This window comes from Diplotaxodon limnothrissa, linkage group LG11 (genome assembly GCF_057381915.1).
Source record: "Diplotaxodon limnothrissa isolate DT_005_m linkage group LG11, D_limnothrissa_male_GT1.1, whole genome shotgun sequence".
In the NCBI taxonomy this organism is placed as follows: Eukaryota; Metazoa; Chordata; class Actinopteri; order Cichliformes; family Cichlidae; genus Diplotaxodon; species Diplotaxodon limnothrissa.
This window is the reverse complement of record NC_140606.1, coordinates 36,974,528-37,046,616: the sequence shown is the minus strand read 5'-3', so window position 1 is coordinate 37,046,616 and position 72,089 is coordinate 36,974,528. Positions and strand designations below refer to the sequence as shown.

General features: G+C 40.4%; 3 protein-coding genes across 4 annotated transcripts; all 3 read right to left on the bottom strand.

Annotated features, from left to right (window-relative positions):
* Nucleotides 1-3,689: 3,689 nt before the first annotated feature.
* LOC146623500 (ferric reductase 1-like) lies at nucleotides 3,690-6,960 on the bottom strand. Its single transcript, XM_085365949.1, has 6 exons — nucleotides 6,944-6,960; nucleotides 6,771-6,887; nucleotides 5,705-5,763; nucleotides 5,450-5,587; nucleotides 3,865-3,896; nucleotides 3,690-3,779 (listed from the first exon to the last, which is right to left on the bottom strand). The coding sequence occupies exons 2-6, from the start codon at nucleotides 6,830-6,832 to the stop codon at nucleotides 3,690-3,692; spliced, it is 381 nt and encodes a 126-aa protein (XP_085222075.1). The 5' UTR covers nucleotides 6,833-6,887; nucleotides 6,944-6,960.
* An 11,875-nt stretch (nucleotides 6,961-18,835) lies between these two features.
* LOC146623499 (ferric reductase 1-like) lies at nucleotides 18,836-21,703 on the bottom strand. Its single transcript, XM_085365948.1, has 6 exons — nucleotides 21,687-21,703; nucleotides 21,514-21,630; nucleotides 20,854-20,912; nucleotides 20,599-20,736; nucleotides 19,011-19,042; nucleotides 18,836-18,925 (listed from the first exon to the last, which is right to left on the bottom strand). The coding sequence occupies exons 2-6, from the start codon at nucleotides 21,573-21,575 to the stop codon at nucleotides 18,836-18,838; spliced, it is 381 nt and encodes a 126-aa protein (XP_085222074.1). The 5' UTR covers nucleotides 21,576-21,630; nucleotides 21,687-21,703.
* A 31,698-nt stretch (nucleotides 21,704-53,401) lies between these two features.
* Nucleotides 53,402-68,649, bottom strand: LOC146623498 (ferric reductase 1-like). 2 transcript variants are annotated; one of them, XM_085365946.1, is made up of 15 exons: nucleotides 68,442-68,649; nucleotides 65,238-65,374; nucleotides 62,216-62,313; nucleotides 61,789-61,945; nucleotides 60,968-61,171; nucleotides 60,578-60,679; nucleotides 60,281-60,425; nucleotides 58,525-58,632; nucleotides 57,719-57,834; nucleotides 57,358-57,444; nucleotides 55,733-55,824; nucleotides 55,073-55,131; nucleotides 54,558-54,695; nucleotides 53,577-53,608; nucleotides 53,402-53,491 (listed from the first exon to the last, which is right to left on the bottom strand). In XM_085365946.1, the coding sequence occupies exons 1-15, from the start codon at nucleotides 68,626-68,628 to the stop codon at nucleotides 53,402-53,404; spliced, it is 1,752 nt and encodes a 583-aa protein (XP_085222072.1). In that variant the 5' UTR covers nucleotides 68,629-68,649. The 2 variants fall into 2 exon arrangements, with proteins under 2 accessions (XP_085222072.1, XP_085222071.1); XM_085365945.1 differs by having other exon boundaries at nucleotides 61,801-61,945; nucleotides 68,442-68,628.
* Nucleotides 68,650-72,089: the final 3,440 nt, after the last annotated feature.

Here is a 72,089-nt window from a genome sequence, read left to right as displayed (position 1 = left end):
GCCCGTGTGCTGCTCTGAGGCACTTTTTACATCTTCAAGGCTACGGTGTACGAAATATGAGCAAAACTAGATCGGGGAAAGAGCAGGCCGCAAAAGCCTCGGACCTGTCACGGTTGTTAAAGAGTGGACTCAGGCGCGGAGCTCAGAAATAATGACAGTGCATTTATTTACAGTGCAGCAATGTGACAACAGCTCAAATGTGCAACAATGGTGATAGTGCGTCCCTCCTTCCGTGTAAGCCCGTGCGTGGTAGTGAGTAGGGGTGGGTTTTTATAATCGATTCATTGATTAAGATCGATTATGGCTTGGATAACGTAAAATCGATTAATTAAAATCCTGAATCGATTTTTTTAATATAAATTTATTTTGCCCGAAATGCCAGAATCTCTGGTGACATCTCACAAAATTTCAAGAACCACCAAACAGCTAAGACAGTAAATGAGAGCAGGAACACGGATTCTGCACAAAGACTTAAACACACAGCACGACCCGCGGATCAGAATCATTTAGATGTCGCCTTTCTCACCCGACGGCACGGACACGGTCGGGGCTGAAAGCCGACAGCTCACTGATTCTGATCTGTCGGCGGGTCCGCGCTTTGTGTTCACGCCCTTTATGCGCTGATTCTAAAGCTGTTAGTTTGATCTCTTTCCAAACAATATTGACCGAACCAGCAGCAAAAGAAGATTCACATAAACATCGTCATGAATTCACTCTGACTTTTACTGTTTTGCTTCCACCGCGATGCACAGCTCTCTCTCTCTGTCTCTCTGTCTCTCTCTCTCGCCCTCTCTCTCTCTCTGTCTCTCTCTCTCTCTGTCTCTCTCTCGCCCTCTCTCTCTCTCTCTGTGTACTTCAAGAACAGTTTCCCTTTCTTCATTATTCGCTTGCTTGTTATGCACAAGTCTACCGTTGTTTACAGCGCTGTCGGCCGCTGTTTTTTTCCCTTTTACATTCTTCCGAAAAGAAAACCTCATTTCTGCTGTTCAATACTGAACAAATTTAAACTTTTTAAAATTATTCAAAATGCAAAACGCTTAACCGTGTCTCTAATAAAACCTCTGTAACTTCAGAGGTAATGTTCATATGTTGATTAATGGTTTTCTTTCGTTTTTGATGTACTGCAGAATATTTTTATAAAATCCCAGGCCAGGAAAACCACCTTCATGTTTTTCTGTGTTTTATCTTCAGCTACTTTGACACAAAGGCATCTGCTGTGATGCTTACACCTTTGATAAAGTCTTGCGTGTGTCAGCTTCCTTTTTATTGATACAAAAATATGTAAATGTACTGATCTGAATTATAATATTTCTGACTGTCAAAATTTCCCAGATTTAAATCGAATCGAATTAAATCGAATCGTGGATCGAATCGATTCGGGACCTTGTGAATCGGAATTGAATCGATTCTAGAAATCAGTGACGATACCCAGCCCTAGTAGTGAGTGCCCGTCTCTCCTCCAAGTGCTTCCTTAGTGTCCGTAAATCCTCCGTCAATCCCTGGGTGAACACACACACACACACACACACACACACACACACACACACACACTGGCAGGTCGACCGGTCAGGGCGCCGTCAGATCCTGACAGGACCATGCTGAGGACAGACCGGAGGCACCACCCCATGACATGAGTGAGATTATGAGAGCTATTGCTAGCTCTGAAAAGAGGATATTGGACCGTATCGATTCAAGCACGAAAGATTTATTATTCCAGAGGTTGGGACATATTTTTTCTGCACCTGCATTTTGGTACCTGAATGGCAAGCTCGCAAAGTCATCTGCTCTTCGTTTTATAAGCTGGAATGTTAAAGGTATAAATAATCCGGTTAAACGCACAAGGGCTTTTACTCATTTAAAATCATTGAGATCCGATGTTGTATATCTGCAGGAAACACACCTCCGATCAAGTGAACAAATTCAACTAATTAAACTGTTTCTCTGCTTGTCTGCATTGCCACAAATTGTTCTATTTGGTGATGTATCATAGAACTGTACTATATAGTGTATGTACGTTTCTGTGTTTGCTAGTAACTACCATCAACCTAAGGTCTCAGCTAATTTATCTTTGCAGAGATGTTCATTTGATTGTAACAGCAGTAGGAAAGAGCAGTAACAAGAGTAGGACAGCTAAGCTAATTATGGCTAAACATTTGGAATTTAGTGAAAGCAAAAATTGACCTTGCAAAGATGGATAGGTTTATTTAGAAAGTCAGCTATTTACATTTAGTGTTCGTCCCAAGTAGGAGATTTTGAATTGAGTCTAAATTGACCGCAAATTTACTTACATCAAAACTTACAAATTTACATCAAAACTTCTGAAGATGCAGGTCTCTGTGCAGCAGCTGAAGTCTGTGGTGTAGAGGGTGAAGAGGAAGGGGGAGAGGATGGTCCCTTATGGTGCTCCTGTGTTGCTGATTACCTTGTCAGACACACAATGTGGAAGACGCACATATTGTGGTCTTCCTGTCAGGTAATCAACAAGCCAGGACACTAGAGAAGCATCCCCCTGCATCGCTGTTAGCTTATCACCAAGCACTGGAAAAGTAAAAAAAAAAACATGAACCTCACAGTGCTCGCCGGCTGGTCCGGGTGGATGTAGACACGATTGAGCAGATAGATGATGGCGTCCTGTGAGACGGGGCTGGTAAGCAAATTGAATGGGATCCTGATGTGGTCTGACAATGGGTGAGATCTGGTCCAGGATGAGCCTTTCCAGGGTCTTCATGATGTGGGAGGTCAGTGTCACAGGCCTGTAATCCTGGGGGCCACTGGGACGTGGCGTCTTTGGTACAGGGACGAGGCTTGATGTCTTCCACAGCACTGGGACCCTCTTCAGACTCAGCATGAACAGTTTATGGAAGACTCCACAAAGCTGGGGGGCACAGGCCTTGAGGGGACTCACTCCATCTGGTCCAGCAGACTTGCCTGAGTGGAGTTTCTTCATTTGCATCTGAACCTGGTAAGCATTTAACACTACTACACTGACATACATAATTTTCAATTTAATGAAGTTAAAAATTTGTTGTCTTATTGTCAGTTGTTATTGACAGCAAGATTATTAGAAATATATGAAAAAATGTACATTAAATGGGAAGTTCAGGAGCTGAATCAATGACAGTTTTTTTTTTTCAAATGAAAGTGACAAAGGTGCAGATTCATACATAGATGCTGTCATATTAACAGATGTTAATGTGTGAAAAGGGCTTTAACCCTCCCATTATGATGTGGGTCGAGTTGACCTGATTTAAAAATGTAAAAGGAAAAATTGTTAAAAGTACTTTTTAATACAAAATTGCTGTTTGGCTTAAAAAATGTAACCAGCTTGTAAAATGAAACTGGTTTACCTGGCAGCCAGAGTGGAGGCTAAAGGCGACTGAAACTACTTCTTTCTTTGCAACTGTGAGACATATTATACACACACACACACACACACACACGACAGTAATGCTTGGCCCAGTGAAATTGAATGCTGATTGAAAGTACACCTTAATTATCAACTAAAAGCAAAAGAGAAAAAAAACATAAGTAATATTTTTTAAAGACATTACTGAGAAACTTTCCAGGATTCGCCAACTGATGCATCAGTGGGTCTGAATTTCCAGTGCAGTCTCTCATCAAGTATGTTAAAATTGATGATAAAATTCAACAAAACTACAGGGAAACACTCTGGAAGATTCTGCTGCTGCTCATTTTTCTCCAATTCCAACCAGAAGTGCCACCAAAAAGCAAAGGTTTCCCAGAAGGTACACAGCGATCAGGCAACTGTCACCTTTGACCTGACAAAAAAAGTAAAATTATATTAGAAATACTCCATCTTGTGGCAATCAGTGATTGCTTGCTTTTATATTTCTTTCAGCTTACCAATGCTGATTCCATTTGATCAGCAGTATCATCTGAAACCCAGAGCAAAGAACAGTGAAATATTGCAGGGCACATTAACTGAAGTGAACTAAAGCAGTCAGCTATGTTTTTAATCATTTTATTTATACAGGTTGAGTTATGATATTAGTTTTAAGCTTTAACAGAAGAAGAACAATTTGAAATCAATTTAAATAAAATTGAGTCGAGTTGAGTAGTTGTGGTGATTGAAAAAAAACAAAAAAACAACAACTTTCAGAACGATAACAATGTGCTGGAAGCTCTATGTAAACATTTAGCATGTCAAGTTGCCATTGGTCATGGAAAGTGTGTGCGGCACGGGGGGGTAAAACATTTTTTAAAAATCACCAAACATTAACCAGTTTTTGTAGACACAAAGAGGTTGTGATCATATTTTTTTTTAATAATTTGTGTGACTGAGCCACACATTGAGCCACAGCATTGTCAAACTACACGTGTCCAAAATTGGATAGTCTCAGTTGAGACAATTCAATGCAAGTTCTCTCTGATAACATTAGGTTGGTGGTGCATGAGCTGAGCCTTCGTGTATAGTATTCCCAGAGTATTTTCATGCATTTAATAAATCGAAAGATAAAGATTCCTTTGTCGCTGTACTTCAGCACAGTTAAAGTGTAACAGCTTTTGTTCCAGCAGACTACCATTGAGACATTCTTACGCGTTTTCACTCATCAATTCATAAATACCAATATTGTCAGGGTCCTGGGACTGGGCGACCCAGGATCCCTGAGCAGTCATGTATTATATTATTATTATTATTATTATTGCTGTGTATTTTGGTGTTGCTCCCCCTTCCCTGTGCTTGTGTATATGTGTGTGTGGGTGGCTGAGCACTTGTTTATAGGCGGCGTCAGGCCTGGAGGGTGTGGCCCTGCAAGGGGACTGGCCACACCCGAAGCCACACACCTGCTGCTGATCAGGCCTCGTCGGGGGAGCTACTTAAGAGAGTCTTGGAGCTCCCACCGACGCGGGATCATTGCTTGGGACTCCACGTTAGTTACCCAGTTTAGGTTTTGGTCGTGTAGTGTATGCCTGCCATTGTTCAGTGTCCTGACTGCTGCCGCTATTGTTTCCCGCAGGAGGAGCGTGGAAGGCTTAAGGAGCAGCGAGCACCGGGAGTGCAGACACGGGAGCAGAGAGCACTTGGAGGACACGACACGGGAGTCTGGGGAGAAACACGGGGATTTATTGTTGTTTGATATCACCCTCTGTAAATAAACACTGTCTATACGTAGAGCACCGCGCCTGGGTCCTCCTTCCCCACTCCTTCCACGGTGTGCCATGCCGTACCGTGACAAATATTTGATGCTGCTGTGTTATACACAGAAAATCTTGTGATACAGTGCTGTTTATTTTACCCATCCAACCACATTCTGAGGTGTACAGGGGTTATACTCTTCGCTCAGTCAGCTAAATGCTGCTGAACTGATCAGGTGGCTCTTCACCGTGCAAATGGACTGTTGGGTCTAGATTGGTTTTTGTCATTAAAGTGTATATGGGTAGTGATGATTTTTTCCTTCATCACTGAAATGCAAAAAAAAAGGCTTACCTCTGTGTTTAACTACCCAATCATGGACCTCCAAAATGATGATGAAGAGAACTTCCCAGGCAAAGAAGCCACCCATCACTTTCAATAGCCACCCATCATCACTGTCAATCCTGTCCAGGCCTGTAAATATGGCTGCCACTGTGTGACACAAAGAAGCAGGCATTTTAAGACGAGCAGCATGGGTGACAGTGTGTCTGCTATTGAAAATGTTAGCATATATGCAAGATGGTAGAATGAAGTAAAACACAAGCTTACCAGCTATAGATTTTATTACCACCGCATTTAAAAAATGTGTCCAGTTGAACAGATACCTCCTATCAAAGAAAAGAGAAGAACTATAAAATCATCAGCTTCTGAAGTTCTTGTCTAAGATTTCTCCTGCATCCAATTTATGAAAACAAGTATCATTACTGAACATACAATTTTACTAAATCTATATTTCACTTAAAAAATATTTCATTTACTGAGTCTGGCCTCCAAAGCTACAACCAGGCTATATTTATTAAAAGTACCATTATTACTAAGAGGAAGGAATAACTTTCACGAGTCATGTGCAAATTAGTTTCCTACTTGGTGTTTCAGTGTGAAAGTGTGCTCCCTTTGTTATGCTGCAATAGATGTAGGCTGCCGGGGGATTCCCATGATGCATTGAGTTTTTCCTTTCCAGTCACCTTTCTCACTCACTATGTATTAATAGACCTCTCTGCATTGAATCATATCTGTTATTAACCTCTGTCTCTCTTCCACAGCATGTCTTTATCCTGTCTTCCTTCTCTCACCCCAACCGGTCGCAGCAGATGGCCGCCCCTCCCTGAGCCTGGTTCTGCCGGAGGTTTCTTCCTGTTAAAAGGGAGTTTTTCCTTCCCACTGTCGCCAAAGTGCTTGCTCATAGGGGGTCATATGATTGTTAGGTTTTTCTCTGTGTCTATGAAGCGCCTTGAGGCGACTTTTGTTGTGATTTGGCGCTATATAAATAAAATTGAATTGAATTGAATTGAATTGATAAAGCACATGCAGGCTACACTTTGCAAAAGTTTGAAATTTTAAAAACTTTTATGGCTGAAGTATGAATACAACTCTTAGGGTTATCAAATAACTTTATAACCTCACTTTGCCGCGTGAGCAGTGCATTTAGTCATTAAGCATGTACTGCCCCATTCCTTTGGTTTATCGTGTTTTCAAAATTTGTTAAATAATTGTAGAGAAAAAAAAAGTGAGGCCATTTTTAATTTTTTTTTAAATAATATTTGAACAGAGTATTCTTAAATGTGTATAGGCATGATATAGTATATTAATTAAACACACACAGATGGATACATACAGGTGATGTTGTGGTCCGCAGCGCAGCAAGGCCCCGATAGGCTGGATGAGTGAGAGGATCATAACCAGGCACCCCAACACTGGATGTGCTCCCTGGATACCAAACACATTAACAGTGCTAATCATGGGGCATAAATATCAGTCTGAGAGCTGAAACACACAATTAAAGAGTGCTTAATGAATATCAAGAGAAAAGAAAAAAAAACACTTTGAAGGGGTATATTAATCTTGCCTGTGGATGCAACTTGCAGACTGGAGGAGATAAGACATGGACATAACTAAGCACAAGCAGAACATGATGGCTGGGGGGGAAACACACGTGACAGAAGGAATGGGTCACAAGGGAAAAACATGGAAACGAGACGGGAGAAAAGGACATTACTGAAATACATGAAGGGCCAGGGCTGGGACAGCCAACCAGTCACAGACAAAGAGCCACATCATACACCTGGGCGCACATGAACATCACCCATCCCTTCCTCTGTCCTGCGTTCAGTTTAGGGTATCGAACTCAGGACCCTAGCCTCATCAGGCCGGGGTCTTTGTGTGGAGTCTGGATGTTCTCTCGAGCTTCCTCCCACAGTCTAGGGACATGCAGTTAGTGGGGGTCTTCTCGCCCCGTTCACATTCACACAGAGATGAATTGAAGATCACCTTGTGGTTAGTGCCTTCTATTCGATGTACAGACTGAATAATAACACCTTCTAAATAGTTCTGTCTCCTATTGGTGCTCTTCTACGAGTGATCAGTGCTTGATGGCTTACTAAGCTTAACTTTTTTCCACAACATTGATAACAAACACACACAGAACAACAACAACATATGTTATCTAAAAAAAACTTGATTGGACCAAAGTTTTGATGTTCATCCTACATGTTTATTGAGATTGTCTAATGTCTGCGACGGTATCTTCTCCCACGTCTGCGGACACCCGAGGCCTTGTGGGGTCTCTTGTGTCTGCGAACGGGGCGAGAAGACCTCGCATGTCTGCGTCTATACCTGCGTCGTGGCATTGTCCAAAACGGCGGTACCTGCTCCACGTCACGGGTTCTATTTATGGACTCACCTGGCAACTTTAGTGATGTCACTGCTGATGTTGTCACTGTTGGTGTGACCTCATGACTCATTCATGCCATCTGAACTGTGGTGTAATTATGAGGTCACAGGGGGACGTGAATTTATTCACAAAGTTGATAGAGAGTTTGGGTCATAACTCAAAGACGCAATGATGCAGTCAAATCATTTGGAATTAAATATCTCTGTCAGTGCGCCCCAGGGTGGCTGTGGCTACAATGTAGCTGCCATCACCAGTGTGTGAATGGGTGGATGACTGGATGTGTAAAGTGCTTTGGGGTCCTTAGGGACTAGTAAAGCGCTATGCAAATACAGGCCATTTACCATCTGTAAATTACAAGATTTAGAGGGTTCTGACATCACAGTCATCTTTCTGACATTGACATCCAGTCTCTCTGTTGTGATATCAAATATCAATGCCAGATTCGTCTCTCTGTTGTGATGTCAAATATTAATGCCAGATTCATCTCTCTGTTGTGATGTCAGATATCAATGCCAGATTCGTCTCTCTGTTGTGATGTCAAATATTAATGCCAAATTCGTCTCTCTGTTGTGATGTCAAATATCAATGCCAGATTCGTCTCTCTGTTGTGATGTCAAATGTCAATGCCAGATTCATCTCTCTGTTGTGATGTCAGATATCAATGCCAGATTCGTCTCTCTGTTGTGATGTCAGATATTAATGCCAGATTCATCTCTCTGTTGTGATGTCAGATATCAATGCCAGATTCGTCTCTCTGTTGTGATGTCAGATATTAATGCCAGATTCATCTCTCTGTTGTGATGTCAAATATCAATGCCAGATTCGTCTCTCTGTTGTGATGTCAGATATTAATGCCAGATTCGTCTCTCTGTTGTGATGTCAGATATCAATGCCAGATTCGTCTCTCTGTTGTGATGTCAGATATTAATGCCAGATTCGTCTCTCTGTTGTGATGTCAGATATTAATGCCAGATTCGTCTCTCTGTTGTGATGTCAGATATTAATGCCAGATTCGTCTCTCTGTTGTGATGTCAGATATTAATGCCAGATTCGTCTCTCTGTTGTGATGTCAGATATCAATGCCAGATTCGTCTCTCTGTTGTGATGTCAGATATTAATGCCAGATTCGTCTCTCTGTTGTGATGTCAGATATTAATGCCAGATTCGTCTCTCTGTTGTGATGTCAGATATTAATGCCAGATTCGTCTCTCTGTTGTGATGTCAGATATCAATGCCAGATTCGTCTCTCTGTTGTGATGTCAGATATCAATGCCAGATTCGTCTCTCTGTTGTGATGTCAGATATCAATGCCAGATTCGTCTCTCTGTTGTGATGTCAGATATTAATGCCAGATTCGTCTCTCTGTTGTGATGTCAGATATTAATGCCAGATTCGTCTCTCTGTTGTGATGTCAGATATTAATGCCAGAGTTGTCTCTCTGTTGTGATGTCAGATATTAATGCCAGATTCGTCTCTCTGTTGTGATGTCAGATATTAATGCCAGAGTTGTCTCTCTGTTGTGATGTCAGATATTAATGCCAGATTCGTCTCTCTGTTGTGATGTCAGATATTAATGCCAGATTCGTCTCTCTGTTGTGATGTCAGATATTAATGCCAGAGTTGTCTCTCTGTTGTGATGTCAGATATCAATGCCAGATTCGTCTCTCTGTTGTGATGTCAGATATTAATGCCAGATTCGTCTCTCTGTTGTGATGTCAGATATCAATGCCAGATTCGTCTCTCTGTTGTGATGTCAGATATCAATGCCAGATTCGTCTCTCTGTTGTGATGTCAGATATCAATGCCAGATTCGTCTCTCTGTTGTGATGTCAGATATTAATGCCAGATTCGTCTCTCTGTTGTGATGTCAGATATTAATGCCAGATTCGTCTCTCTGTTGTGATGTCAGATATTAATGCCAGATTCGTCTCTCTGTTGTGATGTCAGATATCAATGCCAGATTCGTCTCTCTGTTGTGATGTCAGATATTAATGCCAGATTCGTCTCTCTGTTGTGATGTCAGATATTAATGCCAGATTCGTCTCTCTGTTGTGATGTCAGATATCAATGCCAGAGTTGTCTCTCTGTTGTGATGTCAGATATTAATGCCAGATTCGTCTCTCTGTTGTGATGTCAGATATTAATGCCAGATTCGTCTCTCTGTTGTGATGTCAGATATCAATGCCAGATTCGTCTCTCTGTTGTGATGTCAGATATTAATGCCAGATTCGTCTCTCTGTTGTGATGTCAGATATCAATGCCAGATTCGTCTCTCTGTTGTGATGTCAGATATTAATGCCAGATTCGTCTCTCTGTTGTGATGTCAGATATCAATGCCAGATTCGTCTCTCTGTTGTGATGTCAGATATCAATGCCAGATTCGTCTCTCTGTTGTGATGTCAGATATTAATGCCAGATTCGTCTCTCTGTTGTGATGTCAAATATCAATGCCAGATTCGTCTCTCTGTTGTGATGTCAGATATTAATGCCAGATTCGTCTCTCTGTTGTGATGTCAGATATTAATGCCAGATTCGTCTCTCTGTTGTGATGTCAGATATTAATGCCAGATTCGTCTCTCTGTTGTGATGTCAGATATTAATGCCAGATTCGTCTCTCTGTTGTGATGTCAGATATTAATGCCAGATTCGTCTCTCTGTTGTGATGTCAGATATTAATGCCAGATTCGTCTCTCTGTTGTGATGTCAGATATTAATGCCAGATTCGTCTCTCTGTTGTGATGTCAGATATTAATGCCAGATTCGTCTCTCTGTTGTGATGTCAGATATCAATGCCAGATTCGTCTCTCTGTTGTGATGTCAGATATTAATGCCAGATTCGTCTCTCTGTTGTGATGTCAAATATCAATGCCAGATTCGTCTCTCTGTTGTGATGTCAGATATCAATGCCAGATTCGTCTCTCTGTTGTGATGTCAGATATCAATGCCAGATTCGTCTCTCTGTTGTGATGTCAGATATTAATGCCAGATTCGTCTCTCTGTTGTGATGTCAGATATCAATGCCAGATTCGTCTCTCTGTTGTGATGTCAGATATCAATGCCAGATTCGTCTCTCTGTTGTGATGTCAGATATTAATGCCAGATTCGTCTCTCTGTTGTGATGTCAGATATTAATGCCAGATTCGTCTCTCTGTTGTGATGTCAGATATCAATGCCAGATTCGTCTCTCTGTTGTGATGTCAGATATCAATGCCAGATTCGTCTCTCTGTTGTGATGTCAGATATTAATGCCAGAGTTGTCTCTCTGTTGTGATGTCAGATATTAATGCCAGATTCGTCTCTCTGTTGTGATGTCAGATATCAATGCCAGATTCGTCTCTCTGTTGTGATGTCAGATATTAATGCCAGAGTTGTCTCTCTGTTGTGATGTCAGATATTAATGCCAGATTCGTCTCTCTGTTGTGATGTCAAATATTAATGCCAGATTCGTCTCTCTGTTGTGATGTCAGATATTAATGCCAGATTCGTCTCTCTGTTGTGATGTCAGATATCAATGCCAGATTCGTCTCTCTGTTGTGATGTCAGATATTAATGCCAGAGTTGTCTCTCTGTTGTGATGTCAGATATTAATGCCAGATTCGTCTCTCTGTTGTGATGTCAAATATTAATGCCAGATTCGTCTCTCTGTTGTGATGTCAGATATCAATGCCAGATTCGTCTCTCTGTTGTGATGTCAGATATCAATGCCAGATTCGTCTCTCTGTTGTGATGTCAGATATTAATGCCAGATTCGTCTGTCTGTTGTGATGTCAGATATTAATGCCAGATTCGTCTCTCTGTTGTGATGTCAGATATCAATGCCAGATTCGTCTCTCTGTTGTGATGTCAGATATCAATGCCAGATTCGTCTCTCTGTTGAACAGTATCCGGGTTTACACCAGCCCACCAGATTTCTTATTTGTGTTGCCCTGTAGTAATCCTGTAGGCAAGGGATGCCTAATCCTCCTTTATCTTTGGGAAGCTGAAGTGTTTTGAACTTAACTCTTGGCTTTTTACCCGCCCATATAAATCTTGAGAGGGTCCTATCCCACTCTACAAAGTATCTATCAGGGTTTTCTATAGAAACAGACTGGAATAAGTTTAATATCTTTGGGAGCATATTCATTTTTATGATGTCCACTCTAGAAGAAATGCTTAGATAGACCATCTGCTAATATTTAGCATGATATCTTTTTTAAGTAGGGGGTAGTTGATTTCTTCCAAGCTAGTTATATCCATTGATAAGTTTATGCCCAGATATTTGATAGTTCTTTTGTCCCAGCTTAGTTTGTATTTGTTGAGCAGATTCTGGGGAGGGCTATAAAAGCTACTAAGAACTTGTGTTTTTTGTATATTCAATTTATATCCCGAGTATAGCCCATACTCCTTTAACACTGACATGAGCTCCATAAGTGATTCGGTAGGTTTTGATAAGTAAACCAAAATGTCATCTGCAAACAAGGCCAATTTCTGCTCACTTCCAGTGATATTAATCCCTTTTATGTTACCATTCTGCCTAATCCTTTCAGCCAATGGCTCTATAAAAATAGCAAATAAGAGTGGACTCAGTGGGCATCCTTGTCTTGTGGACCTTTCAAGCTTGAAAGCATCTGAAAGTTCACCGTTAATCTTTACTTTTTCAGTTGGGCTATTATACAAGGCCCTCAATATAGTGATGATGGACCCATTAAACCCATGGATTTTTTTTTAAAATATGAAAAAAATTTAACTTTTTCCTTCCGTCATACTTCAGAAATATAATACATTAATTTTTTGAACATTTTAAAACATTTAAGTTTGCTCGTTGTATTTATAAGATCCTACATTGACGTGCTCCACAATCATTGGTCAGTCATGTTAAAATCCATTATCAGTGGAAAACAAACCTGATCCTCTACTAGAGGCGATTGTGCAATACCTTTTAGACATAACACTCAGCAAACAGTTATTATTAGTTAAAGTCAGTGAGATTTGGAGTGATACATGACACATGACGGAATAAGACACGCAGACTTAGCATGACGAACCGACGAGGAACACGTACACTGTGAATACATACAGAGGGAAAAGGGGACAGGAGATAAGACATGGACATAACTAAGCACAAACAGAACATGATGGCTGGGGGGGAAAACACACGTGACCAATAATAGTAGACCTGTGCTACATTTGTCCAGCTAGGCAACACATATTTCTGCATAAGAGATACATGAGACACCCTTTAAATAAGGAAATTTCATGTTTAAAACATGGAAATGCAGCCAAAATGGACCATACAATGGCCTCAGTGAACACATCAGCACATAAGTAGAGATAAGGAAACTCAATCACATTAGATATTAATATTACTATGAGTAAATTATATATATTATATATTCTGTTATATGGTTTAAAGAATACAATGTGATAATCACACAGGAGAACGCTGTTTCCAGTTATACAAATTTATTTTATTTCACTATTAAAGAAACCAATTATGTAAATAAAAGCTCACCACAAGAACATCTCCCAACCCAGTCTTACAAAGTTGCAGTTACAATAAAAAATGGGTAGGGAACATGAACTGTTGGTGAGCTAAAAAACAATCCTGGTGCTGATGCTTGTCATTGAACGTTTTGGACAGAGCTCTTGATTGAAATGCCTACCGTTGTGTGTAGGCATTTCGGTCCAGATGTTATGGAGTTCAGTTCAGCTAAGATGTATTTCTAAAGCACCGGATCGCAAAAATAGCCGCTTCTCGGCTGTTTATATTGTAAGGTAAAGACCATACAATATAAGAGAGAAAACCCCCCAACAATCAGATGATCCCCTGTGAGCAAACCCTTGATGACAGTGTCTGTGAAGGTTATCAGTCATCAAGGCCATAGTAGTCTAAGGAGCTTGGAAAGAAAAGCGCCTGGACTTCTTTAAGTTAAAGAAGTCCAGGCGCTTTTCTCCAAGCTCCTTAGACTTGGTGACGGTGGGAAAGAAAAACTCCCTTTTAACAGGAAGAAACTTTCGGCAGAACCAGGCTCAGTGAGGGGCGGCCATCTGCCTCGACCGGTTGGGGGGGGGGCACAGCTGTTATAACCCCTGACGCAGCATAGCTTCTAATTCTGAAAGATACGTAGATACCTTAAACCTGCACTCTATGCAGGACACCAAGCGATGACACGACTTGCAGTACTATAGGAGTCTATGCAGAAACAGTTTTCTCTCTTGAATCTCTGTAATTCTTTTGCTACTGAGTGTCTGGGTGCAGTCACTCATTTTGGGCCAATTAAATCAAATGAACTTCCATTGTCTAAGTTATAGCCCTATTGAACCTGCGTTAACCAGGTTTAATAGGGAGGGCCAAAGTCGTAGTTGTGCTAAATTTCCTCGAATTCTCCTCGGAGATTTTCGAGTAGCTTCCTTTGTTCTTGAAAGTTCTTTTCCATTTGTCTCATCGCTTCCCGTCCATTCCACATCTTTTTGGTAAGGTCACTAACCGTATTTTCTAAGGCCTTATTTTGTTGTTTGAGTATGTCAACTTGGACATCGTAGTTGTTTATCAGATTGTTATGTTCTTCCTGTGAATCATACAGATTTTTCTTGACCTCTTCAAGCTCTCTTTTCATTTCCTCAAATTCATGGCACAACAACTCCTTTTCTCTGTTGGTCACTTCAAAATCATGTTGGGAGTCTTTCTCAGTGGCTTTGGAGATCCGTGATTCTCCTTTCACACCCTCATCGTGTGGTTTCAGTTCTTTTTGAGAATCACCACTCCTTTTGGAAAGCTCCTGGAGGTCCTGTTCAAGAAGTTCGTTATGCCGCCTCAATATGTCAATTTCATGTGCAAAGCATTGGCGTTCCAGGGTCTGTCTGAGCTGTTCACTGTCCGTTGTTTTGTTTTCCTCATTCATGATCCTTTTTCTTTCTTCACTCTCTTGTAACTCTTTAAAGGCTGTGTTTGCCTGATGGAGCTCAGTTTTAACAGCCTGTATTTCCTGTTGCATGTCATCTTTTTCCTTTTCAAAGTCCCTTTTCAGCTCACACATGCGTTTTACCGTCACATCATTTTCCTCTCTTAAAGACTGGTTGTCCTTTTCCATGTCTCCCACTTTTATAACCAAGCCTGTCTTGCTGCTTTGCAACTCTCTGATTTCTGCCTCCATTTCCTGCATCACCTCTTTCTGTTGCTGGATCTCTTTGGTTTTGGAGCTGTTTAAATCCTTTAGAATTTGGTTCCAATATTCCAGCTCTTGAATTTTGAAGTGAATTGTTTCATTCTCTAGTTGCAGGTCTCTTTTCCTCTTGTTTTTAGAGAACCCACTTCGTTTGAAGAGAACTTCAATGTTTTTTTGGAGAATCTTGTTCTCATTTATGAGCTCTCTTTTTTGCTCCTTAAGGTCGGCGTTCTCGACTTTAAGGTCACGTATGGTAGAGTTTTGTTGTTTGAGAGTTTTATTCTCATTTTTCAGCTCTTTGATTTGCTGTTTAAGTTTTTCGTTCTCGGCTCTCATGTTGCATACAACAGGATTTGACAGACTCATATTTCAAATTGAAGTTGATGCTAAATCTCTGTACCAACTAAAAGATTTTTTAAAAATACCGTCAACTGTGTCAGAAACGCAAGTTTCCAGTAGTTTCCTGCCTAGTGAATTCTTCCACTCTCTTTGAAAGACTGACAAGAGTGAGAACCTCTCCCCTATTTATAGGTTTTCGTGTGCTGATGTCATAAAGAAGACCAGAGATCAAAGGGATTCTGGTGAAACGTCACTGTGTCTGGTCTGGGCAGTTCTGAATTGAATAATAACAAAATGACGGGGGGCGTGTCTGGTAGCCATGTGAAGACGTGTTGTACAGGGCTCCTCAATGGACTAACTTGTTTCATAATTCCATTGCTCCAAAACTAACGAACTTTTAACAACAGTACGATAACACGCCCGTGTGCTGCTCTGAGGCACTTTTTACATCTTCAAGGCTACGGTGTACGACATATGAGCAAAACTAGATCGGGGAAAGAGCAGGCCGCAAAAGCCTCGGACCTGTCACGGTTGTTAAAGAGTGGACTCAGGCGCGGAGCTCAGAAATAATGACAGTGCATTTATTTACAGTGCAGCAAGGTGACAACAGCTCAAATGTGCAACAATGGTGATAGTGCGTCCCTCCTTCCGTGTAAGCCCGTGCGTGGTAGTGAGTGCCCGTCTCTCCTCCAAGTGCTTCCTTAGTGTCCGTAAATCCTCCGTCAATCCCTGGGTGAACACACACACACACGACAGCAGAATGAGTACGAAGATCAGACAGCACTTCAATAACGTTAGCGACTCAAAAACACTACCAGGCTTAGTGCAATACTCCAGCGCTGTCTGTCGCTCAGCCACACCATTAAGTAGCCCTGCTACTAGTTGATTGGCAGCAGCTGGTGGATTGACTGCAGGTGCGGCAGCTCCGGGCGACAGCACTTCCGGGTCGGAGGTAGCCTGTTGCTAGGTTACCTCCTAGCACATCACAGCGGAGCCGGAGGGGAAGACAGGGCGATAGGAGAGACATTTTCACACTGTGGTATCGCAAGATATAAGTGGTTATATAAATATATGAGTATACATAATAGTTATTATTCATAGATACCTACATCCTAAGTTCCTGTTATTCTTCTGAAAGAAACAGAATGAATGTGTTGTTACAATGGTAATGCCAGGAGAGGCAGTATTAGTTCTGTGTTACATTAATGTGTAAGGAAGTGGAAGAAGTGTGTGTCCTGTAGGAGGCAGTAGAAAATGGATGCTCATGTTCTGTACATGCCCTGAAAGTAAGGTTCAGTAAACCAGTGCAACGATACTCCGGTGTAAGGCTCAGTTATTGTATTTTTATTTTTTGAAGATGCAACACACACGCACACAGATATACACACACTGGCAGGTCGACCGGTCAGGGCGCCGTCAGATCCTGACAGGACCATGCTGAGGACAGACCGGAGGCACCACCCCATGACATGAGTGAGATTATGAGAGCTATTGCTAGCTCTGAAAAGACGATATTGGACCGTATCGATTCAAGCACGAAAGATTTATTATTCCAGAGGTTGGGACATATTTTTTCTGCACCTGCATTTTGGTACCTGAATGGCAAGCTCGCAAAGTCATCTGCTCTTCGTTTTATAAGCTGGAATGTTAAAGGTATAAATAATCCGGTTAAACGCACAAGGGCTTTTACTCATTTAAAATCATTGAGATCCGATGTTGTATATCTGCAGGAAACACACCTCCGATCAAGTGAACAAATTCAACTAATTAAACTGTTTCTCTGCTTGTCTGCATTGCCACAAATTGTTCTATTTGGTGATGTATCATAGAACTGTACTATATAGTGTATGTACGTTTCTGTGTTTGCTAGTAACTACCATCAACCTAAGGTCTCAGCTAATTTATCTTTGCAGAGATGTTCATTTGATTGTAACAGCAGTAGGAAAGAGCAGTAACAAGAGTAGGACAGCTAAGCTAATTATGGCTAAACATTTGGAATTTAGTGAAAGCAAAAATTGACCTTGCAAAGATGGATAGGTTTATTTAGAAAGTCAGCTATTTACATTTAGTGTTCGTCCCAAGTAGGAGATTTTGAATTGAGTCTAAATTGACCGCAAATTTACTTACATCAAAACTTACAAATTTACATCAAAACTTCTGAAGATGCAGGTCTCTGTGCAGCAGCTGAAGTCTGTGGTGTAGAGGGTGAAGAGGAAGGGGGAGAGGATGGTCCCTTATGGTGCTCCTGTGTTGCTGATTACCTTGTCAGACACACAATGTGGAAGACGCACATATTGTGGTCTTCCTGTCAGGTAATCAACAATCCAGGACACTAGAGAAGCATCCCCCTGCATCGCTGTTAGCTTATCACCAAGCACTGGAAAAGTAAAAAAAACATGAACCTCACAGTGCTCGCCGGCTGGTCCGGGTGGATGTAGACACGATTGAGCAGATAGATGATGGCGTCCTGTGAGACGGGGCTGGTAAGCAAATTGAATGGGATCCTGATGTGGTCTGACAATGGGTGAGATCTGGTCCAGGATGAGCCTTTCCAGGGTCTTCATGATGTGGGAGGTCAGTGTCACAGGCCTGTAATCCTGGGGGCCACTGGGACGTGGCGTCTTTGGTACAGGGACGAGGCTTGATGTCTTCCACAGCACTGGGACCCTCTTCAGACTCAGCATGAACAGTTTATGGAAGACTCCACAAAGCTGGGGGGCACAGGCCTTGAGGGGACTCACTCCATCTGGTCCAGCAGACTTGCCTGAGTGGAGTTTCTTCATTTGCATCTGAACCTGGTAAGCATTTAACACTACTACACTGACATACATAATTTTCAATTTAATGAAGTTAAAAATTTGTTGTCTTATTGTCAGTTGTTATTGACAGCAAGATTATTAGAAATATATGAAAAAATGTACATTAAATGGGAAGTTCAGGAGCTGAATCAATGACAGTTTTTCTTTTTCAAATGAAAGTGACAAAGGTGCAGATTCATACATAGATGCTGTCATATTAACAGATGTTAATGTGTGAAAAGGGCTTTAACCCTCCCATTATGATGTGGGTCGAGTTGACCTGATTTAAAAATGTAAAAGGAAAAATTGTTAAAAGTACTTTTTAATACAAAATTGCTGTTTGGCTTAAAAAATGTAACCAGCTTGTAAAATGAAACTGGTTTACCTGGCAGCCAGAGTGGAGGCTAAAGGCGACTGAAACTACTTCTTTCTTTGCAACTGTGAGACATATTATACACACACACACACACACACACACGACAGTAATGCTTGGCCCAGTGAAATTGAATGCTGATTGAAAGTACACCTTAATTATCAACTAAAAGCAAAAGAGAAAAAAAACATAAGTAATATTTTTTAAAGACATTACTGAGAAACTTTCCAGGATTCGCCAACTGATGCATCAGTGGGTCTGAATTTCCAGTGCAGTCTCTCATCAAGTATGTTAAAATTGATGATAAAATTCAACAAAACTACAGGGAAACACTCTGGAAGATTCTGCTGCTGCTCATTTTTCTCCAATTCCAACCAGAAGTGCCACCAAAAAGCAAAGGTTTCCCAGAAGGTACACAGCGATCAGGCAACTGTCACCTTTGACCTGACAAAAAAAGTAAAATTATATTAGAAATACTCCATCTTGTGGCAATCAGTGATTGCTTGCTTTTATATTTCTTTCAGCTTACCAATGCTGATTCCATTTGATCAGCAGTATCATCTGAAACCCAGAGCAAAGAACAGTGAAATATTGCAGGGCACATTAACTGAAGTGAACTAAAGCAGTCAGCTATGTTTTTAATCATTTTATTTATACAGGTTGAGTTATGATATTAGTTTTAAGCTTTAACAGAAGAAGAACAATTTGAAATCAATTTAAATAAAATTGAGTCGAGTTGAGTAGTTGTGGTGATTGAAAAAAAACAAAAAAACAACAACTTTCAGAACGATAACAATGTGCTGGAAGCTCTATGTAAACATTTAGCATGTCAAGTTGCCATTGGTCATGGAAAGTGTGTGCGGCACGGGGGGGTAAAACATTTTTTAAAAATCACCAAACATTAACCAGTTTTTGTAGACACAAAGAGGTTGTGATCATATTTTTTTTTAATAATTTGTGTGACTGAGCCACACATTGAGCCACAGCATTGTCAAACTACACGTGTCCAAAATTGGATAGTCTCAGTTGAGACATTTCAATGCAAGTTCTCTCTGATAACATTAGGTTGGTGGTGCATGAGCTGAGCCTTCGTGTATAGTATTCCCAGAGTATTTTCATGCATTTAATAAATCGAAAGATAAAGATTCCTTTGTCGCTGTACTTCAGCACAGTTAAAGTGTAACAGCTTTTGTTCCAGCAGACTACCATTGAGACATTCTTACGCGTTTTCACTCATCAATTCATAAATACCAATATTGTCAGGGTCCTGGGACTGGGCGACCCAGGATCCCTGAGCAGTCATGTATTATATTATTATTATTATTATTATTATTGCTGTGTATTTTGGTGTTGCTCCCCCTTCCCTGTGCTTGTGTATATGTGTGTGTGGGTGGCTGAGCACTTGTTTATAGGCGGCGTCAGGCCTGGAGGGTGTGGCCCTGCAAGGGGACTGGCCACACCCGAAGCCACACACCTGCTGCTGATCAGGCCTCGTCGGGGGAGCTACTTAAGAGAGTCTTGGAGCTCCCACCGACGCGGGATCATTGCTTGGGACTCCACGTTAGTTACCCAGTTTAGGTTTTGGTCGTGTAGTGTATGCCTGCCATTGTTCAGTGTCCTGACTGCTGCCGCTATTGTTTCCCGCAGGAGGAGCGTGGAAGGCTTAAGGAGCAGCGAGCACCGGGAGTGCAGACACGGGAGCAGAGAGCACTTGGAGGACACGACACGGGAGTCTGGGGAGAAACACGGGGATTTATTGTTGTTTGATATCACCCTCTGTAAATAAACACTGTCTATACGTAGAGCACCGCGCCTGGGTCCTCCTTCCCCACTCCTTCCACGGTGTGCCATGCCGTACCGTGACAAATATTTGATGCTGCTGTGTTATACACAGAAAATCTTGTGATACAGTGCTGTTTATTTTACCCATCCAACCACATTCTGAGGTGTACAGGGGTTATACTCTTCGCTCAGTCAGCTAAATGCTGCTGAACTGATCAGGTGGCTCTTCACCGTGCAAATGGACTGTTGGGTCTAGATTGGTTTTTGTCATTAAAGTGTATATGGGTAGTGATGATTTTTTCCTTCATCACTGAAATGCAAAAAAAAAGGCTTACCTCTGTGTTTAACTACCCAATCATGGACCTCCAAAATGATGATGAAGAGAACTTCCCAGGCAAAGAAGCCACCCATCACTTTCAATAGCCACCCATCATCACTGTCAATCCTGTCCAGGCCTGTAAATATGGCTGCCACTGTGTGACACAAAGAAGCAGGCATTTTAAGACGAGCAGCATGGGTGACAGTGTGTCTGCTATTGAAAATGTTAGCATATATGCAAGATGGTAGAATGAAGTAAAACACAAGCTTACCAGCTATAGATTTTATTACCACCGCATTTAAAAAATGTGTCCAGTTGAACAGATACCTCCTATCAAAGAAAAGAGAAGAACTATAAAATCATCAGCTTCTGAAGTTCTTGTCTAAGATTTCTCCTGCATCCAATTTATGAAAACAAGTATCATTACTGAACATACAATTTTACTAAATCTATATTTCACTTAAATATTTCATTTACTGAGTCTGGCCTCCAAAGCTACAACCAGGCTATATTTATTAAAAGTACCATTATTACTAAGAGGAAGGAATAACTTTCACGAGTCATGTGCAAATTAGTTTCCTACTTGGTGTTTCAGTGTGAAAGTGTGCTCTGATAAAGCACATGCAGGCTACACTTTGCAAAAGTTTGAAATTTTAAAAACTTTTATGGCTGAAGTATGAATACAACTCTTAGGGTTATCAAATAACTTTATAACCTCACTTTGCCGCGTGAGCAGTGCATTTAGTCATTAAGCATGTACTGCCCCATTCCTTTGGTTTATCGTGTTTTCAAAATTTGTTAAATAATTGTAGAGAAAAAAAAAGTGAGGCCATTTTTAATTTTTTTTTAAATAATATTTGAACAGAGTATTCTTAAATGTGTATAGGCATGATATAGTATATTAATTAAACACACACAGATGGATACATACAGGTGATGTTGTGGTCCGCAGCGCAGCAAGGCCCCGATGGGCTGGATGAGTGAGAGGATCATAACCAGGCACCCCAACACTGGATGTGCTCCCTGGATACCAAACACATTAACAGTGCTAATCATGGGGCATAAATATCAGTCTGAGAGCTGAAACACACAACTAAAGAGTGCTTAATGAATATCAAGAGAAAAGAAAAAAAAAACACTTTGAAGGGGTATATTAATCTTGCCTGTGGATGCAACTTGCAGACTGGAGGAGATAAGACATGGACATAACTAAGCACAAGCAGAACATGATGGCTGGGGGGGAAACACACGTGACAGAAGGAATGGGTCACAAGGGAAAAACATGGAAACGAGACGGGAGAAAAGGACATTACTGAAATACATGAAGGGCCAGGGCTGGGACAGCCAACCAGTCACAGACAAAGAGCCACATCATACACCTGGGCACACATGAACATCACCCATCCCTTCCTCTGTCCTGCGTTCAGTTTAGGGTATCGAACTCAGGACCCTAGCCTCATCAGGCCGGGGTCTTTGTGTGGAGTCTGGATGTTCTCTCGAGCTTCCTCCCACAGTCTAGGGACATGCAGTTAGTGGGGGTCTTCTCGCCCCGTTCACATTCACACAGAGATGAATTGAAGATCACCTTGTGGTTAGTGCCTTCTATTCGATGTACAGACTGAATAATAACACCTTCTAATTAGTTCTGTCTCCTATTGGTGCTCTTCTACGAGTGATCAGTGCTTGATGGCTTACTAAGCTTAACTTTTTTCCACAACATTGATAACAAACACACACAGAACAACAACAACATATGTTATCTAAAAAAAACTTGATTGGACCAAAGTTTTGATGTTCATCCTACATGTTTATTGAGATTGTCTAATGTCTGCGACGGTATCTTCTCCCACGTCTGCGGACACCCGAGGCCTTGTGGGGTCTCTTGTGTCTGCGAACGGGGCGAGAAGACCTCGCATGTCTGCGTCTATACCTGCGTCGTGGCATTGTCCAAAACGGCGGTACCTGCTCCACGTCACGGGTTCTATTTATGGACTCACCTGGCAACTTTAGTGATGTCACTGCTGATGTTGTCACTGTTGGTGTGACCTCATGACTCATTCATGCCATCTGAACTGTGGTGTAATTATGAGGTCACAGGGGGACGTGAATTTATTCACAAAGTTGATAGAGAGTTTGGGTCATAACTCAAAGACGCAATGATGCAGTCAAATCATTTGGAATTAAATATCTCTGTCAGTGCGCCCCAGGGTGGCTGTGGCTACAATGTAGCTGCCATCACCAGTGTGTGAATGGGTGGATGACTGGATGTGTAAAGTGCTTTGGGGTCCTTAGGGACTAGTAAAGTGCTATGCAAATACAGGCCATTTACCATCTGTAAATTACAAGATTTAGAGGGTTCTGACATCACAGTCATCTTTCTGACATTGACATCCAGTCTCTCTGTTGTGATGTCAAATATCAATGCCAGATTCGTCTCTCTGTTGTGATGTCAGATATTAATGCCAGATTCGTCTCTCTGTTGTGATGTCAAATATTAATGCCAGATTCGTCTCTCTGTTGTGATGTCAAATATCAATGCCAGATTCGTCTCTCTGTTGTGATGTCAGATATTAATGCCAGATTCGTCTCTCTGTTGTGATGTCAAATATTAATGCCAAATTCGTCTCTCTGTTGTGATGTCAGATATCAATGCCAAATTCGTCTCTCTGTTGTGATGTCAGATATTAATGCCAGATTCGTCTCTCTGTTGTGATGTCAAATATTAATGCCAAATTCGTCTCTCTGTTGTGATGTCAAATATTAATGCCAGATTCGTCTCTCTGTTGTGATGTCAGATATTAATGCCAGATTCGTCTCTCTGTTGTGATGTCAAATATCAATGCCAGATTCGTCTCTCTGTTGTGATGTCAGATATTAATGCCAGATTCGTCTCTCTGTTGTGATGTCAGATATCAATGCCAAATTCTTCTCTCTGTTGTGATGTCAGATATCAATGCCAAATTCGTCTCTCTGTTGTGATGTCAGATATTAATGCCAAATTCGTCTCTCTGTTGTGATGTCAAATATCAATGCCAGATTCGTCTCTCTGTTGTGATGTCAGATATTAATGCCAGATTCGTCTCTCTGTTGTGATGTCAGATATTAATGCCAGATTCGTCTCTCTGTTGTGATGTCAAATATTAATGCCAGATTCGTCTCTCTGTTGTGATGTCAGATATTAATGCCAGATTCGTCTCTCTGTTGTGATGTCAAATATCAATGCCAGATTCGTCTCTCTGTTGTGATGTCAGATATCAATGCCAGATTCGTCTCTCTGTTGTGATGTCAGATATTAATGCCAGATTCGTCTCTCTGTTGTGATGTCAGATATCAATGCCAGATTCGTCTCTCTGTTGTGATGTCAAATATCAATGCCAAATTCGTCTCTCTGTTGTGATGTCAGATATTAATGCCAAATTCTTCTCTCTGTTGTGATGTCAGATATCAATGCCAAATTCGTCTCTCTGTTGTGATGTCAGATATTAATGCCAGATTCGTCTCTCTGTTGTGATGTCAGATATCAATGCCAGATTCGTCTCTCTGTTGTGATGTCAAATATCAATGCCAGATTCGTGTCTCTGTTGTGATGTCAAATATCAATGCCAGATTCGTCTCTCTGTTGAACAGTATCCGGGTTTACACCAGCCCACCAGATTTCTTATTTGTGTTGCCCTGTAGTAATCCTGTAGGCAAGGGATGCCTAATCCTCCTTTATCTTTGGGAAGCTGAAGTGTTTTGAACTTAACTCTTGGCTTTTTACCCGCCCATATAAATCTTGAGAGGGTCCTATCCCACTCTACAAAGTATCTATCAGGGTTTTCTATAGAAACAGACTGGAATAAGTTTAATATCTTTGGGAGCATATTCATTTTTATGATGTCCACTCTAGAAGAAATGCTTAGATAGACCATCTGCTAATATTTAGCATGATATCTTTTTTAAGTAGGGGGTAGTTGATTTCTTCCAAGCTAGTTATATCCATTGATAAGTTTATGCCCAGATATTTGATAGTTCTTTTGTCCCAGCTTAGTTTGTATTTGTTGAGCAGATTCTGGGGAGGGCTATAAAAGCTACTAAGAACTTGTGTTTTTTGTATATTCAATTTATATCCCGAGTATAGCCCATACTCCTTTAACACTGACATGAGCTCCATAAGTGATTCGGTAGGTTTTGATAAGTAAACCAAAATGTCATCTGCAAACAGAATCAGAATCAGAAACTTTATTGTCATTGTCATGAGAACAACGAAATGAAGAATGGTCCCCGATCATTGCATCATCCCTAGCAATATCAAAATATAAATAAAACAATAAAATTCAATAAATAAAATAGATAGAATACTTAAAATACTAATAAGATATAACAGTAAAACATTCACATACATTCTCACACACATGCTTCAGACCATGCATAGATTAACACAAGAGTGGCGTGATGGACATTTTTTTGTAGTATTCAGATGTGTTATTGCAGTTGGATAACAGCTGTGTTTGAGTCTATTAGTCCTTGCTCTGATTGCCCTGTACCGTCTGCCTGAGGGCAACAGTTCGAACAGGGAGTGGCCAGGATGTGAGGTGTCTTTTATGATGTTTTGGGCCTTTTTAAAACAGTGGGCGTTGTGTAGAACTTCCAGTGTGGGGAGAGGGCAGCCAGTGATCTTTTGGGCGGTGTTAATGATCCCTTGGAGTGCTTTCCTCTGAGCCCCTGTGCAGCTAGTGTACCAGATGCATATGCAGTAAGTTAGAACACTCTCAATGGTGGCTCTGTAGAAGGACACCAGCAGTCTCTGTGTGATGTTATTCCTCCTGAGAATTCTCAGGAAGTACAGTCTCTGTTGGGCCTTTTTCAGCAGCTCGGAGGTGTTCACACTCCAGGAAAGGTTCTCCTCTATATTGACTCCCAGGAAGCGGAAGCTTGCCACCCTTTCTACACAGTCCCCATTTATGAATAGTGGTTGGATCTCTGCCTTTTTCCTTCTGAAGTCTATTATGAGTTCTTTGGTTTTTGAAGTGTTGAGGAGGAGGTTATTGGCCTTACACCATGACGTCAGCTGCTCCACCTCGTCTCTGTACGTAGACTCGTCTCCCTTGGAAATGAGCCCCACCACTGTGGTGTCATCTGCAAATTTCACAAAGATGTTGCTGTGGTGGCGAGGAGTGCAGTCGTGTGTGTAGAGAGAGTAGAGCAGTGGACTGAGCACACAGCCCTGGGGTGAGCCAGTGCTGAGACTCAGGGCTGAGGATGTGTGATGGCCAACTCTGACTCTCTGTCTACGGCCCGAGAGGAAGCTATTGATCCACATGCAGGTGCTGTCTGGAAGCCCCAGGTCTTGTAGCTTGGCCACCAGTTTGTGTGGAAGGATGGTGTTAAAAGCTGAGCAGTAATCCACGAAGAGCATCCGCACATAGCTACCATGCTCTTCCAGGTGAGTTAATGCAGCATGGAGTGCTGTGGCTACAGCGTCTTCCGTGGATCGGTTTGCTCTGTAGGCAAACTGGTGTGGATCCAGGCTGCGGGGCAGGGCTGCTGTGATGTGTCTGCGGACCAGCTTCTCAAAGCATTTCATTACCACTGGGGTGAGTGCCACCGGTCTGTAGTCATTCAGGCCGGTGATGTGGGGCTTCTTAGGCAAGGGGACTATGGTGGAGGACTTCAGGCAGAGTGGGACAGTCGCCTGTGCGAGGGATTTGTTGAAAATCCTGGTGAAGATCCCAGCCAGCTGTCCTGCACAATCCCTCAATATTCGACCTGGCACACCATCAGGACCCGCCGCCTTCCTCGGGTTAACAGCCTGCAGCATGCGCCTCACCTCGTGCTCTTCCAGGGTGAGGGTGGTGCTGCTATGGGTGGCGTGTTGCTGCTGTGGCTCCAATACCTCCGGTACCCTGGTCTCAAAGCGGGCAAAGAAGATATTCAGCTCCTCTGCCAGCTCCAGGTCACCGTCCGCAGCTCCGAGATTGATCTTATAGTTGGTTAGGTGCTGGATGCCTTGCCACACCTGCCGGCTGGTATTACTCTTCAAAAACAAGGCCAATTTCTGCTCACTTCCAGTGATATTAATCCCTTTTATGTTACCATTCTGCCTAATCCTTTCAGCCAATGGCTCTATAAAAATAGCAAATAAGAGTGGACTCAGTGGGCATCCTTGTCTTGTGGACCTTTCAAGCTTGAAAGCATCTGAAAGTTCACCGTTAATCTTTACTTTTTCAGTTGGGCTATTATACAAGGCCCTCAATATAGTGATGATGGACCCATTAAACCCATGGATTTTTTTTTAAAATATGAAAAAAATTTAACTTTTTCCTTCCGTCATACTTCAGAAATATAATACATTAATTTTTTGAACATTTTAAAACATTTAAGTTTGCTCGTTGTATTTATAAGATCCTACATTGACGTGCTCCACAATCATTGGTCAGTCATGTTAAAATCCATTATCAGTGGAAAACAAACCTGATCCTCTACTAGAGGCGATTGTGCAATACCTTTTAGACATAACACTCAGCAAACAGTTATTATTAGTTAAAGTCAGTGAGATTTGGAGTGATACATGACACATGACGGAATAAGACACGCAGACTTAGCATGACGAACCGACGAGGAACACGTACACTGTGAATACATACAGAGGGAAAAGGGGACAGGAGATAAGACATGGACATAACTAAGCACAAACAGAACATGATGGCTGGGGGGGAAAACACACGTGACCAATAATAGTAGACCTGTGCTACATTTGTCCAGCTAGGCAACACATATTTCTGCATAAGAGATACATGAGACACCCTTTAAATAAGCAAATTTCATGTTTAAAACATGGAAATGCAGCCAAAATGGACCATACAATGGCCTCAGTGAACACATCAGCACATAAGTAGAGATAAGGAAACTCAATCACATTAGATATTAATATTACTATGAGTAAATTATATATATTATATATTCTGTTATATGGTTTAAAGAATACAATGTGATAATCACACAGGAGAACGCTGTTTCCAGTTATACAAATTTATTTTATTTCACTATTAAAGAAACCAATTATGTAAATAAAAGCTCACCACAAGAACATCTCCCAACCCAGTCTTACAAAGTTGCAGTTACAATAAAAAATGGGTAGGGAACATGAACTGTTGGTGAGCTAAAAAACAATCCTGGTGCTGATGCTTGTCATTGAACGTTTTGGACAGAGCTCTTGATTGAAATGCCTACCGTTGTGTGTAGGCATTTCGGTCCAGATGTTATGGAGTTCAGTTCAGCTAAGATGTATTTCTAAAGCACCGGATCGCAAAAATAGCCGCTTCTCGGCTGTTTATATTGTAAGGTAAAGACCATACAATATAAGAGAGAAAACCCCCCAACAATCAGATGATCCCCTGTGAGCAAACCCTTGATGACAGTGTCTGTGAAGGTTATCAGTCATCAAGGCCATAGTAGTCTAAGGAGCTTGGAAAGAAAAGCGCCTGGACTTCTTTAAGTTAAAGAAGTCCAGGCGCTTTTCTCCAAGCTCCTTAGACTTGGTGACGGTGGGAAAGAAAAACTCCCTTTTAACAGGAAGAAACTTTCGGCAGAACCAGGCTCAGTGAGGGGCGGCCATCTGCCTCGACCGGTTGGGGGGGGGGGCACAGCTGTTATAACCCCTGACGCAGCATAGCTTCTAATTCTGAAAGATACGTAGATACCTTAAACCTGCACTCTATGCAGGACACCAAGCGATGACACGACTTGCAGTACTATAGGAGTCTATGCAGAAACAGTTTTCTCTCTTGAATCTCTGTAATTTTTTTGCTACTGAGTGTCTGGGTGCAGTCACTCATTTTGGGCCAATTAAATCAAATGAACTTCCATTGTCTAAGTTATAGCCCTATTGAACCTGCGTTAACCAGGTTTAATAGGGAGGGCCAAAGTCGTAGTTGTGCTAAATTTCCTCGAATTCTCCTCGGAGATTTTCGAGTAGCTTCCTTTGTTCTTGAAAGTTCTTTTCCATTTGTCTCATCGCTTCCCGTCCATTCCACATCTTTTTGGTAAGGTCACTAACCTTATTTTCTAAGGCCTTATTTTGTTGTTTGAGTATGTCAACTTGGACATCGTAGTTGTTTATCAGATTGTTATGTTCTTCCTGTGAAACTTTGGGAGTCTGAGCTTGGGTTTGCAACGCCATGTCTTCTGTTTTCAAGGCTTCCTGTGAATCATACAGATTTTTCTTGACCTCTTCAAGCTCTCTTTTCATTTCCTCAAATTCATGGCACAACAACTCCTTTTCTCTGTTGGTCACTTCAAAATCATGTTGGGAGTCTTTCTCAGTGGCTTTGGAGATCCGTGATTCTCCTTTCACACCCTCATCGTGTGGTTTCAGTTCTTTTTGAGAATCACCACTCCTTTTGGAAAGCTCCTGGAGGTCCTGTTCAAGAAGTTCGTTATGCCGCCTCAATATGTCAATTTCATGTGCAAAGCATTGGCGTTCCAGGGTCTGTCTGAGCTGTTCACTGTCCGTTGTTTTGTTTTCCTCATTCATGATCCTTTTTCTTTCTTCACTCTCTTGTAACTCTTTAAAGGCTGTGTTTGCCTGATGGAGCTCAGTTTTAACAGCCTGTATTTCCTGTTGCATGTCATCTTTTTCCTTTTCAAAGTCCCTTTTCAGCTCACACATGCGTTTTACCGTCACATCATTTTCCTCTCTTAAAGACTGGTTGTCCTTTTCCATGTCTCCCACTTTTATAACCAAGCCTGTCTTGCTGCTTTGCAACTCTCTGATTTCTGCCTCCATTTCCTGCATCACCTCTTTCTGTTGCTGGATCTCTTTGGTTTTGGAGCTGTTTAAATCCTTTAGAATTTGGTTCCAATATTCCAGCTCTTGAATTTTGAAGTGAATTGTTTCATTCTCTAGTTGCAGGTCTCTTTTCCTCTTGTTTTTAGAGAACCCACTTCGTTTGAAGAGAACTTCAATGTTTTTTTGGAGAATCTTGTTCTCATTTATGAGCTCTCTTTTTTGCTCCTTAAGGTCGGCGTTCTCGACTTTAAGGTCACGTATGGTAGAGTTTTGTTGTTTGAGAGTTTTATTCTCATTTTTCAGCTCTTTGATTTGCTGTTTAAGTTTTTCGTTCTCGGCTCTCATGTTGCATACAACAGGATTTGACAGACTCATATTTCAAATTGAAGTTGATGCTAAATCTCTGTACCAACTAAAAGATTTTTTAAAAATACCGTCAACTGTGTCAGAAACGCAAGTTTCCAGTAGTTTCCTGCCTAGTGAATTCTTCCACTCTCTTTGAAAGACTGACAAGAGTGAGAACCTCTCCCCTATTTATAGGTTTTCGTGTGCTGATGTCATAAAGAAGACCAGAGATCAAAGGGATTCTGGTGAAACGTCACTGTGTCTGGTCTGGGCAGTTCTGAATTGAATAATAACAAAATGACGGGGGGCGTGTCTGGTAGCCATGTGAAGACGTGTTGTACAGGGCTCCTCAATGGACTAACTTGTTTCATAATTCCATTGCTCCAAAACTAACGAACTTTTAACAACAGTACGATAACACGCCCGTGTGCTGCTCTGAGGCACTTTTTACATCTTCAAGGCTACGGTGTACGAAATATGAGCAAAACTAGATCGGGGAAAGAGCAGGCCGCAAAAGCCTCGGACCTGTCACGGTTGTTAAAGAGTGGACTCAGGCGCGGAGCTCAGAAATAATGACAGTGCATTTATTTACAGTGCAGCAATGTGACAACAGCTCAAATGTGCAACAATGGTGATAGTGCGTCCCTCCTTCCGTGTAAGCCCGTGCGTGGTAGTGAGTGCCCGTCTCTCCTCCAAGTGCTTCCTTAGTGTCCGTAAATCCTCCGTCAATCCCTGGGTGAACACACACACACACACACACACACACACTGGCAGGTCGACCGGTCAGGGCGCCGTCAGATCCTGACAGGACCATGCTGAGGACAGACCGGAGGCACCACCCCATGACATGAGTGAGATTATGAGAGCTATTGCTAGCTCTGAAAAGACGATATTGGACCGTATCGATTCAAGCACGAAAGATTTATTATTCCAGAGGTTGGGACATATTTTTTCTGCACCTGCATTTTGGTACCTGAATGGCAAGCTCGCAAAGTCATCTGCTCTTCGTTTTATAAGCTGGAATGTTAAAGGTATAAATAATCCGGTTAAACGCACAAGGGCTTTTACTCATTTAAAATCATTGAGATCCGATGTTGTATATCTGCAGGAAACACACCTCCGATCAAGTGAACAAATTCAACTAATTAAACTGTTTCTCTGCTTGTCTGCATTGCCACAAATTGTTCTATTTGGTGATGTATCATAGAACTGTACTATATAGTGTATGTACGTTTCTGTGTTTGCTAGTAACTACCATCAACCTAAGGTCTCAGCTAATTTATCTTTGCAGAGATGTTCATTTGATTGTAACAGCAGTAGGAAAGAGCAGTAACAAGAGTAGGACAGCTAAGCTAATTATGGCTAAACATTTGGAATTTAATGAAAGCAAAAATTGACCTTGCAAAGATGGATAGGTTTATTTAGAAAGTCAGCTATTTACATTTAGTGTTCGTCCCAAGTAGGAGATTTTGAATTGAGTCTAAATTGACCGCAAATTTACTTACATCAAAACTTCTGAAGATGCAGGTCTCTGTGCAGCGGCTGAAGTCTGTGGTGTAGAGGGTGAAGAGGAAGGGGGAGAGGATGGTCCCTTATGGTGCTCCTGTGTTGCTGATTACCTTGTCAGACACACAATGTGGAAGACGCACATATTGTGGTCTTCCTGTCAGGTAATCAACAATCCAGGACACTAGAGAAGCATCCCCCTGCATCGCTGTTAGCTTATCACCAAGCACTGGAAAAGTAAAAAAAAAACATGAACCTCACAGTGCTCGCCGGCTGGTCCGGGTGGATGTAGACACGATTGAGCAGATAGATGATGGCGTCCTGTGAGACGGGGCTGGTAAGCAAATTGAATGGGATCCTGATGTGGTCTGACAATGGGTGAGATCTGGTCCAGGATGAGCCTTTCCAGGGTCTTCATGATGTGGGAGGTCAGTGTCACAGGCCTGTAATCCTGGGGGCCACTGGGACGTGGCGTCTTTGGTACAGGGACGAGGCTTGATGTCTTCCACAGCACTGGGACCCTCTTCAGACTCAGCATGAACAGTTTATGGAAGACTCCACAAAGCTGGGGGGCACAGGCCTTGAGGGGACTCACTCCATCTGGTCCAGCAGACTTGCCTGAGTGGAGTTTCTTCATTTGCATCTGAACCTGGTAAGCATTTAACACTACTACATTGACATACATAATTTTCAATTTAATGAAGTTAAAAATTTGTTGTCTTATTGTCAGTTGTTATTGACAGCAAGATTATTAGAAATATATGAAAAAATGTACATTAAATGGGAAGTTCAGGAGCTGAATCAATGACAGTTTTTTTTTTTCAAATGAAAGTGACAAAGGTGCAGATTCATACATAGATGCTGTCATATTAACAGATGTTAATGTGTGAAAAGGGCTTTAACCCTCCCATTATGATGTGGGTCGAGTTGACCTGATTTAAAAATGTAAAAGGAAAAATTGTTAAAAGTACTTTTTTAATACAAAATTGCTGTTTGGCTTAAAAAATGTAACCAGCTTGTAAAATGAAACTGGTTTACCTGGCAGCCAGAGTGGAGGCTAAAGGCGACTGAAATTACTTCTTTCTTTGCAACTGTGAGACATATTATACACACACACACGACAGTAATGCTTGGCCCAGTGAAATTGAATGCTGATTGAAAGTACACCTTAATTATCAACTAAAAGCAAAAGAGAAAAAAAACATAAGTAATATTTTTTTAAAGACATTACTGAGAAACTTTCCAGGATTCGCCAACTGATGGATCAGTGGGTCTGAATTTCCAGTGCAGTCTCTCATCAAGTATGTTAAAATTGATGATAAAATTCAACAAAACTACAGGGAAACACTCTGGAAGATTCTGCTGCTGCTCATTTTTCTCCAATTCCAACCAGAAGTGCCACCAAAAAGCAAAGGTTTCCCAGAAGGTACACAGGGCGATCAGGCAACTGTCACCTTTGACCTGACAAAAAAAGTAAAATTATATTAGAAATACTCCATCTTGTGGCAATCAGTGATTGCTTGCTTTTATATTTCTTTCAGCTTACCAATGCTGATTCCATTTGATCAGCAGTATCATCTGAAACCCAGAGCAAAGAACAGTGAAATATTGCAGGGCACATTAACTGAAGTGAACTAAAGCAGTCAGCTATGTTTTTAATCATTTTATTTATACAGGTTGAGTTATGATATTAGTTTTAAGCTTTAACAGAAGAAGAACAATTTGAAATCAATTTAAATAAAATTGAGTCGAGTTGAGTAGTTGTGGTGATTGAAAAAAAACAAAAAAACAACAACTTTCAGAACGATAACAATGTGCTGGAAGCTCTATGTAAACATTTAGCATGTCAAGTTGCCATTGGTCATGGAAAGTGTGTGCGGCACGGGGGGGTAAAACATTTTTTAAAAATCACCAAACATTAACCAGTTTTTGTAGACACAAAGAGGTTGTGATCATATTTTTTTTTAATAATTTGTGTGACTGAGCCACACATTGAGCCACAGCATTGTCAAACTACACGTGTCCAAAATTGGATAGTCTCAGTTGAGACATTTCAATGCAAGTTCTCTCTGATAACATTAGGTTGGTGGTGCATGAGCTGAGCCTTCGTGTATAGTATTCCCAGAGTATTTTCATGCATTTAATAAATCGAAAGATAAAGATTCCTTTGTCGCTGTACTTCAGCAAAGTTAAAGTGTAACAGCTTTTGTTCCAGCAGACTACCATTGAGACATTCTTACGCGTTTTCACTCATCAATTCATAAATACCAATATTTGATGCTGCTGTGTTATACACAGAAAATCTTGTGATACAGTGCTGTTTATTTTACCCATCCAACCACATTCTGAGGTGTACAGGGGTTATACTCTTCGCTCAGTCAGCTAAATGCTGCTGAACTGATCAGGTGGCTCTTCACCGTGCAAATGGACTGTTGGGTCTAGATTGGTTTTTGTCATTAAAGTGTATATGGGTAGTGATGATTTTTTCCTTCATCACTGAAATGCAAAAAAAAAGGCTTACCTCTGTGTTTAACTACCCAATCATGGACCTCCAAAATGATGATGAAGAGAACTTCCCAGGCAAAGAAGCCACCCATCACTTTCAATAGCCACCCATCATCACTGTCAATCCTGTCCAGGCCTGTAAATATGGCTGCCACTGTGTGACACAAAGAAGCAGGCATTTTAAGACGAGCAGCATGGGTGACAGTGTGTCTGCTATTGAAAATGTTAGCATATATGCAAGATGGTAGAATGAAGTAAAACACAAGCTTACCAGCTATAGATTTTATTACCACCGCATTTAAAAAATGTGTCCAGTTGAACAGATACCTCCTATCAAAGAAAAGAGAAGAACTATAAAATCATCAGCTTCTGAAGTTCTTGTCTAAGATTTCTCCTGCATCCAATTTATGAAAACAAGTATCATTACTGAACATACAATTTTACTAAATCTATATTTCACTTAAAAAATATTTCATTTACTGAGTCTGGCCTCCAAAGCTACAACCAGGCTATATTTATTAAAAGTACCATTATTACTAAGAGGAAGGAATAACTTTCACGAGTCATGTGCAAATTAGTTTCCTACTTGGTGTTTCAGTGTGAAAGTGTGCTCTGATAAAGCACATGCAGGCTACACTTTGCAAAAGTTTGAAATTTTAAAAACTTTTATGGCTGAAGTATGAATACAACTCTTAGGGTTATCAAATAACTTTATAACCTCACTTTGCCGAGTGAGCAGTGCATTTAGTCATTAAGCATGTACTGCCCCATTCCTTTGGTTTATCGTGTTTTCAAAATTTGTTAAATAATTGTAGAGAAAAAAAAAGTGAGGCCATTTTTAATTTTTTTTTAAATAATATTTGAACAGAGTATTCTTAAATGTGTATAGGCATGATATAGTATATTAATTAAACACACACAGATGGATACATACAGGTGATGTTGTGGTCCGCAGCGCAGCAAGGCCCCGATAGGCTGGATGAGTGAGAGGATCATAACCAGGCACCCCAACACTGGATGTGCTCCCTGGATACCAAACACATTAACAGTGCTAATCATGGGGCATAAATATCAGTCTGAGAGCTGAAACACACAACTAAAGAGTGCTTAATGAATATCAAGAGAAAAGAAAAAAAAACACTTTGAAGGGGTATATTAATCTTGCCTGTGGATGCAACTTGCAGACTGGAGGAGCTGAGGATTGATCTATGGACCTTCTGTTTGATAGATGACTTGCTCTACTACCCAAGTGAAGGTAAAGCCTCCACAAATAACCCCAGAGTGAAAAGTACGAGTACCTTTGAGAGTACCATGAGAACTTAATCATTTCTAGATGTACCTCCCATGAGGGGCACTTCTGCTCCACTTGCCTTTTGTCTTAATGGCTTGCAATATTGGCTTATAAATATGCACCAACTTTTTGTCATCTCCATAGTTTGCATTTTGTCCTTTAGGTTTTACATGGTGTCGCTATTCTCTTCTACAATCACATCACAACCAAAAGCTGGAGATGATCGTCCTCCTTCAGTCTGGTTTTGCCAGAGGGTCCTACTGTTACACGGGAGTTGTTTCTGCACACCAAAGCCAAGGGTTGGAGGGGTCCATACCTGGTTGGTATGGTTATCGCATTCATATTAAGTTGAATTATATTAAACTCCCTTGGCTCATCCTTCTAATGTAAAGCACCATGAGATGACTGTTTTATAAAAAACTAAAGTGAAACTAACTGGATGCAGCCCACAGATTCCATTTATCCCTCAAATTATTTCTTGAACCTGTTCATATGTGGATTGGTTGTCAAAAGGCATAATGTTTCTGCATCACTACTACAACTGGTGGAAGCAAGCTTTTGGTGATAGTGGGAAGGAAATATTCCCTTCTTTTCTGTTAGAAACCTCCAGCAGAACCAGGCTCAGGTGATGCAGCCATCTGCTGCAACTGGTTGGAGGTGATGGGGAGACACGACAGGCAAAATGTTATGGACGAGAGCCAGAGAGTAACTAAGGATTAAATGCAAAGTGGTGTATAAACACACTCTTTGCACTTTCTAAGCAACAGGTCTTGCATAGGTGTTTGGACTATTTAAAAAAATGAATGGCTGATCATTTTCTTCAAACAGAAAACAAAGTCCTTGTTTGTGCCTAATGTAATTAAAACTCTTGATGTCCACGCAATATCAACTAAATCTTCAATGAGGAACGTTTGGAGTTCTTTTTAACTTAACTATTTTGATTGTGAAGCACTTTGCAGAAATGATCTTGAAAAGTGCTATATAAATACATTTGTACTTAAATATAGGGTTTAAAAACTGGGATTAAATGAAATCTAAATGTTGCAACATAATTTGGAGGGTATTTGCATTCATATAATCAACAATTTGTATTCAACAATTACCCCCAATTCTGTGTGAACAACACATAAAATTTAGTTGGAATAAATAAGAAAATAAATATTATTACAGAGAAACACGGTTTTATCATTTGATTGTCGCTGTAATGAATAGTACAAAACCATAACTTAACTAAGATTCTTAGAATCTAGCAGAGTCAGTGTACTAACCCCAGACCAGTCCTGAGAATGAACGAACACAAGGATGAAAGCAATGATTGTGGCTGCTACCGTCAGACACATTGCTCCAACATGGACCTGGAGGAACACAAAGAATACAGCATGATACTGTGGCAGCTAAACCAATACATTTGTCCAGATAACATTAGGCTTGGACCAAGCTGTCTTACAAGTCTATTATATCTTGGATTGGATTGGATATCTGAAATTACTTATGAAGTTAATATTTTTAGTCATGAAATTTATTCTGGAAACACACCAAGTTTAAGTTATTTTCAAGCCTAGTTTAGTTTACAAAAACTTTGGTTCCACATTGAAAAGATAATACATGGTTTTGTCTATGATGTCTCACCATAAACCAGAGATCTTTGTCGCACATTTTTTTTCCCTTGGCCATTTTTTTTAGATATCGGGCAACCATCATGCCGAGTGATCCTGTGGTCATCCAGGCAATCAGCATGAGTGATCCTGAAACACAGTTAAATATTGAAATTCTCTCCACTTCTCTTTGTTTTAGGAGTTAAGATGAATTTCTTCCCCTGGAGTAAACATGTGGTCTGTCAACTGACTAAAAATTTAGAGCAGAAACATTTGACAGTAGTCGTCAAATTCTGGATTTAAACTAATGAGTCAACAGAGCAAAGGTAATATAGACAGTGAGCAGCTAAACAGCAACCTTGGGCCAAGAAACTGAGTCCATTGCCATAATTACAGGTATACCATTAGCAGAAAAGCGGCACAGAAATGTTTTTCACATCTTCAAAATTCTATTAGTTTTCAAACATCTGAAGATTGTTATAAATTATTGTTTTGCATATCCTTGTCTCATGAAAAAGGACAGTTATTGTTAAGAGACCACCCATCTAATGTGTCCAACCTCATCCACTGTTTCATCTTTGCCAACAACAAGGGGATTATTAATATTGATCCTTTTATTGCTGGTGAAGGTACCCATATGGATTCTTATTGATCCTGTAGGAAAGATATATCAAAGTTTACAGACACTTGTATATGTGTATGCATGTGTGAGTGTCACACAGGATAACATTTAACCATACCAACATTTAAATTTGTGATGTCAAATATCATTGCCAGATTCGTCTCTCTGTTGTGATGTCAAATATTAATGCCAGATTCGTCTCTCTGTTGAACAGTATCCGGGTTTACACCAGCCCACCAGATTTCTTATTTGTGTTGCCCTGTAGTAATCCTGTAGGCAAGGGATGCCTAATCCTCCTTTATCTTTGGGAAGCTGAAGTGTTTTGAACTTAACTCTTGGCTTTTTACCCGCCCATATAAATCTTGAGAGGGTCCTATCCCACTCTACAAAGTATCTATCAGGGTTTTCTATAGAAACAGACTGGAATAAGTTTAATATCTTTGGGAGCATATTCATTTTTATGATGTCCACTCTAGAAGAAATGCTTAGATAGACCATCTGCTAATATTTAGCATGATATCTTTTTTAAGTAGGGGGTAGTTGATTTCTTCCAAGCTAGTTATATCCATTGATAAGTTTATGCCCAGATATTTGATAGTTCTTTTGTCCCAGCTTAGTTTGTATTTGTTGAGCAGATTCTGGGGAGGGCTATAAAAGCTACTAAGAACTTGTGTTTTTTGTATATTCAATTTATATCCCGAGTATAGCCCATACTCCTTTAACACTGACATGAGCTCCATAAGTGATTCGGTAGGTTTTGATAAGTAAACCAAAATGTCATCTGCAAACAGAATCAGAATCAGAAACTTTATTGTCATTGTCATGAGAACAACGAAATGAAGAATGGTCCCCGATCATTGCATCATCCCTAGCAATATCAAAATATAAATAAAACAATAAAATTCAATAAATAAAATAGATAGAATACTTAAAATACTAATAAGATATAACAGTAAAACATTCACATACATTCCCACACACATGCTTCAGACCGTGCATAGATTAACACAAGAGTGGCGTGATGGACATTTTTTTGTAGTATTCAGATGTGTTATTGCAGTTGGATAACAGCTGTGTTTGAGTCTATTAGTCCTTGCTCTGATTGCCCTGTACCGTCTGCCTGAGGGCAACAGTTCGAACAGGGAGTGGCCAGGATGTGAGGTGTCTTTTATGATGTTTTGGGCCTTTTTAAAACAGTGGGCGTTGTGTAGAACTTCCAGTGTGGGGAGAGGGCAGCCAGTGATCTTTTGGGCGGTGTTAATGATCCCTTGGAGTGCTTTCCTCTGAGCCCCTGTGCAGCTAGTGTACCAGATGCATATGCAGTAAGTTAGAACACTCTCAATGGTGGCTCTGTAGAAGGACACCAGCAGTCTCTGTGTGATGTTATTCCTCCTGAGAATTCTCAGGAAGTACAGTCTCTGTTGGGCCTTTTTCAGCAGCTCGGAGGTGTTCACACTCCAGGAAAGGTTCTCCTCTATATTGACTCCCAGGAAGCGGAAGCTTGCCACCCTTTCTACACAGTCCCCATTTATGAATAGTGGTTGGATCTCTGCCTTTTTCCTTCTGAAGTCTATTATGAGTTCTTTGGTTTTTGAAGTGTTGAGGAGGAGGTTATTGGCCTTACACCATGACGTCAGCTGCTCCACCTCGTCTCTGTACGTAGACTCGTCTCCCTTGGAAATGAGCCCCACCACTGTGGTGTCATCTGCAAATTTCACAAAGATGTTGCTGTGGTGGCGAGGAGTGCAGTCGTGTGTGTAGAGAGAGTAGAGCAGTGGACTGAGCACACAGCCCTGGGGTGAGCCAGTGCTGAGACTCAGGGCTGAGGATGTGTGATGGCCAACTCTGACTCTCTGTCTACGGCCCGAGAGGAAGCTATTGATCCACATGCAGGTGCTGTCTGGAAGCCCCAGGTCTTGTAGCTTGGCCACCAGTTTGTGTGGAAGGATGGTGTTAAAAGCTGAGCAGTAATCCACGAAGAGCATCCGCACATAGCTACCATGCTCTTCCAGGTGAGTTAATGCAGCATGGAGTGCTGTGGCTACAGCGTCTTCCGTGGATCGGTTTGCTCTGTAGGCAAACTGGTGTGGATCCAGGCTGCGGGGCAGGGCTGCTGTGATGTGTCTGCGGACCAGCTTCTCAAAGCATTTCATTACCACTGGGGTGAGTGCCACCGGTCTGTAGTCATTCAGGCCGGTGATGTGGGGCTTCTTAGGCAAGGGGACTATGGTGGAGGACTTCAGGCAGAGTGGGACAGTCGCCTGTGCGAGGGATTTGTTGAAAATCCTGGTGAAGATCCCAGCCAGCTGTCCTGCACAATCCCTCAATATTCGACCTGGCACACCATCAGGACCCGCCGCCTTCCTCGGGTTAACAGCCTGCAGCATGCGCCTCACCTCGTGCTCTTCCAGGGTGAGGGTGGTGCTGCTATGGGTGGCGTGTTGCTGCTGTGGCTCCAATACCTCCGGTACCCTGGTCTCAAAGCGGGCAAAGAAGATATTCAGCTCCTCTGCCAGCTCCAGGTCACCGTCCGCAGCTCCGAGATTGATCTTATAGTTGGTTAGGTGCTGGATGCCTTGCCACACCTGCCGGCTGGTATTACTCTTCAAAAACAAGGCCAATTTCTGCTCACTTCCAGTGATATTAATCCCTTTTATGTTACCATTCTGCCTAATCCTTTCAGCCAATGGCTCTATAAAAATAGCAAATAAGAGTGGACTCAGTGGGCAGCCTTGTCTTGTGGACCTTTCAAGCTTGAAAGCATCTGAAAGTTCACCGTTAATCTTTACTTTTGCAGTTGGGCTATTATACAAGGCCCTCAATATAGTGATGATGGACCCATTAAACCCATGGATTTTTTTTTAAAATATGAAAAAATGTAACTTTTTCCTTCCGTCATACTTCAGAAATATAATACATTAATTTTTTGAACATTTTAAAACATTTAAGTTTGCTCGTTGTATTTATAAGATCCTACATTGACGTGCTCCACAATCATTGGTCAGTCATGTTAAAATCCATTATCAGTGGAAAACAAACCTGATCCTCTACTAGAGGATTGTGCAATACCTTTTAGACATAACACTCAGCAAACAGTTATTATTAGTTAAAGTCAGTGAGATTTGGAGTGATACATGACACATGACGGAATAAGACACGCAGACTTAGCATGACGAGCCGACGAGGAACACGTACACTGTGAATACATACAGAGGGAAAAGGGGACAGGAGATAAGACATGGACATAACTAAGCACAAACAGAACATGATGGCTGGGGGGGAAACACACGTGACAGAAGGAATGGGTCACAAGGGAAAAACATGGAAACGAGACGGGAGAAAAGGACATTACTGAAATACATGAAGGGCCAGGGCTGGGACAGCCAACCAGTCACAGACAAAGAGCCACATCATACACCTGGGCGCACATGAACATCACCCATCCCTTCCTCTGTCCTGCGTTCAGTTTAGGGTATCGAACTCAGGACCCTAGCCTCATCAGGCCGGGGTCTTTGTGTGGAGTCTGGATGTTCTCTCAAGCTTCCTCCCACAGTCTAGGGACATGCAGTTAGTGGGGGTCTTCTCGCCCCGTTCACATTCACACAGAGATGAATTGAAGATCACCTTGTGGTTAGTGCCTTCTATTCGATGTACAGACTGAATAATAACACCTTCTAATTAGTTCTGTCTCCTATTGGTGCTCTTCTACGAGTGATCAGTGCTTGATGGCTTACTAAGCTTAACTTTTTTCCACAACATTGATAACAAACACACACAGAACAACAACAACATATGTTATCTAAAAAAAACTTGATTGGACCAAAGTTTTGATGTTCATCCTACATGTTTATTGAGATTGTCTAATGTCTGCGACGGTATCTTCTCCCACGTCTGCGGACACCCGAGGCCTTGTGGGGTCTCTTGTGTCTGCGAACGGGGCGAGAAGACCTCGCATGTCTGCGTCTATACCTGCGTCGTGGCATTGTCCAAAACGGCGGTACCTGCTCCACGTCACGGGTTCTATTTATGGACTCACCTGGCAACTTTAGTGATGTCACTGCTGATGTTGTCACTGTTGGTGTGACCTCATGACTCATTCATGCCATCTGAACTGTGGTGTAATTATGAGGTCACAGGGGGACGTGAATTTATTCACAAAGTTGATAGAGAGTTTGGGTCATAACTCAAAGACGCAATGATGCAGTCAAATCATTTGGAATTAAATATCTCTGTCAGTGCGCCCCAGGGTGGCTGTGGCTACAATGTAGCTGCCATCACCAGTGTGTGAATGGGTGGATGACTGGATGTGTAAAGTGCTTTGGGGTCCTTAGGGACTAGTAAAGCGCTATGCAAATACAGGCCATTTACCATCTGTAAATTACAAGATTTAGAGGGTTCTGACATCACAGTCATCTTTCTGACATTGACATCCAGTCTCTCTGTTGTGATATCAAATGTCAATGCCAGATTCGTCTCTCTGTTGTGATGTCAGATATTAATGCCAGATTCGTCTCTCTGTTGTGATGTCAGATATCAATGCCAGATTCGTCTCTCTGTTGTGATGTCAGATATTAATGCCAGATTCGTCTCTCTGTTGTGATGTCAGATATTAATGCCAGATTCGTCTCTCTGTTGTGATGTCAAATATTAATGCCAGATTCGTCTCTCTGTTGTGATGTCAGATATTAATGCCAGATTCGTCTCTCTGTTGTGATGTCAGATATTAATGCCAGATTCGTCTCTCTGTTGTGATGTCAAATATTAATGCCAGATTCGTCTCTCTGTTGTGATGTCAGATATCAATGCCAGATTCGTCTCTCTGTTGTGATGTCAGATATTAATGCCAGATTCGTCTCTCTGTTGTGATGTCAAATATTAATGCCAGATTCGTCTCTCTGTTGTGATGTCAGATATTAATGCCAGATTCGTCTCTCTGTTGTGATGTCAGATATTAATGCCAGATTCGTCTCTCTGTTGTGATGTCAGATATCAATGCCAGATTCGTCTCTCTGTTGTGATGTCAGATATCAATGCCAGATTCGTCTCTCTGTTGTGATGTCAGATATTAATGCCAGATTCGTCTCTCTGTTGTGATGTCAGATATCAATGCCAGATTCGTCTCTCTGTTGTGATGTCAGATATCAATGCCAGATTCGTCTCTCTGTTGTGATGTCAAATATTAATGCCAGATTCGTCTCTCTGTTGTGATGTCAGATATCAATGCCAGATTCGTCTCTCTGTTGTGATGTCAGATATTAATGCCAGATTTGTCTCTCTGTTGTGATGTCAAATATTAATGCCAGATTCGTCTCTCTGTTGTGATGTCAGATATCAATGCCAGATTCGTCTCTCTGTTGTGATGTCAGATATTAATGCCAGATTCGTCTCTCTGTTGTGATGTCAGATATTAATGCCAGATTCGTCTCTCTGTTGTGATGTCAGATATTAATGCCAGATTCGTCTCTCTGTTGTGATGTCAGATATCAATGCCAGATTCGTCTCTCTGTTGTGATGTCAGATATCAATGCCAGATTCGTCTCTCTGTTGTGATGTCAGATATTAATGCCAGATTCGTCTCTCTGTTGAACAGTATCCGGGTTTACACCAGCCCACCAGATTTCTTATTTGTGTTGCCCTGTAGTAATCCTGTAGGCAAGGGATGCCTAATCCTCCTTTATCTTTGGGAAGCTGAAGTGTTTTGAACTTAACTCTTGGCTTTTTACCCGCCCATATAAATCTTGAGAGGGTCCTATCCCACTCTACAAAGTATCTATCAGGGTTTTCTATAGAAACAGACTGGAATAAGTTTAATATCTTTGGGAGCATATTCATTTTTATGATGTCCACTCTAGAAGAAATGCTTAGATAGACCATCTGCTAATATTTAGCATGATATCTTTTTTAAGTAGGGGGTAGTTGATTTCTTCCAAGCTAGTTATATCCATTGATAAGTTTATGCCCAGATATTTGATAGTTCTTTTGTCCCAGCTTAGTTTGTATTTGTTGAGCACATTCTGGGGAGGGCTATAAAAGCTACTAAGAACTTGTGTTTTTTGTATATTCAATTTATATCCCGAGTATAGCCCATACTCCTTTAACATTGACATGAGCTCCATAAGTGATTCGGTAGGTTTTGATAAGTAAACCAAAATGTCATCTGCAAACAAGGCCAATTTCTGCTCACTTCCAGTGATATTAATCCCTTTTATGTTACCATTCTGCCTAATCCTTTCAGCCAATGGCTCTATAAAAATAGCAAATAAGAGTGGACTCAGTGGGCATCCTTGTCTTGTGGACCTTTCAAGCTTGAAAGCATCTGAAAGTTCACCGTTAATCTTTACTTTTGCAGTTGGGCTATTATACAAGGCCCTCAATATAGTGATGATGGACCCATTAAACCCATGGATTTTTTTTTTAAATATGAAAAAAATTTAACTTTTTCCTTCCGTCATACTTCAGAAATATAATACATTAATTTTTTGAACATTTTAAAACATTTAAGTTTGCTCGTTGTATTTATAAGATCCTACATTGACGTGCTCCACAATCATTGGTCAGTCATGTTAAAATCCATTATCAGTGGAAAACAAACCTGATCCTCTACTAGAGGCGATTGTGCAATACCTTTTAGACATAACACTCAGCAAACAGTTATTATTAGTTAAAGTCAGTGAGATTTGGAGTGATACATGACACATGACGGAATAAGACACGCAGACTTAGCATGACGAGCCGACGAGGAACACGTACACTGTGAATACATACAGAGGGAAAAGGGGACAGGAGATAAGACATGGACATAACTAAGCACAAGCAGAACATGATGGCTGGGGGGGAAACACACGTGACAGAAGGAATGGGTCACAAGGGAAAAACATGTAAACGAGACGGGAGAAAAGGACATTACTGAAATACATGAAGGGCCAGGGCTGGGACAGCCAACCAGTCACAGACAAAGAGCCACATCATACACCTGGGCGCACATGAACATCACCCATCCCTTCCTCTGTCCTGCGTTCAGTTTAGGGTATCGAACTCAGGACCCTAGCCTCATCAGGCCGGGGTCTTTGTGTGGAGTCTGGATGTTCTCTCGAGCTTCCTCCCACAGTCTAGGGACATGCAGTTAGTGGGGGTCTTCTCGCCCCGTTCACATTCACACAGAGATGAATTGAAGATCACCTTGTGGTTAGTGCCTTCTATTCGATGTACAGACTGAATAATAACACCTTCTAATTAGTTCTGTCTCCTATTGGTGCTCTTCTACGAGTGATCAGTGCTTGATGGCTTACTAAGCTTAACTTTTTTCCACAACATTGATAACAAACACACACAGAACAACAACAACATATGTTATCTAAAAAAAACTTGATTGGACCAAAGTTTTGATGTTCATCCTACATGTTTATTGAGATTGTCTAATGTCTGCGACGGTATCTTCTCCCACGTCTGCGGACACCCGAGGCCTTGTGGGGTCTCTTGTGTCTGCGAACGGGGCGAGAAGACCTCGCATGTCTGCGTCTATACCTGCGTCGTGGCATTGTCCAAAACGGCGGTACCTGCTCCACGTCACGGGTTCTATTTATGGACTCACCTGGCAACTTTAGTGATGTCACTGCTGATGTTGTCACTGTTGGTGTGACCTCATGACTCATTCATGCCATCTGAACTGTGGTGTAATTATGAGGTCACAGGGGGACGTGAATTTATTCACAAAGTTGATAGAGAGTTTGGGTCATAACTCAAAGACGCAATGATGCAGTCAAATCATTTGGAATTAAATATCTCTGTCAGTGCGCCCCAGGGTGGCTGTGGCTACAATGTAGCTGCCATCACCAGTGTGTGAATGGGTGGATGACTGGATGTGTAAAGTGCTTTGGGGTCCTTAGGGACTAGTAAAGCGCTATGCAAATACAGGCCATTTACCATCTGTAAATTACAAGATTTAGAGGGTTCTGACATCACAGTCATCTTTCTGACATTGACATCCAGTCTCTCTGTTGTGATATCAAATGTCAATGCCAGATTCGTCTCTCTGTTGTGATGTCAGATATTAATGCCAGATTCGTCTCTCTGTTGTGATGTCAAATATTAATGCCAGATTCGTCTCTCTGTTGTGATGTCAGATATTAATGCCAGATTCGTCTCTCTGTTGTGATGTCAGATATCAATGCCAGATTCGTCTCTCTGTTGTGATGTCAGATATCAATGCCAGATTCGTCTCTCTGTTGTGATGTCAGATATTAATGCCAGATTCGTCTCTCTGTTGTGATGTCAGATATCAATGCCAGATTCGTCTCTCTGTTGTGATGTCAGATATCAATGCCAGATTCGTCTCTCTGTTGTGATGTCAGATATCAATGCCAGATTCGTCTCTCTGTTGTGATGTCAGATATCAATGCCAGATTCGTCTCTCTATCGAACAGTATCCGGGTTTACACCAGCCCACCAGATTTCTTATTTGTGTTGCCCTGTAGTAATCCTGTAGGCAAGGGATGCCTAATCCTCCTTTATCTTTGGGAAGCTGAAGTGTTTTGAACTTAACTCTTGGCTTTTTACCCGCCCATATAAATCTTGAGAGGGTCCTATCCCACTCTACAAAGTATCTATCAGGGTTTTCTATAGAAACAGACTGGAATAAGTTTAATATCTTTGGGAGCATATTCATTTTTATGATGTCCACTCTAGAAGAAATGCTTAGATAGACCATCTGCTAATATTTAGCATGATATCTTTTTTAAGTAGGGGGTAGTTGATTTCTTCCAAGCTAGTTATATCCATTGATAAGTTTATGCCCAGATATTTGATAGTTCTTTTGTCCCAGCTTAGTTTGTATTTGTTGAGCAGATTCTGGGGAGGGCTATAAAAGCTACTAAGAACTTGTGTTTTTTGTATATTCAATTTATATCCCGAGTATAGCCCATACTCCTTTAACACTGACATGAGCTCCATAAGTGATTCGGTAGGTTTTGATAAGTAAACCAAAATGTCATCTGCAAACAAGGCCAATTTCTGCTCACTTCCAGTGATATTAATCCCTTTTATGTTACCATTCTGCCTAATCCTTTCAGCCAATGGCTCTATAAAAATAGCAAATAAGAGTGGACTCAGTGGGCATCCTTGTCTTGTGGACCTTTCAAGCTTGAAAGCATCTGAAAGTTCACCGTTAATCTTTACTTTTGCAGTTGGGCTATTATACAAGGCCCTCAATATAGTGATGATGGACCCATTAAACCCATGGATTTTTTTTTAAAATATGAAAAAAATTTAACTTTTTCCTTCCGTCATACTTCAGAAATATAATACATTAATTTTTTGAACATTTTAAAACATTTAAGTTTGCTCGTTGTATTTATAAGATCCTACATTGACGTGCTCCACAATCATTGGTCAGTCATGTTAAAATCCATTATCAGTGGAAAACAAACCTGATCCTCTACTAGAGGCGATTGTGCAATACCTTTTAGACATAACACTCAGCAAACAGTTATTATTAGTTAAAGTCAGTGAGATTTGGAGTGATACATGACACATGACGGAATAAGACACGCAGACTTAGCATGACGAACCGACGAGGAACACGTACACTGTGAATACATACAGAGGGAAAAGGGGACAGGAGATAAGACATGGACATAACTAAGCACAAACAGAACATGATGGCTGGGGGGGAAAACACACGTGACCAATAATAGTAGACCTGTGCTACATTTGTCCAGCTAGGCAACACATATTTCTGCATAAGAGATACATGAGACACCCTTTAAATAAGCAAATTTCATGTTTAAAACATGGAAATGCAGCCAAAATGGACCATACAATGGCCTCAGTGAACACATCAGCACATAAGTAGAGATAAGGAAACTCAATCACATTAGATATTAATATTACTATGAGTAAATTATATATATTATATATTCTGTTATATGGTTTAAAGAATACAATGTGATAATCACACAGGAGAACGCTGTTTCCAGTTATACAAATTTATTTTATTTCACTATTAAAGAAACCAATTATGTAAATAAAAGCTCACCACAAGAACATCTCCCAACCCAGTCTTACAAAGTTGCAGTTACAATAAAAAATGGGTAGGGAACATGAACTGTTGGTGAGCTAAAAAACAATCCTGGTGCTGATGCTTGTCATTGAACGTTTTGGACAGAGCTCTTGATTGAAATGCCTACCGTTGTGTGTAGGCATTTCGGTCCAGATGTTATGGAGTTCAGTTCAGCTAAGATGTATTTCTAAAGCACCGGATCGCAAAAATAGCCGCTTCTCGGCTGTTTATATTGTAAGGTAAAGACCATACAATATAAGAGAGAAAACCCCCCAACAATCAGATGATCCCCTGTGAGCAAACCCTTGATGACAGTGTCTGTGAAGGTTATCAGTCATCAAGGCCATAGTAGTCTAAGGAGCTTGGAAAGAAAAGCGCCTGGACTTCTTTAAGTTAAAGAAGTCCAGGCGCTTTTCTCCAAGCTCCTTAGACTTGGTGACGGTGGGAAAGAAAAACTCCCTTTTAACAGGAAGAAACTTTCGGCAGAACCAGGCTCAGTGAGGGGCGGCCATCTGCCTCGACCGGTTGGGGGGGGGGGGGCACAGCTGTTATAACCCCTGACGCAGCATAGCTTCTAATTCTGAAAGATACGTAGATACCTTAAACCTGCACTCTATGCAGGACACCAAGCGATGACACGACTTGCAGTACTATAGGAGTCTATGCAGAAACAGTTTTCTCTCTTGAATCTCTGTAATTTTTTTGCTACTGAGTGTCTGGGTGCAGTCACTCATTTTGGGCCAATTAAATCAAATGAACTTCCATTGTCTAAGTTATAGCCCTATTGAACCTGCGTTAACCAGGTTTAATAGGGAGGGCCAAAGTCGTAGTTGTGCTAAATTTCCTCGAATTCTCCTCGGAGATTTTCGAGTAGCTTCCTTTGTTCTTGAAAGTTCTTTTCCATTTGTCTCATCGCTTCCCGTCCATTCCACATCTTTTTGGTAAGGTCACTAACCGTATTTTCCAAGGCCTTATTTTGTTGTTTGAGTATGTCAACTTGGACATCGTAGTTGTTTATCAGATTGTTATGTTCTTCCTGTGAAACTTTGGGAGTCTGAGCTTGGGTTTGCAACGCCATGTCTTCTGTTTTCAAGGCTTCCTGTAAATCATACTGATTTTTCTTGACCTCTTCAAGCTCTCTTTTCATTTCCTCAAATTCATGGCACAACAACTCCTTTTCTCTGTTGGTCACTTCAAAATCATGTTCGGAGTCTTTCTCAGTGGCTTTGGAGATCCGTGATTCTCCTTTCACACCCTCATCGTGTGGTTTCAGTTCTTTTTGAGAATCACCACTCCTTTTGGAAAGCTCCTGGAGGTCCTGTTCAAGAAGTTCGTTATGCCGCCTCAATATGTCAATTTCATGTGCAAAGCATTGGAGTTCCAGGGTCTGTCTGAGCTGTTCACTGTCCGTTGTTTTGTTTTCCTCATTCATGATCCTTTTTCTTTCTTCACTCTCTTGTAACTCTTTAAAGGCTGTGTTTGCCAGATGGAGCTCAGTTTTAACAGCCTGTATTTCCTGTTGCATGTCATCTTTTTCCTTTTCAAAGTCCCTTTTCAGCTCACACATGCGTTTTACCGTCACATCATTTTCCTCTCTTAAAGACTGGTTGTCCTTTTCCATGTCTCCCACTTTTATAACCAAGCCTGTCTTGCTGCTTTGCAACTCTCTGATTTCTGCCTCCATTTCCTGCATCACCTCTTTCTGTTGCTGGATCTCTTTGGTTTTGGAGCTGTTTAAATCCTTTAGAATTTGGTTCCAATATTCCAGCTCTTGAATTTTGAAGTGAATTGTTTCATTCTCTAGTTGCAGGTCTCTTTTCCTCTTGTTTTTAGAGAACCCACTTCGTTTGAAGAGAACTTCAATGTTTTTTTGGAGAATCTTGTTCTCATTTATGAGCTCTCTTTTTTGCTCCTTAAGGTCGGCGTTCTCGACTTTAAGGTCACGTATGGTAGAGTTTTGTTGTTTGAGAGTTTTATTCTCATTTTTCAGCTCTTTGATTTGCTGTTTAAGTTTTTCGTTCTCGGCTCTCATGTTGCATACAACAGGATTTGACAGACTCATATTTCAAATTGAAGTTGATGCTAAATCTCTGTACCAACTAAAAGATTTTTTAAAAATACCGTCGACTGTGTCAGAAACGCAAGTTTCCAGTAGTTTCCTGCCTAGTGAATTCTTCCACTCTCTTTGAAAGACTGACAAGAGTGAGAACCTCTCCCCTATTTATAGGTTTTCGTGTGCTGATGTCATAAAGAAGACCAGAGATCAAAGGGATTCTGGTGAAACGTCACTGTGTCTGGTCTGGGCAGTTCTGAATTGAATAATAACAAAATGACGGGGGGCGTGTCTGGTAGCCATGTGAAGACGTGTTGTACAGGGCTCCTCAATGGACTAACTTGTTTCATAATTCCATTGCTCCAAAACTAACGAACTTTTAACAACAGTACGATAACACGCCCGTGTGCTGCTCTGAGGCACTTTTTACATCTTCAAGGCTACGGTGTACGAAATATGAGCAAAACTAGATCGGGGAAAGAGCAGGCCGCAAAAGCCTCGGACCTGTCACGGTTGTTAAAGAGTGGACTCAGGCGCGGAGCTCAGAAATAATGACAGTGCATTTATTTACAGTGCAGCAATGTGACAACAGCTCAAATGTGCAACAATGGTGATAGTGCGTCCCTCCTTCCGTGTAAGCCCGTGCGTGGTAGTGAGTAGGGGTGGGTTTTTATAATCGATTCATTGATTAAGATCGATTATGGCTTGGATAACGTAAAATCGATTAATTAAAATCCTGAATCGATTTTTTTAATATAAATTTATTTTGCCCGAAATGCCAGAATCTCTGGTGACATCTCACAAAATTTCAAGAACCACCAAACAGCTAAGACAGTAAATGAGAGCAGGAACACGGATTCTGCACAAAGACTTAAACACACAGCACGACCCGCGGATCAGAATCATTTAGATGTCGCCTTTCTCACCCGACGGCACGGACACGGAAAGCCGACAGCTCACTGATTCTGATCTGTCGGCGGGTCCGCGCTTTGTGTTCACGCCCTTTATGCGCTGATTCTAAAGCTGTTAGTTTGATCTCTTTCCAAACAATATTGACCGAACCAGCAGCAAAAGAAGATTCACATAAACATCGTCATGAATTCACTCTGACTTTTACTGTTTTGCTTCCACCGCGATGCACAGCTCTCTCTCTCTGTCTCTCTCTCGCCCTCTCTCTCTCTCTGTCTCTCTCTCGCCCTCTCTCGCTCTCTCTGTGTACTTCAAGAACAGTTTCCCTTTCTTCATTATTCGCTTGCTTGTTATGCACAAGTCTACCGTTGTTTACAGCGCTGTCGGCCGCTGTTTTTTTCCCTTTTACATTCTTCCGAAAAGAAAACCTCATTTCTGCTGTTCAATACTGAACAAATTTAAACTTTTTAAAATTATTCAAAATGCAAAACGCTTAACCGTGTCTCTAATAAAACCTCTGTAACTTCAGAGGTAATGTTCATATGTTGATTAATGGTTTTCTTTCGTTTTTGATGTACTGCAGAATATTTTTATAAAATCCCAGGCCAGGAAAACCACCTTCATGTTTTTCTGTGTTTTATCTTCAGCTACTTTGACACAAAGGCATCTGCTGTGATGCTTACACCTTTGATAAAGTCTTGCGTGTGTCAGCTTCCTTTTTATTGATACAAAAATATGTAAATGTACTGATCTGAATTATAATATTTCTGACTGTCAAAATTTCCCAGATTTAAATCGAATCGAATCGAATTAAATCGAATCGTGGATCGAATCGATTCGGGACCTTGTGAATCGGAATTGAATCGATTCTAGAAATCAGTGACGATACCCAGCCCTAGTAGTGAGTGCCCGTCTCTCCTCCAAGTGCTTCCTTAGTGTCCGTAAATCCTCCGTCAATCCCTGGGTGAACACACACACACACACACACACACACACACACACACACACACACACACACACACACACACACAGGCAGGTCGACCGGTCAGGGCGCCGTCAGATCCTGACAGGACCATGCTGAGGACAGACCGGAGGCACCACCCCATGACATGAGTGAGATTATGAGAGCTATTGCTAGCTCTGAAAAGAGGATATTGGACCGTATCGATTCAAGCACGAAAGATTTATTATTCCAGAGGTTGGGACATATTTTTTCTGCACCTGCATTTTGGTACCTGAATGGCAAGCTCGCAAAGTCATCTGCTCTTCGTTTTATAAGCTGGAATGTTAAAGGTATAAATAATCCGGTTAAACGCACAAGGGCTTTTACTCATTTAAAATCATTGAGATCCGATGTTGTATATCTGCAGGAAACACACCTCCGATCAAGTGAACAAATTCAACTAATTAAACTGTTTCTCTGCTTGTCTGCATTGCCACAAATTGTTCTATTTGGTGATGTATCATAGAACTGTACTATATAGTGTATGTACGTTTCTGTGTTTGCTAGTAACTACCATCAACCTAAGGTCTCAGCTAATTTATCTTTGCAGAGATGTTCATTTGATTGTAACAGCAGTAGGAAAGAGCAGTAACAAGAGTAGGACAGCTAAGCTAATTATGGCTAAACATTTGGAATTTAATGAAAGCAAAAATTGACCTTGCAAAGATGGATAGGTTTATTTAGAAAGTCAGCTATTTACATTTAGTGTTCGTCCCAAGTAGGAGATTTTGAATTGAGTCTAAATTGACCGCAAATTTACTTACATCAAAACTTACAAATTTACATCAAAACTTCTGAAGATGCAGGTCTCTGTGCAGCGGCTGAAGTCTGTGGTGTAGAGGGTGAAGAGGAAGGGGGAGAGGATGGTCCCTTATGGTGCTCCTGTGTTGCTGATTACCTTGTCAGACACACAATGTGGAAGACGCACATATTGTGGTCTTCCTGTCAGGTAATCAACAATCCAGGACACTAGAGAAGCATCCCCCTGCATCGCTGTTAGCTTATCACCAAGCACTGGAAAAGTAAAAAAAACATGAACCTCACAGTGCTCGCCGGCTGGTCCGGGTGGATGTAGACACGATTGAGCAGATAGATGATGGCGTCCTGTGAGACGGGGCTGGTAAGCAAATTGAATGGGATCCTGATGTGGTCTGACAATGGGTGAGATCTGGTCCAGGATGAGCCTTTCCAGGGTCTTCATGATGTGGGAGGTCAGTGTCACAGGCCTGTAATCCTGGGGGCCACTGGGACGTGGCGTCTTTGGTACAGGGACGAGGCTTGATGTCTTCCACAGCACTGGGACCCTCTTCAGACTCAGCATGAACAGTTTATGGAAGACTCCACAAAGCTGGGGGGCACAGGCCTTGAGGGGACTCACTCCATCTGGTCCAGCAGACTTGCCTGAGTGGAGTTTCTTCATTTGCATCTGAACCTGGTAAGCATTTAACACTACTACACTGACATACATAATTTTCAATTTAATGAAGTTAAAAATTTGTTGTCTTATTGTCAGTTGTTATTGACAGCAAGATTATTAGAAATATATGAAAAAAATGTACATTAAATGGGAAGTTCAGGAGCTGAATCAATGACAGTTTTTTTTTTTCAAATGAAAGTGACAAAGGTGCAGATTCATACATAGATGCTGTCATATTAACAGATGTTAATGTGTGAAAAGGGCTTTAACCCTCCCATTATGATGTGGGTCGAGTTGACCTGATTTAAAAATGTAAAAGGAAAAATTGTTAAAAGTACTTTTTAATACAAAATTGCTGTTTGGCTTAAAAAATGTAACCAGCTTGTAAAATGAAACTGGTTTACCTGGCAGCCAGAGTGGAGGCTAAAGGCGACTGAAACTACTTCTTTCTTTGCAACTGTGAGACATATTATACACACACACACACACACACACACGACAGTAATGCTTGGCCCAGTGAAATTGAATGCTGATTGAAAGTACACCTTAATTATCAACTAAAAGCAAAAGAGAAAAAAAACATAAGTAATATTTTTTAAAGACATTACTGAGAAACTTTCCAGGATTCGCCAACTGATGCATCAGTGGGTCTGAATTTCCAGTGCAGTCTCTCATCAAGTATGTTAAAATTGATGATAAAATTCAACAAAACTACAGGGAAACACTCTGGAAGATTCTGCTGCTGCTCATTTTTCTCCAATTCCAACCAGAAGTGCCACCAAAAAGCAAAGGTTTCCCAGAAGGTACACAGCGATCAGGCAACTGTCACCTTTGACCTGACAAAAAAAGTAAAATTATATTAGAAATACTCCATCTTGTGGCAATCAGTGATTGCTTGCTTTTATATTTCTTTCAGCTTACCAATGCTGATTCCATTTGATCAGCAGTATCATCTGAAACCCAGAGCAAAGAACAGTGAAATATTGCAGGGCACATTAACTGAAGTGAACTAAAGCAGTCAGCTATGTTTTTAATCATTTTATTTATACAGGTTGAGTTATGATATTAGTTTTAAGCTTTAACAGAAGAAGAACAATTTGAAATCAATTTAAATAAAATTGAGTCGAGTTGAGTAGTTGTGGTGATTGAAAAAAAACAAAAAAACAACAACTTTCAGAACGATAACAATGTGCTGGAAGCTCTATGTAAACATTTAGCATGTCAAGTTGCCATTGGTCATGGAAAGTGTGTGCGGCACGGGGGGGGGGGGGTAAAACATTTTTTAAAAATCACCAAACATTAACCAGTTTTTGTAGACACAAAGAGGTTGTGATCATATTTTTTTTTAATAATTTGTGTGACTGAGCCACACATTGAGCCACAGCATTGTCAAACTACACGTGTCCAAAATTGGATAGTCTCAGTTGAGACATTTCAATGCAAGTTCTCTCTGATAACATTAGGTTGGTGGTGCATGAGCTGAGCCTTCGTGTATAGTATTCCCAGAGTATTTTCATGCATTTAATAAATCGAAAGATAAAGATTCCTTTGTCGCTGTACTTCAGCACAGTTAAAGTGTAACAGCTTTTGTTCCAGCAGACTACCATTGAGACATTCTTACGCGTTTTCACTCATCAATTCATAAATACCAATATTTGATGCTGCTGTGTTATACACAGAAAATCTTGTGATACAGTGCTGTTTATTTTACCCATCCAACCACATTCTGAGGTGTACAGGGGTTATACTCTTCGCTCAGTCAGCTAAATGCTGCTGAACTGATCAGGTGGCTCTTCACCGTGCAAATGGACTGTTGGGTCTAGATTGGTTTTTGTCATTAAAGTGTATATGGGTAGTGATGATTTTTTCCTTCATCACTGAAATGCAAAAAAAAAGGCTTACCTCTGTGTTTAACTACCCAATCATGGACCTCCAAAATGATGATGAAGAGAACTTCCCAGGCAAAGAAGCCACCCATCACTTTCAATAGCCACCCATCATCACTGTCAATCCTGTCCAGGCCTGTAAATATGGCTGCCACTGTGTGACACAAAGAAGCAGGCATTTTAAGACGAGCAGCATGGGTGACAGTGTGTCTGCTATTGAAAATGTTAGCATATCCTGTACATAGCTTGTACTCACTACAGCCTGTACATACTTGTAGTTATAGAATATTCACAACATACTTCATACCGTGTACATTATAACATAATAGACCCATTTCTGTAATATACTTACATATCTATATTATTGCTAATATATATTGTAATATATCTATATCACTAAGCACTTCTGGATGGATGCAAACTGCATTTCGTTGCCCTGTACCTGTGCATGTGCAATGACAATAAAGTTGAATTCTATTCTATTCTATTCATATATGCAAGATGGTAGAATGAAGTAAAACACAAGCTTACCAGCTATAGATTTTATTACCACCGCATTTAAAAAATGTGTCCAGTTGAACAGATACCTCCTATCAAAGAAAAGAGAAGAACTATAAAATCATCAGCTTCTGAAGTTCTTGTCTAAGATTTCTCCTGCATCCAATTTATGAAAACAAGTATCATTACTGAACATACAATTTTACTAAATCTATATTTCACTTAAATATTTCATTTACTGAGTCTGGCCTCCAAAGCTACAACCAGGCTATATTTATTAAAAGTACCATTATTACTAAGAGGAAGGAATAACTTTCACGAGTCATGTGCAAATTAGTTTCCTACTTGGTGTTTCAGTGTGAAAGTGTGCTCTGATAAAGCACATGCAGGCTACACTTTGCAAAAGTTTGAAATTTTAAAAACTTTTATGGCTGAAGTATGAATACAACTCTTAGGGTTATCAAATAACTTTATAACCTCACTTTGCCGAGTGAGCAGTGCATTTAGTCATTAAGCATGTACTGCCCCATTCCTTTGGTTTATCGTGTTTTCAAAATTTGTTAAATAATTGTAGAGAAAAAAAAAGTGAGGCCATTTTTAATTTTTTTTTAAATAATATTTGAACAGAGTATTCTTAAATGTGTATAGGCATGATATAGTATATTAATTAAACACACACAGATGGATACATACAGGTGATGTTGTGGTCCGCAGCGCAGCAAGGCCCCGATGGGCTGGATGAGTGAGAGGATCATAACCAGGCACCCCAACACTGGATGTGCTCCCTGGATACCAAACACATTAACAGTGCTAATCATGGGGCATAAATATCAGTCTGAGAGCTGAAACACACAACTAAAGAGTGCTTAATGAATATCAAGAGAAAAGAAAAAAAAACACTTTGAAGGGGTATATTAATCTTGCCTGTGGATGCAACTTGCAGACTGGAGGAGCTGAGGATTGATCTATGGACCTTCTGTTTGATAGATGACTTGCTCTACTACCCAAGTGAAGGTAAAGCCTCCACAAATAACCCCAGAGTGAAAAGTACGAGTACCTTTGAGAGTACCATGAGAACTTAATCATTTCTAGATGTACCTCCCATGAGGGGCACTTCTGCTCCACTTGCCTTTTGTCTTAATGACTTGCAATATTGGCTTATAAATATGCACCAACTTTTTGTCATCTCCATAGTTTGCATTTTGTCCTTTAGGTTTTACATGGTGTCGCTATTCTCTTCTACAATCACATCACAACCAAAAGCTGGAGATGATCGTCCTCCTTCAGTCTGGTTTTGCCAGAGGGTCCTACTGTTACACGGGAGTTGTTTCTGCACACCAAAGCCAAGGGTTGGAGGGGTCCATACCTGGTTGGTATGGTTATCGCATTCATATTAAGTTGAATTATATTAAACTCCCTTGGCTCATCCTTCTAATGTAAAGCACCATGAGATGACTGTTTTATAAAAAACTAAAGTGAAACTAACTGGATGCAGCCCACAGATTCCATTTATCCCTCAAATTATTTCTTGAACCTGTTCATATGTGGATTGGTTGTCAAAAGGCATAATGTTTCTGCATCACTACTACAACTGGTGGAAGCAAGCTTTTGGTGATAGTGGGAAGGAAATATTCCCTTCTTTTCTGTTAGAAACCTCCAGCAGAACCAGGCTCAGGTGATGCAGCCATCTGCTGCAACTGGTTGGAGGTGATGGGGAGACACGACAGGCAAAATGTTATGGACGAGAGCCAGAGAGTAACTAAGGATTAAATGCAAAGTGGTGTATAAACACACTCTTTGCACTTTCTAAGCAACAGGTCTTGCATAGGTGTTTGGACTATTTAAAAAAATGAATGGCTGATCATTTTCTTCAAACAGAAAACAAAGTCCTTGTTTGTGCCTAATGTAATTAAAACTCTTGATGTCCACGCAATATCAACTAAATCTTCAATGAGGAACGTTTGGAGTTCTTTTTAACTTAACTATTTTGATTGTGAAGCACTTTGCAGAAATGATCTTGAAAAGTGCTATATAAATACATTTGTACTTAAATATAGGGTTTAAAAACTGGGATTAAATGAAATCTAAATGTTGCAACATAATTTGGAGGGTATTTGCATTCATATAATCAACAATTTGTATTCAACAATTACCCCCAATTCTGTGTGAACAACACATAAAATTTAGTTGGAATAAATAAGAAAATAAATATTATTACAGAGAAACACGGTTTTATCATTTGATTGTTGCTGTAATGAATAGTACAAAACCATAACTTAACTAAGATTCTTAGAATCTAGCAGAGTCAGTGTACTAACCCCAGACCAGTCCTGAGAATGAACGAACACAAGGATGAAAGCAATGATTGTGGCTGCTACCGTCAGACACATTGCTCCAACATGGACCTGGAGGAACACAAAGAATACAGCATGATACTGTGGCAGCTAAACCAATACATTTGTCCAGATAACATTAGGCTTGGACCAAGCTGTCTTACAAGTCTATTATATCTTGGATTGGATTGGATATCTGAAATTACTTATGAAGTTAATATTTTTAGTCATGAAATTTATTCTGGAAACACACCAAGTTTAAGTTATTTTCAAGCCTAGTTTAGTTTACAAAAACTTTGGTTCCACATTGAAAAGATAATACATGGTTTTGTCTATGATGTCTCACCATAAACCAGAGATCTTTGTCGCACATTTTTTTTCCCTTGGCCATTTTTTTTAGATATCGGGCAACCATCATGCCGAGTGATCCTGTGGTCATCCAGGCAATCAGCATGAGTGATCCTGAAACACAGTTAAATATTGAAATTCTCTCCACTTCTCTTTGTTTTAGGAGTTAAGATGAATTTCTTCCCCTGGAGTAAACATGTGGTCTGTCAACTGACTAAAAATTTAGAGCAGAAACATTTGACAGTAGTCGTCAAATTCTGGATTTAAACTAATGAGTCAACAGAGCAAAGGTAATATAGACAGTGAGCAGCCAAACAGCAACCTTGGGCCAAGAAACTGAGTCCATTGCCATAATTACAGGTATACCATTAGCAGAAAAGCGGCACAGAAATGTTTTTCACATCTTCAAAATTCTATTAGTTTTCAAACATCTGAAGATTGTTATAAATTATTGTTTTGCATATCCTTGTCTCATGAAAAAGGACAGTTATTGTTAAGAGACCACCCATCTAATGTGTCCAACCTCATCCACTGTTTTGGTTCCTTGTTTGTGTAACTTGTGTCTGTGAAACATGTGCAGTTCAATTTAAAGGACTGCAAGTCTACTCAGTATTATAGATTAAACACTTTAATCGTGCTAAAAGTACAAATGAAATGACGTTCCTGGTAGCATTTATCTTCCAAGGACTTTCAAATCATTTAGCTGTGAACAGCTTAGCAAAAAATGACAAAGGACTTTGCTGAGATTATTTTGGACTAAAAAACATTTTTATTTTACACGTATCACTTTGTGCAAGGTCTTACCATGAGCTTTGATGATATCAGGAACATCATCTTTGCCAACAACAAGGGGATTATTAATATTGATCCTTTTATTGCTGGTGAAGGTACCCATATGGATTCTTATTGATCCTGTAGGAAAGATATATCAAAGTTTACAGACACTTGTATATGTGTATGCATGTGTGAGTGTCACACAGGATAACATTTAACCATACCAACATTTAAATTTGTGATGTCAAATATCATTGCCAGATTCGTCTCTCTGTTGTGATGTCAGATATCAATGCCAGATTCGTCTCTCTGTTGAACAGTATCCGGGTTTACACCAGCCCACCAGATTTCTTATTTGTGTTGCCCTGTAGTAATCCTGTAGGCAAGGGATGCCTAATCCTCCTTTATCTTTGGGAAGCTGAAGTGTTTTGAACTTAACTCTTGGCTTTTTACCCGCCCATATAAATCTTGAGAGGGTCCTATCCCACTCTACAAAGTATCTATCAGGGTTTTCTATAGAAACAGACTGGAATAAGTTTAATATCTTTGGGAGCATATTCATTTTTATGATGTCCACTCTAGAAGAAGTGCTTAGATAGACCATCTGCTAATATTTAGCATGATATCTTTTTTAAGTAGGGGGTAGTTGATTTCTTCCAAGCTAGTTATATCCATTGATAAGTTTATGCCCAGATATTTGATAGTTCTTTTGTCCCAGCTTAGTTTGTATTTGTTGAGCAGATTCTGGGGAGGGCTATAAAAGCTACTAAGAACTTGTGTTTTTTGTATATTCAATTTATATCCCGAGTATAGCCCATACTCCTTTAACACTGACATGAGCTCCATAAGTGATTCGGTAGGTTTTGATAAGTAAACCAAAATGTCATCTGCAAACAGAATCAGAATCAGAAACTTTATTGTCATTGTCATGAGAACAACGAAATGAAGAATGGTCCCCGATCATTGCATCATCCCTAGCAATATCAAAATATAAATAAAACAATAAAATTCAATAAATAAAATAGATAGAATACTTAAAATACTAATAAGATATAACAGTAAAACATTCAAGTTTACAGACACTTGTATATGTGTATGCATGTGTGAGTGTCACACAGGATAACATTTAACCATACCAACATTTAAATTTCACAGAATAAGCTATGAATACGTTTCCACATACCACAACCAATCTCTCTCTTGTGGTGGCATAAATTGAAAGTGGGATTCATGAGTGAATAATACATAAAAGGAAATAGTCTGACATTGAACTTGATGTGAAAAAGAAAAAGTGTAACATGCCTAGAAAAAAAACCCCCATTGGTTGGAATAATGAAAAAAAAAAAAAAAAAAGGTGAGAGTGAATATGGCCAAAAGGCATCAGCTTTATGTGCATATAATACATTCAGCTAATAGCTAATGCATGAGTAGGTGCAAGTTTGTAATCTACTATTTAGATACAAGCTGGGTTAGGATTCCTTTTAAGGAAAAAGACTAAGCTTTGCATGCCTATGAAACAAGTTTCATTTTCATAAACTGGTAGAGACAGAGGTATTAAAAGTGAACTCATTTGACACTTTTTACATTATTGGAAAAGGAACCACAGTCAAAGGCCCTGCATAACCGTTCCAAGTAAAAGTATTTACTGGAGTACAATTGTAAACAATAAAAAACACGTGCTTATTAGATCACCTGCAAAGTATCATTTGAAAGAGACCTTTCCAAACAGTTTAAAAGACTGACTTGTTTGGTGTAACAAACCATCTGACACATCAAATTATGTTACCATTGTTGCTGGGTCCATAGGAAAACAAGAGGTAGTAGGACTGGTTGAAACCAGAAGTCCCCTCAATAGAAATTGTGTTTGTGGTAGTAAAGACACAACTGATGACACTGTTCTGCAATGACGTTGTTATATTATAAACATTCCCCTGTTGGAAACAAACACACATAAATCTCAGATGTAATTTATGGAGTAAGATGGAATTCACAAAAAATACACATGCAGTTCACTTTTTCCACAGAACTGAATGGAAACATTCTAGCCTTGTATAAATCGCTGCTATCACAAAAAATGTAGTACCAGAGGAAGAACTTGTGGCTTTGATCGTCCTGTTGAATACATATGTTCCACCTCAACTTGTCCATTGCTTTTCATAACACAAACGTAAATGTCATCATTTCCCTGGGGAAAGACAAATTTGGAATGAATTAGCCTGTTTTACAAGTTGTGAATGATTTAGCGTTGCTCACAAAATTGGTGGGAATCATCAGAATATTTTATTAGTCCTATAGGAAATATGCAAATTGGAGGTAAGTGAACAATGACTGTGATACAGCAGCTTTTCACCAACAGGTGCTCTTAAATACAAATACACCAAGAGGCTTATTGCTGTTATTGCTTAAAAAACAAACAAATAAACAAAAACCTAACTTTAATTTCAAGGGACTGATAATTTTGTCTTTACATTACCATTCTTTGATCATCAGAGAATCCAAAAGCAATATATCCTTCATAAGGACCAGTCATCTCAAAGTGGACAGCTTCACCACCGGCTAACATCTTGGCTGACATGAAATAACAGCTAGCACTGACTGCTGGGTCACAGTTTGAAGGCTGACTGAAGCACACCTTGGTGACCCCACAGTCAGCACTAGAGATGGGTCCAGCTGATTTCTGCACACACAGGAAGAGAAAACTTTGGCATCATCATTTTGAATATACTGTGTAATCTTATTTTTTTATTTATACGGCACCAAATCACCAAATCTGGCGTGTGGCCAGAAAGAGAGTACCAATTTGTTTATTTGGTAGTTCAATGAAAGGCTTCAGTTTGGTAAAAGTGAGAAAAAAATGCATTCACATTTGCAGTTTTGTCTTGTTATACAATATTGGAAATTTTAAAAACAAAATGCTACATTTTCGGAAATATTTGTGGGCATTTTCTTGTTTGTTTGTTTGTTTTTGTGCTACTTGAACACTAAATTGGCCCTCACATGAGATGACAGTGTCAGCAGTGGCCCACAGCTCATTTAAGTTTGAGACCACTGTAGTAAATAAACTGGTCCTTATAACCATTCACACACATGCACTGTGACGTACAGACTCGAGAAACTGGTGAGTGAACCACCAAAACCTAAGCAGACAACCTGCTCTATTTTCTGAGCTGCTCAGTCCCAGAGGAGTTGCAGAATACAGAAGATGGTAGACTTCCATCAGCCTCTAAGCCAACAGATAATAAATCAGTCCATTTGTAGGATGAAACTGCCAACCAAACTATGTTCAAAACAGACATTGTTACTTACAACAAGTGATCCAGGTTGTAAACTGCCATTGTCAGTGGATGTAGTGAGGGCACCTGCAGATCTAGCAGCTCTGCCGTTAGTGAAGGTCAGGACAGGGCTCGTCACATTGATCCAAAATGTTGTAGAATTCTGCACAAAGGATGCACTGCAGCGACACCAAAACCAGTGTGAACTGGGGTATAAACACCTGAGCTTTATGAAAGTGCTTTGCTAATTTGAGCAAGGCAGACAATGAAATTATTCTTGTTAAAATGGAGTTTTTCCTTTCCACTGTTGCCAAAGATCTTGCTAATAGTAGTGATGATTGTTGGGGTTTTCTCTGTATGATTGTAGGGTCTTTACCTTACAATATAAAGCACCTGAGGCAACTGTTGTTATGATTTGGTAAATAAAATGTAATTAATAGACCATTTACCAGAAATGAACAGCTTTGATGTCTCTTGATGGTTCTGATCTCCATGTCACCTGAACGTAGCTGCTATTAAAGCCTGATGTGTGGGACACAGCCGAGTTCTGGACACACATTTGCATAAAGGGAGAGAGAGTGCAAGTGACATGCCAAACACAATATACCTTGCTGCATAGTTTTAATTAACTTGTCACAAAAACTAATGACACTGTATATAGGACACGTAAGTCATATGTTCTCTCCTGCACAATGCTGCACATTTTCTATACTCAGCCACATTTGTTAGGTGTTTTGTTGTATGTTGTTATACATTGCTGCTCTGAGCAGAAAAGGGAAGAGTACCAGAGATTTTGTGGTTGTAATACAGTCAGATGTCTAGTAGGCCTATAATTTTTGTCTCTTTGAATATAAATGGCATAATTAATCCAATTAAAACAGCAAACATGCTATTGCAATTGACAAAGACTAAGGTTCAGATAGCATATATACAGGAATCTCATCTCACTGATAGTGAACATACAAAATTAAACAGAATGGGACACTCCAAGGTATATTTTTCCTCGCGTAGAGGGGTAGCAATTTTGCTTTCCAATAAAGTTAATTTTGATTTCATTTCCGACCACAAAGATAAGGAGGGAAGATACACTATGGTTAAGGGTAAAATAGATGGAGTCTTAGTTAGTCTGCTAAATGTTTATATGCCTCCAGGTAGCAACTGGGGATTTTACTAACAGATACTTGAGCTATTCACAACCCAAAGCCCAATATGTGGGGGTGATTTTAACATAAGACTGGATCCTAAAAGGGATAGTTCTAATGGGAGGACAAATACTAAAAGCATTAGTAAAAAGGTTAAGAATTACATGAAAGAGCTTGGAATAGTGGATATATGGAGATTCAAGATGTTATTGTCATGTGTCACACAAGAAAAGGCATTTCTCCGTGCAATGAAATTCTTTTTTTGTTGTCCACCCATAGATGCAGACTACTATATACAATAGAAATAGAACATATAAATACAAATAGCACAAAAAAATAAATGAAGACAGAAACAAAGACAGAAGAAGGAAACAAAATATGGAGATTTGAAACAGAGATATGTGCAGGGAACATAACCTTACTGTACGGGATTATACCCACTATTCCTCAGCACACAATGTTTACTCCCGAATTGATTTTTTCCTGATGTTTAAAAGCAACAGGTACAGATTATTTTTTTAATGTGTCATCGATACCTGTACCATTTCAGCTCATGAGCCTGTGTATTTGACACTTAATATAAACAATGAAACAAAATCTACCATCTGGAGGATAAATACAAACATTCTGAATACAACTGAAGTTAAAGACATTTTGAAATTAGAAATTCAATCTTATTTAGAATATAATGATAATGGTGAGGTTTCAAAAGTAACACTATGGGATGCTTTAAAAGCATGATCTGATATCTTTGTGTTGGTGTTGTTCCCACATCATCATGACCAATCACATTGTTGTGACGCCATACTTTTGCAACTTTGGAAAAAAACGCCGTAAAAAAAAAGTACTTAACTTGCGAGAAACCGCCTCTCTCTGCCGATCCAGCAAAATTCTGAATTCTTTGCATTTCAGGATACTGTTCTTTAATAAACGGTAAGTATTATACATATTGTCCTTGCAACATTGGAATTTCATAAATGAATGACTCACTTGGCTTGCAAAAGTATTACGTCACAACAAGGTGATCGATCACTTGCAATGTTGAACCTTGAACAACATTTATTATGATGATGTGGGAACAACACCAACACGAAGATATCAGATCATCCACTTTAAAAGCAGTAGTTCGTGGTAAGATCATAGCCATCTCCTCTGTGCTAAAGAAGTGCAGAAAGCAAAAACTACAAGAGCTAGAAAGTACATTTATAAAACTAGTGAAAGAACACTCAGTTTCACTATGTAACTCAGTCAGGACAAAAATAAAGGAAGTACGGAGGGAGACAGATGCGATAAATATAGAAGAGGTTCAAAAGAACCTTCTGCTTACAAAACAACGGTACTATGATACAGGAGGAAAAGCATTAAAACTTCTGTCATAAGGTTAAGAAAACAACAGGCAGAAAGAACAGTCTAGAACAGTCTAGAAAGAGGAACCCATCGAGGATGTGGAGCTTCCGCACTTCTGTTTTCTCTATTTGTCAATATATAAGACAAAGCGTAGAAATAACAGGGGTCCCCCATGGGTTGCCCTATTTGCTGATGATATATTGATTTTCTTGACTAATCCAACTGAATCACTTTCAAATGTGATGAGATTGTTAGACGACTATGGTTTTCTTTCAGGATATAAAATTAACATTAATAAAACTCAAGTATTAAAGCTTAACTACCATCCAACAACTAAAATTAAAAACGCATAACGGTAAATGGAACTGGGACTCAGACCACATCAAATATTTGGGGGTTGTGCTGACTGAAGATCCAACTAAACTGTTTGAAGCCAATTATGACCCTTTGCTCTCAATGATTAAGAAAGACTTGCAAAGATGGAAAACTGTTCCCTTCTTGACGCTGCAGTCTCGGGTGGAATCAATTAGGATGAATGTCCTCCCTCGCTTACTGTATCTATTTCAAAGCTTACCGATTTGGATACCACAGAAACATTTTGAGGTATGACAGAATATTGGCCAAGTATATCTGGCAAAATAAAAGAGCAAGAATTAAATATAAAACAATGCAACTATTGGAAGAAAAATGGGGCATCAGTTTACAATGCCTTTGTGACTATTATTATGCAGCCCAATTAAGACCCCTGATATGTTTATGTTCACCAACCTATTCCTCAGGCTGGAAAGATGTTGAAGGGACGGTTATAAATGGGGTGCCAATTATGGCACTTTTGGCAGATAAGAACATTGTTATTGAAAACTTAAAAATAAATATATTAAAAAAAAAAAGAATGACAGCAAAAACTTTGGCATCAAACTGATAGCAGACTTAAGTTCCAGTACATAAACATGCTGCTCAAATTAACTTCCAGAATACTCACAGCTCTCTGGCTGCAGGTGAGGAGTTGAGCAGCCCCTTCTGGTATGGCAAAGGAACCCACAGGACTCTTGCTTCCCAGTTCTCTAGCCTCCAATAGGAAACCAGTAAATGGTGTAGAGGCTGGACCCTGCAGCTCAACTTGGAATCAGAAAAACAAAAATGAAGAAGAATGAAACTGGTGTTATTCTTTGACAATAAGATTTTTGAAAAATAACCTTAGTCACTTTTAGGGCTGCAACGATCAACTTACTCAAATACCTTTATTATTTCAAAAAAAGAGAAAGAAAAAAGAATTATCAAAGATTTTAGGAGGAGTTGATGCTTCATTTAATGCATGACTGGAGAGCTCAGTTGTCAACATGTAAATGCAAGCGTGTCACCCACATCTGCGGCTAAAACATATTTACAATAGAAATGTTTCTAGGAGCACGCTGTGCATAACAGTCATGACAGCCTTAAGCCCAAGCAGCCTCTGTTTACACAAAAAAAACTGATAACACAACAGCCGCAGTGACAATGATGTTATCACAGTTTAACATGGAGCCCGAGTCAGTCTACACACAACACAAAGAGCAAAGAGGTTCATGTGGAGTGAAAGAAAACATTTTTCTAGCGCCCAAAACAGCAGCACTTCGAAATGTAACCACCATTAAAACCTTTACTCGAGTCCTTCAGTCTCCCTGTTTAACAAGCACCAACGTGGGGAAAAAGGTGAACTTTGTAGCTGCTTTATCCACTGCCATTTGTTTTACACAGAAAAACATCTACCGTAAGTTACGAAAGTTTCATTAAAATATACTGATGAACTGTTAACTTAGACTGGTACAATGCTTAAATCAGGCAGCTTGCTTGGGGCTAAATGGCAGCCATTTCGCTTTCTATCACACTTACACCTCCAGAAAGCTGGCGCGACTAAGACTGTGAAAGGACCCGACATGACTCAGCACATGTTGTCTATGCTTTGGTCCACCAGCACCTGGCGTGTACACCCTTGGTACCTTACCAGAACCCAGTATGTCTCTCTTATACCAGGGGAAGGGTGGCGCCGATGTCACCACAATATTGAGGCTCGCCGGCCAGTTACAGAAGAGCCACGGCTGCAACCACCTGACTGCGGCATCATGAAGTCACTTTGCCAGTTGCTTCTCCACATGCCAGAAGCAGAGCCAATGATCTTTGGGAGGCCAAGCCATCACATCATTTGTCATCGCTGTGGCGGGAAGGCTCACAGCAACAGCTTGGGCCTTCCCTGAGAGCAGCGGCAACAAGCGGAGGGTTCGCTCTTTACCCAGCCACCGGCACGCCTCCTCTGTAGCCACAAAGACCCCTAGAAACACCCTAGGGGTGTTCCTTCTCCACCATCCGGTAAGCGTCATGGGGGAAATGGCGGGGGAGTTTTCCAACACCTCTGTCTGATGTTCGACTTGGGGCTGCAGCATCACCAGTCATTTGCGATGCACTGCTGCCTGCTCCTGTTGCGTCGCCACCAGCTGCATCACAATCTGACCAAGCGCCTCAGTTGGTTGCACAGGTTAGGGCTCCAACATGATCCAAAATGTCATGTGTGGCTGTGTGGCAGGCAGGATGAAGGACCCAAATGCAGGACTCGTACACGGAAAAGGAAACTTAAAGCAGCAGCTTTATATGCTGGGAAAAATACTCCATAAAATAAACTCATCATAAACAAGCCAAAACCCTGAACATGGAAACTAAGAACTAAACACTGGATAACTAGAAACAGAAAGACTATAGGAACAATGGAAACCAGAAACACTGGGACAACATGACAAGAGGCAGAGGAAAACACAGGGCTTACATACACAAGGGAGAAACAAGGGAATGACACACAGAAGGAGAGCACAGCTGGGAGTAATCAAACATAATAAAAATAATATCAATAATCAAAATGATAAATGGCCTGTATTTGTATATTGCTTTACTTAGTCCCTAGGGACCCCAAAGCGCTTTACACTACATTCAGTCATCCGACCATTCACACACTGGTGATGGCAAGCTACATTGTAGCCACAGCTGCCCTGGGGCGCACTGACAGAGGCGAGCACAAAACACAAAAACTGGGTCACCACACTCAGGACCATGACACGAAAGGACCCAACACAACTCGGGTATATGTTGTTTATGCTTGTGCTTCATTTCCCACTTCAGCAGCATGATGTCGGTACAAGCGGTTACTAAAATAGAGAAAGCATATTGTTTTGCCAACCTCCCCCTGTCAAGATGCCCTGAACCTGCTGTTCCAGCCCTCCTCTGCAGCCAAGCCACAAACCATACTTATCACAATGCTTTCATAAAATTTCTGATTTAAAGACAAATAATACATTTTTAAATTAGATTAATACTTTAAATATATAATTTAAAATTTATTTAAGTGTAAAACTCATTCACTAGCCAACCTAGTCAACGGAAACACGCACACACACCCACCCACCCACCCTCATCCAGGAGATACAATACTGTCAACTCTTTTTGGTTAAGAGGTGGAATCTGACCAAAGAAAGGGTCCACTGAGTTTTTATTCTCACCAGCTAAAAAACAATTCTGTTTTACACTGCTGAAGAAATACCTTAAAGTACAAGTCATCTTTATTGTATTATTACTATAAACTAGAACAAACTCCCAATTAACAGTTTGCATTTTATTCAGAGTCAGACAGTTTTCAGTCATGTGATGATCACAAAACAAAGTTGTACTATATTACAAGCTAATCTCCAAAAAACATCCCAAATTGTAACTTGTATTTTTATTCCTATTTATTCTATTTATCCCCTTCGTATATTTTATTTATATATGTCTCTGTATATATATATATGTATATATATATATATATATAATATATATATATATATATATATATATATATATATATATATATATATATATATATATGTGTGTGTGTGTGTGTGTATAATATTCTGTAACTGTAACTTCTGTCGGTGCTGTGCTTTTGGAAACCGAATTTCCCAGAGGAACCCACCCGAGGGATTAATAAAGTTTTATCTTATCTTATCTTATCTTATCTTATCTTATCTTATCATATCATAGTTCACACGCTGGTTTGCCATCTCCCACAAAATCACCTCCAAAACACACTACAAATTTCACCAATAATTCATTTCCTTATAAACCACTGAATCGAGTGACATACCAACGGCCGTCGAGCTTTCTCTCACTCATGTTTACTTACCTATGACATCCTCTCCGAGTCCGTAGCGCCTTTGCTCTGTAGTGACAGTGAAGGGTGACGGTGCAGTCTGTGGGCTCAGCCCAGAGTGGTGGAGTTCCATGTCTTCACAGCTGTCTATAACCACACCTGAGCCGTGGCCCCGGACCAGCGGAGCAGTGCACAGCAGCAGCAACACAGGAAGAGCCATTGCAACAAAAGTATTTTCCAGTCGACTCCTCTCTGTAGTCAAGAAAAACTGCAAAACAGAGTATCACAGTACTACCGACGAGCGGGGTGGAGCACTGCAGGTGAATCTGGGTGCGACGCTCGATACTTCTGTTTCGACAGCATGTCGAGTTTAGAAACGGTAGATGTTTTGAAATTCCGTGATTAAATACACCCACGTCACGTGACCATGGAGTTTCCAAAGGTGACTCACTGTGTTCAGGCGGAGGAGGAGACGGGATTCCTATTTTTACAAACCAGAGCACACGCGTGTGTAAAGGAAAATGGAATTGTTTTTTGGGGTGTGAATTGGGAAGACCAGTATATGTTCATAAGATTGTTGGGTTTTCCTCTGTATCTATTATTGTACGATCTACAATATAAAGCACCTGGAGGCGACTGCTGTTGTGATTTGGCGCTATATAACTAAAATTAAATTGAATTGAATAGAAAAACCCACTTAAACGCCGAGATCCAAATAGCAGATAAATAATAAATAGTCTATCGTCCTCTTCTTTCTCCTCAATATGATTGATGTCACAAAGATTAGAAAGAAAGACTGCTAGGTGAGCTTCATTAACTCAGCAAAGAAAGAGCGAGAGCGGGGGATAAATGCCAATGTCACAGTATATGACATGCATAATAGTTTCTAATAAACTTCAGTAGAGATTCTTTTCTTTGCTAAGCAAACCATCAAAATGTTTTTTTCCGATTTAAAAGGCATTAATCAACGGGAAATGGACTTGCGAATAGTCATAATCACCCTATGGCAACTTGATAAACGTTATTTTTTCTAAATAAGGAAAAAAAAAACCTTGTACTGACTTAAATATTCATTTTTGAATGAACTGTTTGGCAGTGTGCAGAACAAACCAAACAAATAAAAGTTTGCTGGGGATAGGCTGGAAAAATCGAAAAAGATTCAGCCCCAAAACAGCTGAGAACCTGTTTATGTGGTAAACATATCAGTTTTTCCCTGTAGAGACAAGGGCTCAGCCCAGGGTGGTGAGTTGCATGTCTTTGAGCAGTAGCCCCAGCAGACCAGTACACACCAGAAGTTCCATTGCAATTAAATTATTATGTTATAGGTAATCCATTACTGCAGTGAGTGGAAAAACACAGACCGTAAATGACACAGTTATTGGATAGGTTTCACCGGAGATGAAAGGGCCAACAATGCTGCTGACTTCACCGTGACTCAGCAGAACTTCTAAACCTGATTTTCAGGAAAGATCCACAATAAAATTTACTCAGCAGTAACAACAAGTGTCTGTTTTTTGGTTACAACTGTATTTTCATATTCCTTTTCCCTCATCTTTCACACTTTGTTGTCATGTAATCCTGATGGCAGACCTGGTTTAGGGTGTATATTTTTCAGTAAACTTTTAACAGCATATGACTTGATGCACGCTGAGTCGCACAGGAAAGGAAATCCCAAAAGGTTGATTCTGTTCATATGGACATATGGATGTAGAGCAAAAAGGATTTTTTCTAGTGAACATAAGAACAAATTTAATTTAAAAATGTATTTTTATACCTTCAGTTTTATTGTTGTAAGTTTTTTATTTCCTACAAGGAATCACGAGGAATAGGTTTGAATATGTTAGTCTAAAACCAGAGTTGATAGCTGATATATTTCTCACCTCCTCACTCTCTACATGGGAATACCGAGCTAAGGAGAGGTGATGCCAGTGGAGTTAAAAGGGTCAAAAGGTTTTGACTGAACATGCTTGAACAATGTTTTCACTTTGCTTGTGTTCTTACAGTTGTTTTCTTAACTGTCACTGTGTGTGCAATGGCCTACAGGAGAAACTTGCCTTTTCATGTTTCATGAATTAGCAGATGTCAGTTACACAGTTCTGCAACCAAAACACTGCATAGTGTAACCCACATAAAATGGGGGTACCACTTTAAGGACTGATATGAGGAGAGATGGACAGCCTGCCCAACCAATCGAAATGCACAGGTCCCAGTATGTTTTGACCAATGGGAGAGCAGTCTGCCGCTGTATGTCCCACCTACGTGCTCTGTGTTTGCTGCTATGTGTGGAGGTAGTCGCGTGCTGGCAGGAGAAAAGAGAGACTGAAGCTTTTGAGCTGGAAAAAAAGTATTAGATATAAGTTGCAACCAACTGTGTTGCACATAAGTTCACTGGTTATCAGCTACCTTTCATGTTAAAAGTAGCCACAGTGAGTAAGCAGGCAAATGCTGCATTTTTCTGGTGACTTTAAAAAGTACCGCGTGGAGCTAAACTGTTAGCCTTTGTTAGCTCTGGTTGCTATCAACTGCCTGGAAGTTCATCTCAATCTGCTTCCAGAAGTAAGGTAACACTTGAAGCGCAACTTATGTTTATTTTTCCTTCATGTCGTATTACGGTTATTAAAGAGAAAACATGTCCTGTTACGTTATTTAGAGCCCTGCATTTTCCGACCGAGAGACACTATGCCATTGTCTTCGGCCGTGATGCGCTGAGATCGGTGAGCACATGTTGTATGTCTCAGTTAGTTCATGTCTGTTTCACATTTTATTGTTGAGAAACTGAATTAATCTCAATTGTTTGATTAATAATTGTCGACTATGTGACATATATGCATATGCACTGACTTTACTTGGTTTAATGCATAGTTTGTGTAAGAGAGATGTTTTATTTTTGCAAAATTGAGTATTTTTATTGCAAATTTATGTTGAATGTGATTTAAACAAAATCCTAAGTTGTGAATTATAGCTAGAACAGCATAATTAATATTTGAATTGCTCTTCTGACCCTGTCTGTTGACAGGTCAGGTTTTTTTTGTATGCTGAATTGTTCCTGAGGTGGATTCCTCCAGTGAAATAGATGGCGAGCCTTCCCACCTGGACTTAGAGAGACTGAGATTCGCTTCTTTTCCACTTGATGATCTGCTGCACCTTGCGGTGTGGTAGGACTGTATCACTCACACTTTCACGCACAGCTGGTTATACATAAGACCACTGACTGACATTCTCTCATCCCTATTCTCTTTCACACCCTGGGAATTTTTTGGACTTTACCCCTTGGACATTTTTTATTTGGGACTTTAAATAATGAGCTGTTGTGTAGAGCATTCTCCACATGTGAAAAGAGTGTGAAATTTTCATTTGAATGTGCATTGGATTTGTGTAATCTGTTTCTATAAGAGTTAAGGAGTCAGGTTACTAGGGTGCACCCGAGCATTGAAACCCGAGCATTGAAACCCGAGCATTGAAACCCGGACATTGAAAACCAAAAATGACACTTGGCCAAGTCATTGCTTTAGTAGTTTGTGTTTTACTTTTCTTTTAATTTTTGTAAGTTTCCTTTCTACCATTGTAAAGTGTCTTTAACCTGTGCTTGTCAACCTTATGGTTTATGTCACTAAAGTTGGCTGGTTCTTTTGAGTTACATTCTTGTCTCTGTGTCTCATTTGAATACACCCCTGTGCTCCT

Excerpts from the sequence above, each read along its gene's own strand:
- LOC146623500 (XM_085365949.1), bottom strand. The coding sequence starts at position 6,832 with ATGATCCTCTCACTCATCCAGCCTATCGGGGCCTTGCTGCGCTGCGGA. Across the intron at positions 5,764-6,770 it reads TGCGGACCACAACATCACCT|GAGGTATCTGTTCAACTGGA; the intron begins GTATGTATCCAT and ends TTTCTTTGATAG. Across the intron at positions 3,897-5,449 it reads TTGGGTAGTTAAACACAGAG|ATGATACTGCTGATCAAATG; the intron begins GTAAGCCTTTTT and ends TCTGGGTTTCAG.
- LOC146623499 (XM_085365948.1), bottom strand. The coding sequence starts at position 21,575 with ATGATCCTCTCACTCATCCAGCCCATCGGGGCCTTGCTGCGCTGCGGA. Across the intron at positions 20,737-20,853 it reads GGTAATAAAATCTATAGCTG|TGGCAGCCATATTTACAGGC; the intron begins GTAAGCTTGTGT and ends TGTGTCACACAG. Across the intron at positions 19,043-20,598 it reads TTGGGTAGTTAAACACAGAG|ATGATACTGCTGATCAAATG; the intron begins GTAAGCCTTTTT and ends TCTGGGTTTCAG.
- LOC146623498 (XM_085365946.1), bottom strand. The coding sequence starts at position 68,628 with ATGGCTCTTCCTGTGTTGCTGCTGCTGTGCACTGCTCCGCTGGTCCGG. Across the intron at positions 61,172-61,788 it reads CACTTGTTGTAAGTAACAAT|AAATCAGCTGGACCCATCTC; the intron begins GTCTGTTTTGAA and ends CTGTGTGTGCAG. Across the intron at positions 57,445-57,718 it reads ACAAAGATCTCTGGTTTATG|GTCCATGTTGGAGCAATGTG; the intron begins GTGAGACATCAT and ends GTGTTCCTCCAG.